This window comes from Alligator mississippiensis, chromosome 2, assembly GCF_030867095.1.
Source record: "Alligator mississippiensis isolate rAllMis1 chromosome 2, rAllMis1, whole genome shotgun sequence".
Lineage (NCBI taxonomy): Eukaryota > Metazoa > Chordata > Crocodylia > Alligatoridae > Alligator > Alligator mississippiensis.
Genome location: NC_081825.1, coordinates 172,170,933 through 172,242,435, shown reverse-complemented (window position 1 = coordinate 172,242,435; position 71,503 = coordinate 172,170,933). Strand labels below are relative to the sequence as shown.

Below are 71,503 nucleotides of genomic sequence, written 5' to 3'. Positions count from 1 at the left end.
CAAAAGCCCCCATGGCTCACCAAAAGCATCCAGGAACGTCTCCTAGATAAAAAGGAGGTGTACACCCAGTGGAAGGGAGGGGCCATCACCAGGGGGGACTATTCTTCTGTTGCTCGGGGCTGTAGGGGGGCTGTCAGGAAGGCCAAGTTGGAGATGGAACTGGAACTAGCTACCTGGATCAAGGACAACAAGAAGTCCTGTTTTAAATACATAGTGGGTAAAAAGAAGGTACTGGGTAACATGAGGCCTCTGCAGGACACGGTAGGAAATCTAGTTGTTGCACCAGACAGCAAAGCTAACCTATTTAACAATTTCTTTGCCTCCATTTTTCTGAGCAGGGACCGGGTCACCCTCCCGCACCAGGACCCCCGTAGGCCCGAGGGGAGGCATGCCCAGGTGTAGGGTCAGTGAGGACTTAGTCAGAGAACTTCTGGAGGGACTGGGTGTATTTAAATCAGCAGGTCCTGACAATCGCCACCCCAGAGTGTTGAGGGAATTAGCAGAGATCATTGCAGGACCCATGGCAAGGCTTTATGAGCGCTCATGGTGCTCTGGCATTGTGCCAGAGGACTGGAAAAGGGCCAATGTGGTTCCCATTTTCAAAAAAGGGAGGAAGGAGGACCCAGGAAACTATAGGCCAGTTAGTCTTACCTCGGTCCTGGATAAGCTTTTTGAGAGAGTTATCCTGACGCATGTCTGCGAGGGGCCAGCAGGGGAAATTATGCTTAGGGGCAACCAACATGGGTTCATTAGAGGTAGGTCCTGTCAGACCAACCTGGTGGCCTTCTATGACCAGGTCACAAAATCCTTAGACTCAGGTGTCGCAGTGGATGTAGTCTTTCTGGACTTCAGGAAGGCCTTTGACACTGTCTCTCACCCCATCCTCATTAAAAAACTAGGAGACTGTGGCGTCAATACCTACACAGTCAAATGGGTCACTAGTTGGCTGGAGGGCCGCACCCAGAGAGTGGTGGTGGACATGTCTTATTTGACCTGGAGGGATGTGGGCAGTGGGGTTCCGCAGGGCTCCGTCCTTGGGCCCGCACTGTTCAACATCTTAATTAGCGACTTGGACAGGGGCGGTAAAAAGCACCCTGTTCAAATCCACAGATGACACTAAGATGTGGGGGTGTGTGGGCAGGGTAGAAGGGAGGAATAGGCTGCAATTGGACCTAGACAGGTTACAGGGGTGGGCGTATGAGAACAGGATGGGTTTCAACACTGACAAGTGCAAGGTGCTGCACCTGGGGAGGAAGAACCAGCAGCATACCTACAGGCTGGGGAACTCCCTTCACATCAGTGCAGAGGCAGAAAAGGATCTTGGAATCATTATTGATGCCAAAATGAACATGGGACGACAGTGTGGGGACGTGGCCAGGAAGGCCAACCATACCTTGTCATGCATCCACAGATGCATCTCAAGCAGATCCAAGGAGGTGATCCTCCCCCTCTATGCAACACTGGTCAGGCCACAGTTGGAGTACTGCATCCAGTTCTGGGCGCCGCACTTCAGGAGATGTGGACAGCATTGAGAAGGTCCAGAGGAGGGCCACCCGCATGATCAGGGGGCAGCAGGGCAGGCCCTACAAGGAGAGGCTAAGGGACCTGAACCTGTTCAGCCTCCACAAGAGAAGGCTGAGGGGGGATCTAGTGGCCATTTACAAACTAGTCAGGGAGGACCAGCAGACATTGGAAGAGTACCTGTTCCCCTGAGCACTACCAGGAGTGGCAAGAAATAACGGTCACAAGCTGGCAGAGGGTAGATTCTGGCTAGATATCAGGAGGTGCTACTTCACTGTCAGGATGGCTAGGATCTGGAACCAACTTCCAGGAGTAGTGGTGCTGGCTCCTACCCTTGGGGTCTTTAAAAGGAGGCTGGGTGAACACCTTGCCGGGGTCGTTTGACTCCAGTACTCTTTCGTGCCATGGCAGGGGGTTGGACTTGATGATTTGCTCAGGTCCCTTCTGACCCTACCAACTATGAAACTATGAAACCAGCAGCTCAGTGAGCCCAGGCCAATGTCTGCTGTGGCAGCTCTGCAGCCCCAGCCCTGGCCATGAGGCATGGCTGGCCATGACACTGCTAACAGCCAGCAGCACCAGCTCCTCCTTGGGAGGAACCCCTGGCTGGGCACCCATCCTCTGTGCCCCACTATCTGAGGACACCATCCAGACATGCACACTGTCACCAACAGCCATGACCGCACAGAGTCACCAGCCATGCCAGCCCTGGCCACGTGGTATGGCCCACACGGGGAGGGCCCTCCCCACGCCAGCAGCTGCCCCCCATCCCTGGCCCCTGGCACTCCCCTGGCCCCAGGTTCCATCCCACAGCATGCAGGGAGGTGGGAGACAATGCAAAACTTCATTGAGCAGCCTGTGCCCCAACAGCTAGGCAGGCATGGGCCTCTCATGCTAAGGAATGCATCAATGCCAGTGGTGATGTCCTCCTTAGCAGCAGGGGGCAGGGATGTGTAGCACAGGCACAGGTAGCCCTTCAGGTGGTGGCTGAGGTTCCAGTGCAGCCCAGGCTTGCCCCCTGCACTGTCATAGCTCAGAGTCCTGTGTCAGGTATGCAGGTGTGCCTAGAGCCCCATGGCTATCAGTAGCAGCAAGGCATTGGGACAGGCACACCTTGGTCTATGCAAACAGCTCCTTGCGCACCACCCAGGGCAAGTGCAGCAGGGGCACGCTTAGGGCACAGTGCCTGTGTGGGGCAGGGCTGGCCTCACTCCAGTCATCCTGGAACTCCATGCCCCCCAAGCCCAGGCACCATGGGCTGGGTGGAAGCACAACAGAGCAGTTGGCCTGCAGATGGAGAGGGGGCAGCAGAGTCTGGAGCCACAGCAGCAGGTGCTCTCAGGAGCCTGGCCTGTTCCACCCTGGAATGGGCCAGGGGAGGCACGTTGCTTGTGGCCAGAACCCAGCGGACTGTCAGCCACAGGGGAGTGAGCAGGGATGGGGGCTCAGTCAGCGGCTGCCTGGGCCCAGGCCTGCCCACCTGAGTCCCTGGGCAGTCATACATACCTGACCCCCAATCTCAGGCTGGGCACCTGGTACAGAGCACCTTGTCTCTAAAATGTTGCAAATTCACACAAACAGCTTCTTTCTCATGGTTCTACAGAGCCTACAGCTGCATGTGGGGAGAGGCCACAATTGGCAGCTGGGATGTGGCCTCAAGGTTGCCACTGCCCACAGCTGGGGCATTGTGGATGCTGCGTCAGCTCCACCACAGGAGGACCCTGGACAGGACCCTCCCCCTGGACCGCCTGGTCATGGCATTGGAGAAATGGCTGGTGGACTCTCAGGCCTGGTGAGTGGTGGATATGCCTGACCAGGACAGGTGGTGGGCAGAGGACATGGCCCATGAAGACACATGGAACTGGGAGGACCAGGAGTTACAATCACAGAATCATAAACAATTAGGTTTGGAAGGGACCTCAGGAGGTCATCTAGTCCAACCCCCTGCTGAAAGTAGGGCCATCCCCAACTAGATCATCCTAGCCAAAGCTTTGTCTAGCCGGGTTTTCAAAACCTCCAAGGATGGCACTTCCATCACCTCTCTGGGTAACCTATTCCAGTATTTTACTACTCTCCTAGTGAGAAAATTCTTCCTAATATCTAACCTAAACTTCCCTTGCTGCAACTTGAGACCATTGCTTCTTGTTCTGTCATCTGCCACCACTGAGAACAGTCTAGCTCCATCTTCTTTTGAACCCTCCTTCAGGTAGTTGAAGACTGCTATTAAGTCTCCTCTTAGTCTCTTCTGTAGACTAAATAAGCCCAGTTCCCCCAGTCTTTCCTCCTGCCCCCTAACTATTTTTGTCACCCTCTGCTGGACTCTCTCCAATTTGTCCACATTCTTTTTGTAGTGGGGGCCCCAAAACTGAACACAGTACTCCAGATGTGGCCTCACCAGTGCTGAATAGAGAGAAATAATCACTTTCCTTGACCTACTGGCAACACTCCTACCAATGCAGCCCAGTATGCCGTTAGCCTTCTTGGCAACTAGGGCACACTGCTCACTCATATTCAGCTTATTGTCCACTGTAGCCTCCAGGTCTTTTTCTGCAGAGCTGCTGCCCAGCCAGTCAGCCCCCAGCCTGTACTGGTGCATGGGATTGTTCCGTCCAAAGTGTAAGACTTTGCACTTGTCCTTGTTGAACCTCATGAGATTCCTTTTGGCCCAATCCTCCAGTTTGTAGGTCACTCTAAATCCTAGCCCTACCCTCCAGCGAATCTATTACTCCCCCAGCTTAGTGGCACCTGCAAACTTGCTGAGGGTGCATGATATGCCATCTTCCAGGTCATTGATGAAGACATTGAACAAAACTGGCTACAGGACCAAACCCTGGAGGACTCCACTTGATACCAGCTGCCAACTAGACATCGAGCCATTGATTACTACTCTCTGATCCCAATGCTCCAGCCACTTTTCTATTTACCTTACAGTTTATTCATCCAGCCCATACTTCCTTAGCTTGCCTGCAAGAATGTTGTGGGAGATCATATCAAAATGCTTGCTAAAAGCAAGGTATACCACATCCACTGGTCTCCCCACCTCTACAGAGCCAATCACCCAATCTTAAAAGGCAACCAGGTTGGTCAGGCATGACTTGCCCTTGGTGAATCCATGCTGACTGTTTCTAATCACCTTTTTCTCCTCCAGGTACTTAGAGATGGATTCCTTGGGGATCTGCTCCATGATTTTTCCAGGGACTGAGTTGAAGCTAACTGGTCTTTAGTTCCCTTCTTAAATATGGGCACTATGTTTGCCCTTTTCCAATCATTCAGGACCTCTCTTGATCGCCATGAGTTTTCAAAGATGATGGTCAATGGCTCTACAATCACATCGGCCAACTCTCTCAGCACCCTTGGGTGCATCCCATGGACTTGTACACATCCAGCTTTTCTAAGTAGTCCCTATCCTGTTCTTTAGCCATTGGGAATGCTCACCTCATCTCCCAACTGTGCTACCCAGTGCAGTAGTCTGGAAGCTTCTTACAAGCTGCCTTTTTGTGACTTAGTTTACTGGAGAGTTCCCTGCCAAGCCAAACTGTTTTTTTGCCATACTTGCTAGTTTCTTGAGCATCAGGATGGTTTGTTCCTGCACTTTCAGTAAGGCTTCCTCAAAGTACAGCCAGCTCTCTTGTACTCCCCTCCCCTTCAGTCTGGCTTCCCAGGGGATCCTGCCCATGAGTTCCCTGAGTGAGCTGAAGTCTGCTTTTCTGAAGTCCATTGTCCTTACTTTGTTGCGCTCCATCCTTCCTTTCCTCAGGATCCTGAACTCAATCATCTCATGGTTGCTGCTGCCCAAGTTGACACCCAGTACTACATTCCCCACCAATTCTTCCCTGTTTGTGAGGAGCAGGTCAAAAACAGCACAACCCCTAGTTGGCCATTCCAGCACTTGCACTAGAAAGTTGTCCCCAACACTCTCCAAAAACTTTCTGGATTGGCTGCGCACTGCTGTATGACCCTGCCAGAAGATGTCAGGGTGATTGAAGTCCCCCATGAGAACCAGGGCCTGTGATTGGGAAACTTCCTCTAGCTGTTTGAAGAAAGCCTCATCCACCACTTACTCCTGGTCAGGTGGTCTATAGCAGACCCTCACCATGACATCACTCTTGTTGCTTTTCCCTCTAACCCTAACCCAGAAACTCTCAACAGGCCTATTTCCAGTTCCATACTGGAGCTCTGAGCAATTATATGACATCTTTACATAAAGTGCAACTCCTCCTCCTCTCCTCCCCTGCCTGTCCTTCCTAAATAGTTTGTACCCATCCATGACAATGTTCCAGTCATGCAAACTATCCCACCAAGTCTCAGTTATTCCAATAATGTCATTCTGGGTGCAGCTCCTGGCCCTAGAGGGTGAGTTGGTAAAGGCCCTGTGGGAGCAGAGTGAGGACCTGGGAAGGGCAGGGCAAGGCAGACCATGGACAACAGCCACTGGGTGCTGGACACTGTCATGGCCCTGGCAGTTGCCTTTATGCCATCTACTGCCGAGGCCCCGACCCTAGTCCTGCCTGCCCCCTGGCAGCCACTTGCCACCCAGCACCAGGCCTCCACCTGGGCCTGGGAGAAGGTCCTGCATTGCCTCCTGCAGCCAGGAGCCCCTGGGCCTCCTGCCCCAGGTCTGATATCACCCAGGCCCCCCACCTGGGCCCAGCCCCACCACTTGCCCCGGCTCCACTCAGGTGTGGAACCAAAGCTGCCTGCAGTGGGGCCAAGAATGCACACCAGCCCTGCTGGCCATGGACAACGCCTGCTAGAGTGGGAACTGGCCACACCAGGGGAGCCCTAGTTGTCATCACCCCGGGCAAGCTTTCCACCCACTGCATGCATTGCAGCAGGCACACCAGTGGGGAAATGGCCAGAGGCTGGGGTGCTGGCCACCTGTCCCACGGCTCTGTCCCCTAGGTGCCTCCATCCCATGTGTCCCCACCCTGGGACAGCACACACACAAAGGATATTGCACATAGTTTTCATGGGGAAGAAGGTGTTTTATTGTTGGTGGCTGCAGTGGGTGGTGAAGAGGCTTTGTTTGTTGGGGAGGGATGGGGAGGGGGGCTCTGTTTGATGTTAGGGGTATAAAAACTTGTGAGAGGTGTCTGCAGTGAGTGTGATGCTGGGGGTGGGTGGAGTGGGGGGGCATGGGCGGTGGTGTAGGCGGGCTACAGCTGGGAGTGCCGGAGGAGGTGGTCTGCCAGCGCCTCCTGCACCCGATGCCCTGGACCCCGCTGGCAGGTCTGCAGCTCTCCTGGGGTCTCAACAGGGGCTGGCCACTGCTGTCTGCCACCACAGCTGGTACTCCCCCTGCCAAGTATCCTCCACCCACCATGTCTCCTCTGCCCAGGCCTCATAGAAGAGCTGACTCCAGGCTTCACAGCTGTTGTGCAGCACTCACACTACAACAATGACCCAGGTGAGGTTGTCCTTGGTGAACTCGAGGTGGGCAGTGAGAGTGTGCCAGAGGCCCTTGAGGCATCTGAAGGTGCACTGCACTGGAGTGCAGGTCCAATCCAGACATTGTTCAAAGTGGGCCGAGCAGGGGTCCAGCTGACTGGTGTAGGGCCACATGAGGCAGGGCAAGAGCAGGTAGGTGGATTCCCCAGTGAGGAGGGGTGGGACGACCATGGCACCCAGTTGCAGGTCCAGCACCCCAGCACAAAGTTCCCACTCTCTACCCGGCCTGGCAGGGTGGAGTTCCTGAAGACGCGGGCATCGTGGGCACTGCCACAAGCTGGTGCTCATGTGTGTAAAGTCCCCGCGGTGGTCCATGATGGCTTGGAGCACCATGGAGTGAAAGCCCCCCTGGCTGTAATAGGAGCAGTCTCTGTGGGGCAGGCAGATGATGGGGGTGTGAGTCTCATCCAGGACACCAGTGCACAGGGGGAGTCTCAGGGCACAGAACTCCACCACCACTACTAGGGGGTCATGCACACAGAGGATAGTGTCCCCCAGCATGTCCTGGAGGGCATTGCACATCTCCAGGACAGCCTCCCCCACAGTGGCCTTGCCCATGTGAAACAGGTGGCTGACATACCACAGGCTAGTGGGTGTGGCCAGCTTGAGCCGGGCAAGGGCCAGCTGGGTCCTTGGGGGAGGGGCGGCCACATGCTAGTGTCCTGCCACTCCAGGTGTGGCCAGAGCTGCTCCTGGACATCCCAGAAGTTGGCCCAGATCATGCAGAATGCCTCCGGCCACTACTTGTCATCCCAGATGTGCTAAATAATGCACTGCCACCAGTCCTGGCTGGCTTGGCAGGCTCAGGGGCAGCGGGGCTGGAGGCCCAGGGGGGCAACAGCAGTCCCAGTGGTGGCATCTAGGAGCCCATTGTCAGAGTGTTTGCTAGGGTCCAGTCAGGCGGACTGGGTGATGGTGGCAAACGTGTGGCAGCAGCCTGGATTGGAGCATGGTGGGTGGGCAGGTGGTTGCTGTCCATCAGGGAGCTGAAGGAGGTGTGAAATGGCCATTGGCCATGCAGCAGTCAGCACAGCAAGTCAGCAGAATGGCCATCAGGAGTGTGGGGAGCTGGTCATCCCTACCAGGAGCAGGGGCTGGAGCAGCCATAGCACAGGGAGGCACAGGTTGGGGGAGAGTGCTGCAGCAAGCTGTCCCTGTGCTGGACATGCTGCTCTTGGCCAGGGAAATGGCTGGCCTCTCCAACACTTTGGCAATTCCTTCTCTTCTCCCCTACGTGTCCATCCTGAACCATTGATGCCCATCCATAGCAATACTCCAGTCATGGTTTTGCCTAGTAACTAACCCCTAGGCAAGACCACCTACGCCCTGGTGTTTAACAGAAAACAGCAACCAGGGAAGTTGTAAATCCCTTACAAAAGAATCCTGTTCTGCCACCCTTCCCCTCTGTGCTCTTATGCATTTTCCTTCCCTTTCCATTTCTTCTGACCCCCCCACCCTGCCCCTGCCCATCTACTCCTGCTGCTGTACCTGGAGGGCCTGGGTACTGGTAGAGTTCCAAAGATGCTCTTGCCCCCACTCCATCCCAGCAGCATAGGGAGCCAAGCTCAGCTGGGGTCAGCAGAAGGCAGGTTACCCCTCCCTGAACCTGCTCATGCACTGACAGGGAACACCTTCAGGGACTGGGCAAGCAGTAGAAAAGGGGAAACCTGACTACCCATACAGCCTGGATGGAACAGGGTAGGAGCAGCTGTAGAGCTCTCCCCACCCCCATGTCGTATAGGGACAGCTGAGGCAGTGGCAGGTGTTGATGGGGACAGAACCGCACCTTGTGATGCATCCACAGATGCATCACAAGCAGGGCCAAGGAGGTGATCCTCCCCCTCTATGCAACACTAGTCAGGCCGCAGTTGGAGCACTGCGTCCAGTTCTGGGCGCAGCACTTCAGGAGGCATGTGGCCAGCATTGAGAGGGTCCAGAGGAGGGCCACTCACATGATCCGGGCTCAGCAGGGCAGACCCTACGAGGAGAGGCTACTGGACCGTAATGTGTTCAGCCTTCACAAGAGAAGGTTGAAAGGGGACCTGGTGGCCATCTATCAATTTACTAGAGGGGACCAGCAGGGAATGGGAGAGACCTTGTTCCCCTGAGCGCCTCCCGGGGTATACAAGGAATAACTGCCATAAGTTGTTAGAGAATTCAGACTAGACAGAGGTTCAGACTAGACATTAGCAGGCACTATTTCACAGTCAGGATGGCTAGGATCTGGAACCAACTTCCAAGGGAAGTAGTGCTGGCTCCTACCTTGGTGGTCTTTAAGAGGATGCTTGACGATTACCTAGAGCGTAGAAGAATCACTTCCTTGGTTTTACTGGAGATGCATTGAATGATGTACGCCAGAGTATTATATGCCCTGCTGGCTACAGCATCACACTGCTGGCTCGTGTTCATACTGTGGCCAATTATTACCCCCAGATCTCTTTCATTTGTAGTGCTGGTCAGATTGGTGTTGCCAAGCCTATAGTGTGCAGGGGATTGTTCATCCCCAGGTGGAGCACTTTTCATTTCTCTATATTAAACCTCATCTGGTTCCAATCTGCCCAACTTGCCAGCCTGTCTAGGTCTGCCTGTATCTGCAGCCTATCTTCAAGTGCAATCATGCTTCCCCATAATTGGGTGTCATCCACAAACTATGCCAGTGAGCTTTTCACCCCCACATCCAAATCCTTGATGAATATGTTAAAAAGCACTGGACCAAGCACTGACCCCTGTGGGACTCCACTGGCCACTTCTTACCAAAACAACACAGATCCATTCAGCAGAATTCTCTGGGTTCTACCCCATAGCCAGCTTCCTACCCACCTATCAAGCAGTTAAGCCCACAATTTTCCATTTTTTTCATGAGAACATCATGAGATGCCAAGTCAAAAGCTTTTTGGAAGTCAAGGTATACAGTGTCAACCTCCTCTCTCTTATCCAGGTGGTGAGCTATGTGATCATACAAGGAGATGAGGTTGGTAAGATAAGACTTGCCCATGATGAAGCCATGCTGGTCATTGTTCAGAATCCTACTTTCTGCAAGCCTATCACATATAGATTCCTTGATGAATTTTTCCAGGATTTTCCCTGGGAAAGAAGTTAGGCTAATTGGCCTATACTTATCCAGGTCCTCCCTCCTCCCCTTCTTGAAGATGGGCACAACATTGGCCTTCTTCCAGCCCTCAGGGACTTCTCTGGAGTGCCATGAGTTTTGGAAGAGCTTTGCCAGGGGTTCCGCTATGACTTCAGCCAGCTCCTTCAGCTCCCTCTCTGCAGTGCATGTGCAGTTCTATCCCAAAAACGTTATGGATAGACAGACACACAGACAGACAGACTAAGCCAGACTAAGCCTTTTATTATATTAGAATACTGGAGCATAAACTGACTGTGAAAGTGAGCTCAAGACTAGCTGACAGTGCAGAAACAAACAAGATGAAAGGCTGCTTGCAGATGTTAAAAAACAAGCAAACAAAAGACTGGCTTTTTACTTTAAATGCAGCATGCAACTGCACGAAGCCCAGCATATGCCCAGAAGAAGCATCATGTTAGTTGGACCCAGCTTGCCCAGCATCTGTATAGATTGGGCACTTTAGTGGGGCTTTTTTGGCACTTTTATCTAATAGCTGATTGAATCAGCTATTAGATAAAAGTGCCAAAAAGCCCCATTGAAATGCCCAATCTATGCAGATGCTGCAGAGCCAGGTGAAAATAATGCACAGCTTCTTCCAGTAAAGAGCAGTTTTGTTTTGTTTTTTTAACAACTGCAAGCAGGTAAGGTGAACTAATCCATCCCCCTGCTCAAGACAGTATCATCCCTGACTAAACCATCCCAGCCAAGTGTCTGTCTAACCTACTTCTGAAAGTATCCAAGGATAGTTTCAGCAATTTCTCTAGGTAGCCTGAGCCTGTTCCAACCCTTGATCATCCTCACAGCCATAGTTCCTCCTAACCTCCAACCTAAATTTCCCCTTCTGCAGCTTGAGGCTTTGGCTCCTAGTCCTATCCCCTACAGCCACAGAGAAAAGCCTATCTCCATCTTCTCTATAATTGCTCTTCAAGTGTTTGAAAACTGTTATCAAATTTCCCCTCAGTCTTCTCTTCCAGACTGAATAATCCTAGTTCTTTCCATTTTGCCCTCAGGCCCCTGATGATTTTTGTTGTTCTGCACTGGATTATTTCCAAACTGTCCACATCCCTCTTGAAGTGTGGGGCCCAAAACTGAAGTCCAGGTAAGGCCTCACTAGTTCTGAACAGAACAAATGAATCAAAGGGACCTCCTGAGGTCATCTAGTCCAATTCCTTCTGGCAGAATCATAGAATCATAGAAGTAGGGTCGGAAGGGACCTTGTAGATCTTCAAGTCCACCCCCCTGCCTGGGCAGGAGGGAAACTGGGCTCAAGTGACCCCAGCCAGGTAGGCATCAAGCCGCTTCTTAAAGACCCCCAGGGTAGGAGCCAGCACCACTTCCCTTGGAAGTTGGTTCCAGATCCTAGCCGCCCTAACTGTGAAGTAGTTCTTACGGATGTCCAATCTAAACCTACTCTCCAACAACTTGTGGCTGTTATTCCTTGTTATCCCAGGGGGCGCTAGGAGAAACAAGGTCTCCCCCAAACTGTTCTGGTCCCCCCTAGTGAGTTTATAGACAGTCACCAGGTCCCCCCTCAGCCTTCTCTTGTGAAGGCTGAACAGGTTCAGGTCCCATAGCCTCTCATTGTAGGGCCTGCCCTGCTGTCCCTGGATCATGCGGGGCCTCTGGACCCTCTCAATGTTGTCCACATCCCTCTTGAAGTGGGGTGCCCAGAACTGGACACAGTGCTCCAGCTGTGGCCTGACCAGTGTCACGTAGAGGGAGAGGATCACCTCCTTGGCCCTACTTATGATGCACCTGTGGATGCACGATAAGGTCTGGTTAGCCCTGCCAACTGTGACCTTGCATTGTTGGCCCATGTTCATCTTGGAGTCAGTGATGACTCCAAGATCCCTTTCTGCCTTTGTGCTCTCAAGAAGGGAGTTTCCCATCTTATAAGTGTGCTGCCGGTTACTACTGCCCAAGTGCAGCACCCTGCACTTGTCAGTATTGAAATGCATCCTGTTTTTGTTAGCCCACCTCTGCAAGCTATCCAGGTCTTTCTGCAGTCTTTCCCTCCCTACTAGCGTGCCCACCTCACCCCAAATTTTGGTATCATCAGCAAATTTGAACAGGTTGCTTTTCACCCCATTGTCCAAATCGCTGATAAAGAAATTGAACAGTGCGGGCCCAAGGACTGAGCCCTGGGGGACTCCGCTACCCACTTCCCCCCAGATCGAATATGACCCATCCACCACCACCCTCTGAGTACGACCCTTCAGCTAATTTGCAATCCATCTGACCGTGCAGGCATTGATGCCACAGTTGCCTAGTTTTTTAATGAGGATGGGGTGGGAGACAGTGTCAAAGGCCTTGCTGAAGTCCAGAAAGACTACATCCACGGCGACATCTGCATCCAATGCTTTTGTGACCTGATCGTAAAAGGCAATCAGGTTGGTCTGACATGACCTGCCCCTAATGAAACTGTGCTGGTTGCCCTTGAGCATCATCCCCGATGCTGGCCCATCACAGATGTGCTCCTTGATGATCTTCTCAAAGAGTTTCCCCAGGATTGAGGTAAGAGTGATGGGCCTATAGTGGCCCGGGTCCTCCCTCCTCCCTTTTTTAAAGATGGGGACCACATTGGCCATCTTCCAATCATCTGGCATCTGGCCCGAGCACCACGAGTGCTCGTAAAGCTGTGCCAAGGGCCCTGCAATAACCCCTGCTAGCTCCCTCAACACCCTGGGGTGGAGAGCATCTGGACCTGCTGACTTGAACACATCCAGCCCCTCCAGAAGCACTCTAACCCAGTCCTCCTCAACCTTAGGTCTTGAGGCGTTCCCCTCGAGTCCATCTTGAATCACGGTGGGGGAGTCCCGGTCCCTGCAGAAGAAAATGGAGGTGAAGAATTTGTTAAAGAGGTCTGCCTTCTCCTCTGGCATGACCACCAGATTGCCCAGCGCATTTTTTAGGGGCCCCAGGTTTCTCGGTGCCTTCTTCATCCTCCCTATATTTTTGAAAAAGGACTTTTTATTATCTTTGATCTTGGATGCTAGTCCTAGCTCTATGTCCGCCTTAGCTTTCCTAACAGCCCCCTACGGGCCCTACAGAATCATCTCTATCCAAACCATCCTATACAAATCCATTGTCTAACATTTTAGCAAAACTATACAGTCATCAAACCTGACACAACACAAGATATAACAGGTGAATCACTTCTCTTGATTTGCAAGTCATACTCCAGTTAATACAACCCAGGATGCTGCTGGCTTTTTTTGCAACAAGAGCACACGGTCAGCTTATTTTCATCTTATGGTCTACTGTAAATGCCAGGTCCTTCTCTTTAGTGCTGCAGCCTAGCCACTAATTCCCCATTCTGTATTTTCACATGCAATTATTCCATATCAAGGACTTTGCATTTGTCCAATCAGTGGATCTCACTCAATGGTTGGGGACCATGGGTACCTATAAACATGCTCCAACATGTTCTAATTAGAATGCTCTAGCATTGCCACAGCATCATGTGTATAAGCCCCTGCAGTTTTAAAAATGGATTCTGGGGTACTTTAACTTAAGATCATCAAATGAGCTTAAGTTGAAGCATCCCGCAGCCATTTTTAAACATGTAGGAGTTTAATACACATGGTGCTGTGGTGTTTTAGTTAGAGTGGCTCTCTGGGAACCACTCTAATTCAAATGACCCCCCCCCCCAGCATGTGTATAGGCACCCCATTTCTCCAGTCTACCTAGGTCATTCTGGATCCTAATCCTACCATTTGTGAGATTATTGGTTTTTCAATTTCCAAACCACATTTGATCCAGTTAAAAAACACCCATCTCATAGTCACAGGGATGCAGCTGGGTGCCCCAAGACTCTATCAGTTGACACACAGTAATGATTGCAATCATGTGGCTTCCAGCATTAGCCACTTTTTTTGCACCTCCCCCACACCCAAGCTGGTGGCCAGGGCAGTTTCCCTGTTCACCCTGCCCTAGTTATGTCCCTGCCAATGGTATCTTTTTCAAAAGTCTACTAATTCAATTTCTCCCCACATTTATGACCACTCCATAAATTAGTCTTATGCTTCCCTTTAACTATACCCCATGCACCATATGTTACCTGTGGTTAGCAAAAGTCTCGTGTCTGCTTCAACCCCATGGGCAGTGGGCACACTTTCTTGGCCCCTGGGCAACAATGCTGAGCCAGTCATAGATTACAAGCAAGATTGCCGTTTGCTCCTGGACTGGGGTAGCAGGGACCTAAGTTTATCTTTTTTATTTTGTGCAGCAACAAACAATGTAGGAAGATCTCACAAACAACTTGCAGCTCATAAGTCATGGGCCGGAACTCACTGCCCTGGGGAAATGACATCTTGTCCGCTAAGACTGCCCCATCTACAGAATTTCAACCTCCCCCTCATAAGGTAGGGGCCCAATGTAGGAATGATGACATGTTTTGTAAATTATCAACTCTGGGGGAAGGGCAGAGAACCACAGGACAGCAACAAGTGATGCAAAAGGGAAATGAGTACATCAGATTGCAAAATATGTACAATAGACAAATGCAAGAAATATGGGAAATAAACAGGATGAAGTGGAATTCACAGCCTGTGAAAAGAACTATGAACTGATTGGTATCACAGAGACAGTGCCTATGAGTGGAACATCAACACCAAGGTCTATATTTTGTGTTAGAAGGGCAGGGACAGAAGAAAAGCTAGTTGGCATTGCCCTGTATGTTAAAACAATTATACTTGTTCCCTGGTTCAGGGGAATGAAGGTAGGAGATCAAAATGTATTTGGGTGAAGTTAAAAGGTGAAAGATCCAGGATGGAATTTTTTTATAGACCACCAAGTCAGGAAGAAGAGGTGAGTGACGAGGTAAGGGAAACTTAAATTTTCCAGACATCTGCTGGAAAAATAAGATAGCTAAGCCTAACATGTTGAGTTGGTTCCTAGCTTGTGTGGAGGACAAGTTTTTGTTCCAGCAAGTTGAGGATACAACTAGGGGATCATCTTTCTTGGATCTGGTCCTGACCAATAGGGAAGAACTGATGGTGAATATGAAGGTAATGGGAAATTTAGGGAGAAGTCATCACAATATAATAGAATTCATGATCCTGAGATGAGGAAAGCATGAGATCAGTACAATTAAGTCACTGGCTATCAAACAGGAAGATTTCAACCAACTCAAGGAGATAGTAGGCATGGTGACATAGGAGAAGTGACTGAAGGATTAAAGGTGCCCAGGAAGGTTGGAAGCTCCTAAAGGGCATTGTATTAGAAGCCCAACAAGAAGCTGTTACAACACAATAGAACTACAAAAAAGAATAATAAAAGACCAATGTGGCTGCACAAACTGCTTCTAGGATACCTCAAATGCAAAAGAAAAGTATACAAGCAATAGAAAGATGGGCAGGTCATCAAGGAAGCATACCAGGAAATAGCAAGAACCTGCAGGGACAAAATCAGGGAGGCAAAGATAAAGAATGAGATGAACCTGGCAACAGAAGCTAAAGGCAAGAAGAAGAGGTTTTATAAGTACATTGACCAGAAAATAAACAAAAATAAGCTGTAAGTTCATTGTTAAACAGCCAGAGGTTACTCTCAACAGAAAATGCAAAGAAGGCAGAGCTATTCAACAGCTACTTTGCCTCAGTCTTTACAAAAAAATTAAGCTGAAACCAGACAGCTAATGCAGATTATTTGGATAAGGAAGGGGGCAAACTGAGAGATGAAATACCAAAAGAGACCATTAGAGAGCTTTTGATGGGTCTTAATGAATTCAAGTCAGCAGGACCTGCTAAACTTCATCCCAGGTACTGAAGAACCTGGCAGATGAGATTTTGGAGCCCTTGGCAATAATATTTATGAAGTCATAGGAAACAGGAAAGGTAACAGAGGACTGGAAGAGGGTCAACATAGTATCCCTCTAAATAAGGGAAAAAGAAGGACCTGGGGAACTACAGACTGGTTAGCCTCAACTCAGTAACTGAGATGTTCAGTATTGCCAACCCCACCGTGCCAAAAATCATGAGACAAACTCTTTAAAAAATCAAAAGATTGGCATGTAAATCATTAGATACTACTGGGGGGGGGGGGGGAGGGAGTAGGTTATTTGTGAAGGTGTTGGTGGCTGTGGGTGTGTGTGTGTGGAGGTGGGGGCTGGAGCCTGGAGAGGTGGGTCCCCAGGCACCCTGGCAGGATGTGGGGTTCTGTGGGTCAGGAGCGAGAAGCAGCAGCAGGGCTGGGCAGGCTGTGGCTTGGGAGTGAGGAGCAGACAGACACACACAAGCACATGGATACACTGACAGAGACAACACCCAGCTGATAAGTGGAGGAAAAGGGGCTGGGAGGAGAGGGAAGGGGCATGGTGTCGGGGCAGATCAAGGCCCCTGAGGTGAATGGGGCCCTGGGGCCAGGGCTGGTCATCCAGAGGCACAAGGGAGGGGCATGTGACTGTATCCTTGTTGGCACATTTCTCCTTGATTAAGGCATATTTCTCAGAACAGGCATTTAGTGTCTGTCTGGAGTTTTGCAAATGCCCCATTCACAGATCATCACTGGTGCAGACTGTTGTGGATTCTTCCCCATTGTTAAAACAGCTACCCAAAGACAGTGTCCTGTGATCAATGTCCCAAAGTATTCCATTCAGTCAACCAAGACCCATCCCACTTGATTGAAGTGTAATCTCCGGACTGATCAAAAACTTGCAAAACCAAGTTTCATGCCTGGTTGTTACAAAACCAGGATCTGAGTAGTAAGCAACTGTAACATGATGGTCACTTTCTACTTGCATTGTACCGACTTTAATTGATGAACTATCAAGGAGGAACGCTTTGAAGCTATACAATTGAACAGTATAAGAAGAAAACAGAGCTGCCAGCAAGGTGTGTACACCAAGAGAGACGGAGAAATCATTCTGCACCCAGCTTGTCACTCCTGAGCGACGGATCCATGCTCAGTGAAGGCTGCAAAAACGAAACTGCTTGCATTGGTTAGAGCCACTTTTGCAGCTAATATATACTAGGACTTTTGTGATAGCTCATTTACTGAATATTGGGAAGGAGTCTTTTTCTGTCATTTATTTTTATAGCTCATTTGTGGTATAGTTATTAAAGCTTTTCTGTCATTAATTAAGCAAGGTGTCATGTTAATCCCTAACTGCACTAGGCTTGAATCCCGCTTTTGACTGCAACAAATCTTTTGCCTTTGCTACACCATAATAAAAAAATCAATTACCTCAGCACCCAAACCTTATATGGATTTCAGTCAAAACACTCCCAAAATTGTGTCAGCTGTTCGAGCTGTACTAACATGAACAAAACACAAAGAAGGCCGGACTCAATCTGCAGCTTCCCCTGTAACGCCGCCAGGTGGGGCAAGAGAGTTCTTCCCTTTCACTCCTGCCCCATCTTTCCTCCCAAGTGGGAGCTCCTTTCCATCTGGTGTCCTAGAGCAGCAGGGAGCTGTTCTGCCCCTGATTGCTAGAGATGTGATTGGCAAAGGACATAAAAGGCGATCGGATATGAAAGGGGTTCCATAAGTTTGTCAATTGTACAAGGAAGACCAAAGATACTGAAGGCAACCCTGCATCTCCTCCTCTGGTGGTGTTTGGTGCTGGACCTGACCCAATACCATGAAAACACCTACCAGCTCAGGCCCTTTGAGCAAGCTGGTAAAGACAACACCTAGTTTGTGGTTTTGATGGGTCATAGGCCTGAGTAACTGTTGAGCTGCTCAGATTCAGGCAGTTCTGGACATTCCCAGAACAAACTCCTAGATATCTGGAGAACTTGAAGAGGAAACATAGATGTCTCCATGTTTAAGGAGTTAGTTGGGGAGAGGAAGAGAAGGGGAGAGTGACTGAGACCCCTACAGGGATCTGGGACTTGGCTGGGATGCTTCAGACAGAGCTGATCCTACCCTGAGGGGCCTGAGTTTCCCTGCTGGGATGAGGGGAGACATACTGCTGTGAGCAGAAGCAGGGTGTCTGTAATATAAGACACTTTGTGCTGCAGCTGCTCTCAGCTCCTTCCTCCCAGCTAGGTGCAGGAAGCAGATGCATGACTATAAGTTTCCGGAATCCGGAGCTGTTGATCAGAGAAAAAAGACCACAAGGTCTCTTATCTTGAGAAGAATAGCAGTAGTGGTTGCACCATTTTCCCATAGTCTGGAGAGCAGATTTGCCAGCAGAAATCATCAGAAACATCTGGTAGCTTCTTGCCTACTATTTCAACTGAGGTCGGGGCCCCATTGTACACATTCATAGCAAAAGATCACCCTTACCTTGAAGAAGCACTTGAAATCTCAATCAACCAGAGAGACACAAGATGGGAGGAGAAACTGAGGCACAGAGAGAAATGTGACTTGCCTTAGGTCATGGAGCAGGGCAGTGTCAGAGGTAGAGTTGGAACCCCAACCTTTCCCATGTGGTGCCCTGTCTATGAGATCACCCTGCTAGCCTACTTTGCTTGTATCTGTGGACACTTCCAACAGGAGGGAGCTTGACTCTGCTTGCTTGAGGCAGCATTATTCTTCCTAGGGGCATGGTTGCTTTTGCAATAACAGTAGGTAACACCAGTACATGTGACCCAGCACAGAGGCAGGAAGCCCAGTTCAAATCAATAGGCTGGGGCCTAGGGACATGGGACTTATGGTTTATGAACAACATTTGCAAGATGCATAGGCCAAGTAAAGGCAATTTCTATACATGAGTAGAACTTCTGACAGCCCCAGCTCACCTTGGTGCATGTTACTCAGTTTCCTTGGGCAATACAAAGGTAGCTTCTAGAGTGGCATTCAGTTTACTAAGGGAAGGAAGTGTAGAGAATTAATTAAGCCTAGGTCTTGCAAAAGTACCTTGTGAATACAGGAGGTGATAGTGCCTCTACTCAACACTGCCTCATCCGGTGTACTGTGTGCAGTTCTGGGCTCCACGTTTTTAAAAAGATGTGAAGAAGTTGGACAAGATCCAGAGCTGGGCAACAAAGATGATCAAGGACTTGGAAGGCAAATCATACAAGGAGAGCCTGAAGGAGTTAGGCATGTTCAGCTTGTGAAAAAGGTGCTTAGGAAGGGGAACATGATAGCAGGCTTCAAATACTTGAAGGGTTGCTGTAAAGAAGAGGGAAAGAACCTTTTCCTTCTTGCTACAGAGAGGAGGACACAGACCAATGGCTCCAAGTTGCAGCAAATAAGTTTAGATTGGATACCCGGGAAAGCTTCTTCACTGTTAGAATATTGGGGCAGTGGAATAGTTTGCCTAGGGTAGTTTTGGACTCTGCATTACTGGTGGTGTTCAAGAAGAGGCTGGACAGCCACTGGTCAGGGGTGATCCAGGTGTAGCTATGCCTATGTTCTACTGTGAGGGAAAAGAAGAACAGAGGGGGTGGGAAATAAGTTTATCAAAATGGAAGAGATCACAGACACGCTCAGACCAGCCTCCACATTATCAGCAGGAGCACATGGCAATGCCCTGCCCCCTTTTTGGGAAGCAGCTAGCCTGCTCATGGGCAGGCACAGAGGATAAAAGGAGGAGAGACTAGTAGCTCCAAGGGAGAGAAAGAGAAGGTAAGTAGAGAGCATATAAAAGGTGAGATGCTGGCAGCTGTGGATAGCACAGATGAATGGTATCTGTTTCAGCAAGAGAGGAGACAAAAGTGACCTGCGAGAGCAGGGAAGTTGAAGAGAACACTCTAGGAAGGCTGGAAGTGAGAAACAGGAGTGGAATTGATTCTGTGTTTACAGGCTGTCAGATGATTAAGGGCTCAATAGAGATAAGGAGCGCACGTGGTATTGACTTTGAGTTTAGAGCTGCTATGCAGCGCGGGGCAGTGGGGATTCTCCCCCCCGGCACCTGCATGGCAGCTGTTGCATTGCGTGGGTGCAGCACAGCTTGGCAGGGTGCCATGCTGTCTGGGAGCTGGGGCGGCTCCAGCAGTCACCCGGAGCCCGGCAGCGCTCAGCCCCAGCAGTCCCAGCTCCCAGGCAGCATGCAACACCCTGCTGAGCCATGCTGTACCCGTGCCATGGGGCAGCTGCTGCGTGGGTGCCAAGCAGGGGGGGCATCCCCGTTGCCCCCCACTGCCCTGCAGGGAGGCTCTACCACGAGTGCCCAGGGGCCCCAGTCACCGTTCCTGCAGCCAGTGAGTGAGAGGCTTTTTAAAGTGCTGGGTCTAGACTGGGACCAGGCAGTGGATGGGGCTAGGCAGGGCAGCCATGGGGGCTTCTCCTGTGGCTCCCCCCGGCCGGGGAGAGGCAGGCACAGCCAGAGGAGTCGTCCAGCTATACCTGCCTCTCCCTAGCTGATCTGAATCGCTGAATCTCTCCGAATCAGCGCTGAATCTTCCAAAGCTGATTCGGCCGAATCAATTCAGGGCAGTGATCTGAATCTCCGAATCAAATCACTGTCCTCCCAATCAGCCGAATCTGAATAGAATATTTCCCTATTTGCACAGGCCTAATAACTGTGGGTATCATCTCCTGTGTGGGTATCATCTCATGTAAAATGGATGTGTGTCAGAATACTGCAAGGATAACATTACAGGGTGTATTGTATACAGTGCAGTGAGGCCCAGTTGAAAGTTCCATCAAAACTGCTTTGATGGCAAATGGGGCTTTCAATAAGACTTATCCTGTACCCTGTAGACACAGAGAATAATTGGTTGCTAGAAAGACAGTAGTAATCAGTTTTGTATTTGAAGACTGCTATCAAATCCTCCTCTTCTATTGATTAAATAATCCTACCTCTTCCAACCTTTCCTTGTATGTCATGTTTTCTAAACCTCTAAGCATTTTTGTTGCTCACTGCTGGACTCTTTTCAATATATCCACATCTTCCTTGAAATATGGTGTCCAAAACTGGACATGGTATTCCAGGTTGGGCCTCACCAGTACTGAGTAGAACAGAAAAAAACACATCATTTGATTTAGGTGCAATATTTTAATATATCAAAGAATGCAATTTTCTTCTTTTTTAACCTTGTCGCACTGTTGACTCATATTCAAATTGTCGTTTGCCAACATCCCCACATCCTCTTCTGCAGAACTGTAGTCTGGCTGCTTCCCCAATTTGTATTTGTGCATTTGATTGTTTTGTCCTAAGTGCAGGACCTCTCATTTGTCAACTGATTTTCAAACCAATTTTCCAATTTATTAAGATCATGTTGAATCCTAATCCTATTCTATAAGGGGTCTGTTTCCCTGCCTAGATTTGTGTCCTCTATACATTTGCTAAGTGTGCAGTTAATCCCTTCCTCCAAGTCATTACTTACGATATTGAACAATGCAGAACCCAAGACGGACACCTAGGGAATCCCACTTGGTACCTGCTCCCAATTAGACATTGAGCCATTGCTGACCACTCTTTGAACAGAATGATTCAGATAGGTATGCACCCACCTTTACAGTAGTTCCATCTAGACTGTATTTCCTCATCTTACTAATGAAACTGTCATGATAAACAGTGCCAAAAGCCTTGCTACATTCATGGTATGTGACATTTACTGCCCTCCATCTATTCACAAGGCCTGTCAGCTTGTCTTAGAAGAAAATCAAGTTGATTCAACATGACTTGTTCTCTGCAAATTCATGTTGATTGTTCCTTACTGTCTTGAATACTCTTGGTGTCTAGGGAAGTGATTGCTTACCACTATGCTCCACTGTCTTTCTTTCCAGATCCCAAAGTTAGACTGACTGGTCTATAATTCCCTGTTTCCTCCTTCTACCCTCTTCTGAAAATGGGCATTATATTTTCCCTTTTCCAATAGTCTGGGACCTTCCCTGGTTTCCATGAGTTCTCAAAGAATATAGCCAATGGCTATGCAGTAATTTCAGCCAATTCCAAGAGTAATCCATGATGAACTTTCTTAGGCCCTACTAGGGTCTGAAAATATCCAGCTTATCTGTGTAACCCCTTACTTGTTCTTTCCCTATTCTAAGCTGTGTGTCTACCTGCTAGACTTGCTGCTATCTGTGCTCATTCACTAATCAACACACTTTTTTGTGAAGACTGATGTAGAAAAGTTTAAGCACAGACCTTCTCTGAATTGTCCACTAGCTTCCCCTACACATTGACACCCTGCCAGTCATCATGTACATTCTTCTGTTGCTTTTTACCTCCCTTGCTAGCAGTATCTCGGTTTGCACCTTGATCTTCTTCATTTTGTCCCTTCAGGATTATGCAGAAGGCAAGGCAAATGGGGAAATAATGCTCAACAATAATGTCTGCAGTTTGTTTAAGCAGCTGATGTTTGCTTTTGCTGATGAACATCTGCTGGGACAGATTAATCACGCCAAACCACAAATGGTGTCCTCCCTTTTGTACTGACCAGCTGCAGAGTCACCAGACAGCTAAGCTGCAACAGTTGTTCACGTGCAGGTCAAGCAGATTGGGAGTAAGGAGACTGAGCCCTTTGGTTAGCTAAAGCAAGTGCCAAGGAAACAACAGTAGGACAATTCCCATTTGTGTGGGTATCATCTCCTGTAGAATGGATGTGGTCAAGATGTCAGAATACTGGAAGGATAATGTTACAGGGCATATTGTATACAGTGCAGTGAGGCCCAGTTGACAGTTCCATCGAAACTGCTTTGATAGCAAATGGGGTTTTCAATAAACAATGTTTTGTTATTGTTGCTAGAAGTACCTGCTTTCTACGACATAATTTGGTGTTTCATCTGTAACCCAGGTGCACAACGCTGCCTGTGGCCACCACTGAATAGCAGGATCCCCTGTACAGAGGATGAGCCTTGCAAACAGTGTTAAGTATATACAGGATTATATTATATACAATATCAATTACAAATAATCAAACAGGTTTAACCCATAAAGGCTATTAAGGAGAACATACAATATACACCCACAATCTCAGTAATGAGAGTCACAACATATAACCTTTCCTTTGAATACCCATAACCTAAAAGGAGAGTCCTAATCACAGATAAACATTAAGGCACAACATTGAACCAATTGAGTTACAGACTTATAGGCTTGCCCCTACTTATGTACACATCCAATCAACAACTTGTATACACCAGAGTGAATAGGATGGCTCTCTGCACACTTAACAGCCTGGGCGATGGCTTGAGAGGAACAGCCACTTCTTTGCCCCTCTCACTGCAGCATAGGCAGGTCCCCTCTGGCTTGGGCCCCTCTGTGCTTGCTTCAGGCATCACACGCTGCCAGCCGTCGCTCCCTCCTGGTGTCTCTGCAATACGCTTCTCTCTCCTGATCTGCTCTCCTGACACAGCAGGCCACAGGGTCTGGGCTGCTGGCTCAGGCAGTCCCCCTGGCCAGTACACATACACCCCACTAGGCACCCGGGGGAGGGTTTTGTCACCTCCTCATGCTGGCTTTCTACAGGATGCCTCCCCCAGGTAAGCAGGGTCTAGCATCCCCTAAACCCCACCTTTTTCCACCATGAACCAAGTGGCTGCTCTGGCTCCCTGAGGCCTGTGTCCCACCTCCTTCAACCCCACATGTATGTGGACTGGGCCTGTCTCCCTCCAGTCCCTCCTGCTCCGTGCAGACTCCCCGTGCAGGGCTTGTGGGCTCCTTCCCTGCTAGGCTGCAGCACAGCTCTCCTCTATGTCCCGGGTGGGGGGGTCCTGGGCTCAGACGTCTCCCCAAGCCTGCAGCAACTCCCTCCATGGCTCTGCAGGCTCCAGGGAAGAGCCACCCAGCCAGGCTCCCTCCCGCCTTCAGCCTGCGGGGTGAGCCCTTTTCTATCTCTTCCCTGGGGCGGGGAACTCTCTTACCCAGGACCTCCATAGCCAATCCCCCATGGGGATTTCTTCTGGAGGCTTCCACAATGGCCCCTGTTCCTTTTTTCTCTGTCCTAGAATGGGTCCCTCCAGGCAGGCTTCATCTGCCCACACTATGGTGCCGCCTTGGGTCAAACATCCCACTTTTGCAGCACATTGTCTCTAGAGGGGTGGCCTTCCCATGCTGCTGCCCAGTAGGGCTGTGTGAAATTTCGCCGGCAGTTTCATTTTGACGCTGTTTTGACTCATTTTGAGCTCGAAACAGCAAAATTGAAATGAAACAACTTTGAAGCAGCCTCGAAACAAAACAAGGCAAGTCGAAATGTTTCAAAACTTTCCAAACGTTTCAAATTTCAAAGCTCAAGCTGGGCTTGCCTTCAGGGAAACAGAAACTAAAGTAAGGAGAGTGAGAGGGGAAGGAGTGCTCTCATTATTGACGGTGTAGCTGGCCAGTGACTGTCATCCTTCCCCGAGGTCCTTTCCAATCCCAGTGCTCTGGGGGAGGGATGGAGAAACTGCATAAAAGGCAGCATTGTTTGAACTGCCCTGCTTTCTGCCTTGGTGTCAGTTGAGTGAGGGTGAACCTTAACATACACATGGTGCCACCCATGTCACGAGTTTTGCCTGTTAGCAGCCAGAGGTGCAGGGCCCAGAACCCAGAAGCCCCTGCACCGATCTCCTTGAAAGCTGGCAGGCTTCGTGGCCTGAGCAGCGGCTAGTGGGCCTGCAGTTTTGACCCTACTGTGGCTTAATACATACATGTGACACAAGCTTTATGCTTTCAAGATATTGAGGTGCAATTTCTCTGAAACCCCTGCACCTACCTCCTTGAAACTTGGCAGGCTGCATGCCCTCAGAAGGGGCTGCCATTTCTGCAAGTATCAGCCAAATCAGGCCAGAAATGACAAAGTTATAGGCTGTTTCATGTTTCCCCATTATAGCCTATGGGCGAAACGTCAAAACAGCATCAAAACAGCGTCAAAACAGCATTGCAGGGGTTTAGGTTGTAGCCGTCTTGGTCTAAGGATATAAGCAGACAAGGTTTCTTGGGTGAATTTGATATCTTTTATTAGACCAACCTAAATGGTTGGAGAATAGTTATTAAGCAAGCTTTCGGGTTCAAAAACCCTTCGCCAGGCTAAGGAAGCTGCAGCAGTTGGTGTGTGCTCTTCCTCAAAACAGCATTGAAACAGCAAAACAGTTTTTACAAAATGAGACGGAACAGCGGTTTTGAATTGAAGTGAAATTTGAAATGAAATGCTGTTCTGTCAAAACATTGAAAAGCAAGTCGAAATGGAATGGTGCTGTTTTGCACAGCCCTACTGCCCAGCTGTGCTCCTCAAGAGACACTCCCCCTTTAGGTAATCATAATCTTACTGCTTGTTACACATCAAAAACCTGGAATGCCCCAAATGCCAAAAATTCAAGTGTGAAATGATGCCACAGTACCATATGGAAGCAAGAGTTGGCTGCTGCATGCTCCCATTCTTTTTTATGATCCAGGATCAGCAACTTGATTACATCTCCCATGATACTCCACAGCCATGCAAAGGTCATGATTCATAGTTTCATAGTTTCATAGTTGGTGGGGTCGGAAGGGACCTGAGGAGATCATCTAGTCCGGCCCCCTGCCGTGGCAGGAAAGAGTACTGGGATCAAACAACCCCGGCCAGATGTTCGTCCAGCCTTTTTTTAAAGACCCCCAGGGTAGGAGCCCTGTGGGGTCAGGCCAATTCTTAGGATTTCAATATTGCACTGTTAGACAGGAGGGCATGGTGTACAATTGCACAGGCACACACTCAAAAATCAATTAGGTGCATATACACACTCTAGGTGCATGCACCCCCACCAGGAGTGCACACACACACACACACTACCAATTCAGGCACATACACATCCAAAATTGCCAGCCTAGGCAAATGCACACCTATCACCAATTCAAGCACCTACACACACTATACAGACCAAAAGAAATTAGACCAGAATCAATTACCAATACCTGCACACCCAATACACATACACAGATCACTAATTTGTATATCATGCCCACAGTGACATACATGTATATCAGTTCACATACATACCACTCACCTACACATACACACAGGTGAGTTCCTAACTTGGGTGTTGTGGTGTGTATGTGTGTACTTGGGATACCTGGGGGAAGCTTAAGGTAAGAGAGAGAGTGGAAGTATAGGGAGTGAAAGCTGCTAGGACCAGGATTAGAACCAGTAGACTAGAGAGAGCTGGGTTGAGGAGGTGAGGCTTAGGGTTACTTTAGGTTACTGCTGGTGGAAACTGAAGTGAAAGTTGCTGGTACTGGGATTAGAACCAGAAGACTGGAGGGAAGTTGGGGTAACTTAAGGTTAATTGGTGTTAATTGAAAGCAGAAAGCTGCAGAGCAAAGGAGCAATGCTGGGGAGAAGCTCGGAGGCTGGAGCCGGAGCAAGGAGGCTACAGGGGAGCTGAGAGGTACGTGGGGAGAGGAAAACTGGGAGTGGGGCTGCTGGGGGGAGGCTGGCGAACACAGAGAGAGAGTGTGAAAGAGAAGGCAGAGAGAGATAGGGATTGGGAAGAGGTGGCAAGAGGCAAAAAGTGGCGGGAGTGAGGCTGAGAGCCTGCAGAAAGCAACCAGGCTAAGCAACAGGGCTGAGAGCCTGCAGAAAAGGGACAGAGATGAGGCAAAAAGTGGTGGGAGCAGGGCTGAGAGCTGAGACGGAGATACAGAAACAGAGACCGGAATTTAAGATAGGGAAGGGACCGGGGCTTAGTAAAACACAACCCAACTCGGGGTTACAAATGGTTTTATTGAAAAGGGGAGATGGTGACACGATATTTTATTGATTCCTTTGCCCACACACACACAGACACATACACAGACAATGGCAGCAGGGGTTAAAGAGGCTTGGTGCAGGGGCTGAAGTCCGGGAGAGTCCAAATTGAAGGAGGAAATATGCAGGTGATATCTACCTATCCCAGGCTGAAAGCGGGTCCTCAATGGCCAGTTGGGGTCTCCTTCAGCTCGGTGTTGTCCAGAGGGGGGTCACCGGCAGGGCCTCTGGGATGGATAGGTGGTCTGATGTGGAGCTGGTCTGATCCAGATGGAGAGGGCGTCCCAAGGAGTCAGTCTTCACTACCCCTTTTTATGGGGCAGACTACCTCTGATCTCCTATGGGGAGGGCCTTTCCAGGCAAGGTCAGTCCTGTTCCAGAGGGTTCCAGATGTTCTTACTGAGCATGTGAAGCTTGGCACAATTATGGGTTGCCTCATTTTTTGTTTCTTGAATGCTGAGGGTGGTTGCAAGGGCTGGGTCGTTGGTCCAGATATTGGGGTTGATGGTTTGGTCATTCAGAGGGAGCTATTTTTAGACCTACTGCCATTGTCTCTCAAGCACCCTCATTCATCCCCATTCATTCAGGAACCAAGTTACATAGGAGGAGTAGTATGAGTCATAGGTTACACAATCGGGCATGGGGATAAGATGGAGGCTTGAGATTACAAGATGGAAACTTGACATGACTTATGCTAACTTACATATATAGGCCTAAAACGGTAATCGCACAATATAAAAGCAGTAAAAAAAATCAATACAAACATAATGCTTATCACTTATAAAACAGTGGATATCTATATCAAAATAGCAGGGCACTTATTTTCAGAGGGAAGAGAAATAAAACTTACTACCTAAAATAAAATGTTAAAGCTTATCCTACATCTTAGCTCTCTTATACTTATCTATAGGGAATAGAGAGGGAGAGACAAAGTCAGAAATGGTTGGGGAAGGGGAGGGAATGCATTTTAAAAGAAAAACAAAAGAAAAACGGGGTTTTGCTACCCTCACTGCTTAGGCAACAGGTGGGAGAGGCAGGTGAGAGCCACCCCTCAGTTGCTGACTGGTCTCTGAGGGGGAGGCATGTGCCCGCCCTCCTCCCCCCCCCCCCCCCCGACTAAGGTGGCACCAGTCGCCCATGGAGGACAACGATATAAGGCACCTAAACCACAGCTCCCTTGAGGCACCATAGTGATGCTTCAGAATCAAAGTATTTTGGTTTTCAGGTAAAATATTTTAGATTTTGAGAGTATTTTTAATGAAAAATCAAAATTTTCCACATGGCAGAGGGGGCAAGTATCCCATTTTTACAAATTGGTGTAGGTGCAACAGATTATGGGCCACCATGTGACTTGGAACATACACCCATGCATGAGAACACCACACACACCTTAGTCCCCTTTGCAAACTATTCAGACCATGGGGACTAGCACACAGGGGTATCTCTCCTAGTGACGGCCCTTGGAAAGGAGAGGAGCAGAATAAACTAGGGCTGACAAATGATTAAAAAAAAATCAAAATTAATTGCAAGATTTTAAAAAAATAGTTGCAATTAAGCATAATTTTAATCACACAGTTAAACAAAAGTCAGCACACCCTGCCCCCCCGAGCCCATGTGCCCTGCGGCTCCTCCCTGCCATCACCAACAGTGCACAGCCCCACTCCTGACCCCAACCCCAGCCCACCCCACACCCGCTCCAGACTCACCCCAGCCAGAGTGGACCAGCTAGAATGCTTGTGAACAGCCCCAACCCCAGCCTGCCCAACACGTGCTCCAGGCTCACTTGCCCAGATTGAACAGCAGCAGTGGCTGGGCAGAAACTACTGTTCAGTGCAGAGGAAAAGTGGCCCCTCCCTGTCACTGTTGCTGGGTCCCTCTTGCTGCAGCAGCACCCAGGCTGCCCTACAGCTCCTCTGTACTGCCACCACTGCCTTGGTGGGCAGCCTGGAGGTGGCAGTGATGGAAGCAGAGGAGCTACAGGGCAACCCGGGCAAGGGCTCTGGGCAGCTGCAGCAAGCAGTGTCCAGCAGCGGTGAGGGGAAGGGGCCACTTTTCCCCCATGCTGAGTAGCAGCTTCTGCCAGGCTGCTGCCGCTGTTCAGTGTGGGCAGGTGAATCTGGAGCAGGCCCGGGGCAGGCCAGGGGCAGGGCTGTGCGCACAGGTGCTGGCTGGTCCAGAGCTGGTCTGCTCCAGTGGTCCAAATGATGTACGCGATTAACACAATTAAAAAGAAATAACACATTAATTTGTTTTTGCATGAATCATGTAAGTTAACTGCAATTAACTGACAGCCCAGAATAAACTCTAGCCCTTCATCTTGCTAAGCTTGCTAAGGTATCCCAAAGACCTGGTGAGAGCTCTCAAGACTGGAATGTCAATGTTGAGGGCTACACACTGTTTCTTAAGGACAAGGTTGGAAGAATATTGGTGGTGTAGCCAAGTATGTAAAAAACATACACTTGTTCTCCAGTTCAGGAGGAAGAAGATAGCAAAGCAAAATGCTTTTGAACGAAGTTAAAAGGTCAAAGATGCAGCTGCAATATGACAGTAGGGATTTACTATAGATAGGGCCTGATTTAAATTGCAGGCCTAGCTCACACTGTGGCAGTTCCTTTAAGCTTGGAGTTCCCCCCACGTGCCCCCCCCCCCCCTTATTGGCAAAGGGGCCCCATCAGTCCTACTGCTTGCCGCGTGCTCCTGATGGCTAGGAGGTGAAAACTGCAGGTTTAAATATGCTGTGGTGTTTGCTTCCCATCTGGTCAGCAGCAAGCAGTGGGAGGCAAAAGCCACAGCATATTTTAAACCACAGTTTTTGTCTCCTGGCCATCAGAAGTGAGGGACAAGTGGTGGGGCTGATGGGGCCCTTCCATCAATCAGTAGTGGGGGGTGCAGGGGTGAATTCCAAGAGTAAAGGAGGTGCTACTCTATGAGCTGGGCCCATGATTTAAACCAGGCCCTAATTATATGCCACCAAGTCAGGAAGAAGAGGTGGATGAGGCACTCTTCAAGAAAGTGACAAAATTATCTAAAAGTAATGAGATGATCCTAATAGGAGATTTCAGTCTTCACAAAAAAATTGAGCTGCAACCAGACTGCTAATATGGTTATTTGGATAAGGAAGAGAAAAAGATGAGGGATGAGATAAGAAAAGAGATCTTTTGATGGGCCTGAATTAATTCAAGTCAGCAGGGCCTGATGAACTTCATCCCAAGGTACTGATGGAACTGGCAGATGAGATCTTGAAGCCCTTGGAAATTATATTTATGAAGTCATACGAAACAGGCAAGGTAATAGAGGACTGGAAAAGAGTCAACATAGTGCCCCTTTTTTTAAAAAGGTAAAAGGAGGACCTGGAGAATTACAGAACTAGCCTCACTTCAATACATGGGAAGTTCATGGAGGATATTAATTGAGTCTGCTGGAGTGTGATAATTAGTATGCTCCAGCCAGCCTCTGCATCTTGTGTATCAGCATCCCCCGCCCTTCAAAATGGTGGTGGGGATGCTTTAAAGCTTGTTCAATGAGCTTTAGATAAAGCACCCCTGCCATCTTTTTGAAGTGTGAGGATGCTGATACACACAACACTCCAGGCACTTTCACTAGAGTGGCTCTTGGAGCCACTCTAATTAAAGCGTGCCCCCCTTCTACACACCCCAAACTGTGTAAAAACACTCCAGGACTGGAGCTAACAGGATGAAGTTCAGTGCTGACATGCAAGGTCATACTTTGGCAAGAATAATCAAAAATACATATTCAAAATGGGTGACACCTGGCTGGATGGCAACATTGTGGAGAAGGAGCTGAGAGTCTTGGTAGATTAGAGACTCAGTAAGAGTCTTCAGTGTGATGCAGCTGCACAAAAGGTAAATACAATTTTGGATTGCATCAACAGATGCATTAGGTGCAAGACATAGGAAGTGGTTGTGCCTCTTTTTAGTTGGTACTGGTCAGGCCTCATTGAGAGTATTGTGTACAGTTTTGGGCTCCACATTTACAAAGTACAGGGAGAAGTTAGAGAAGCTACAGAAGCAGGTGACAAAAATAATAAAGGGCTTGTAATGCAAGTCATGCAAGGAAAGGCTGAAGGAAAAGATATGTTCAGTTTACAGGAAAGGTACTTAAGAGGGGATATGAGAGCAGCCTTCAAATATCTGAAGGGCTGCCATAATGAAAGGCGTAAACACCTTTTATCGATTCTGCAGAGAGGAGGACACAGACCAATGGCTTGAGGTTGCAGCAAAGTAGGTTTCTTCACCATTAGAACAGAGAAGCAGGTGTTCAAGAAATTCATAGATTTATAGATGTTAGGGTCAGAAGGGACCTCAATAGATCATCGAGTCCGACCCCCTGCATAAGCAGGAAAGAGTGCTGGGTCTAGATGACCCCAGCTAGATGCTCATCTAACCTCCTCTTGAAGACCCCCAGGGTAGGGGAGAGCACCACCTCCCTTGGGAGCCCGTTCCAGACCTTGGCCACTCAAACTGTGAAGAAGTTCTTCCTAATATCCAATCTAAATCTGCTGTCTGCTAGCTTGTGGCCATTATTTCTTGTAACCCCCGGGGGCGCCTTGGTGAATAAATACTCACCAATTCCCTTCTGTGCCCCCGTGATGAACTTATAGGCAGCCACAAGGTCGCCTCTCAACCTTCTCTTGCGGAGGCTGAAAAGATCCAGTTTCTCTAGTCTCTCCTCGTAGGGCTTGGTCTGTAGGCCCTTAACCATACGAGTGGCCCTTCTCTGGACCCTCTCCAGGTTATCCGCATCCCTCTTGAATTGCGGTGCCCAGAATTGCACGCAGTACTCCAACTGCGGTCTGACCAGCGCCCGATAGAGGGGAAGTATCACCTCCTTGGACCTATTCATCATGCATCTGCTGATGCACGATAAAGTGCCATTGGCTTTTTTGATGGCTTCGTCACACTGCCGACTCATGTTCATCTTGGAGTCCACTAGGTCTCCAAGATCCCTTTCCACTTCCATGCCACCCAGCAGGTCATTCCCTAGGCTGTAGGTGTGCTGGACATTTTTCCTCCCTAGGTGCAGCACTTTGCATTTCTCCTTGTTGAACTGCATTCTGTTGTTTTCTACCCACTTGTCCAACCTGTCCAGGTCTGCTTGCAGCTGTTCCCTGCCCTCCAGCGCATCCACTTCTCCCCATAGCTTTGTGTCATCTGCAGACTTGGACAGAGTACACTTCACTCCCTCGTCCAAGTCACTGATGAAGACATTAAAGAGTATCGGTCCAAGGACCGAACCCTGCGGGACCCCACTGCCCACACCCTTCCAGGTCGAAACCAACCCATCCACCACGACTCTCTGGGTGCGACCCTCCAGCCAATTCGCCACCCACCAGACTGTGTAGTCATCCAAGTCACAGCCTCTTAACTTGTTCACCAGTATGGGGTGGGATACCGTATCGAAGGCCTTCCTGAAGTCTAAGTATACGACATCCACCCCTCCTCCTGTGTCCAGGCGTTTTGTAACCTGGTCATAAAAAGAAACTAGATTGGTCAGGCATGATCTGCCTGCCACGAACCCGTGCTGATTTCCCCTCAGCATAATTTGTTCTGCCGGGCTCTCACAAATGTGAGCCTTGATAATTTTTTCAAACACTTTGCCAAGGATGGAGGTGAGACTGACTGGCCTATAGTTGCCCGGGTCCTCTTTCCTCCCCTTTTTGAAAATGGGGACCATGTTGGCCCTTTTCCAGTCCTCCGGGACTTGGCCCATGTGCCACGAGCTTTCAAATATTCCCGCCAGTGGCTCTGCAACGATGTCGGCCAGTGCCTTCAGCACCCTCGGATGGAGCTCATCCGGGCCTGCCGAGTTAAAGGCATCCAGTTCTTCCAAATGACTCTGCACCATCTCAGGGTCTACGCATGGAAGTCTGGCGCCTTGCTGCTGCCTCTCTACAACCCCAGTGAGAGACTTGTCGTGCCCCTCACTTAGGAACACTGAGGCAAAGAACTCGTTGAGGAGTTCAGCCTTGTCCCCCCTGTCTGTCACCAATTGTTTCTGCCCATTTAGCAGGGGTCCTATTCCTCCCTGGGCCTTCCTTTTACTCCCTATATATCTAAAAAACAATTTCTTGTTGTCTTTTACTTGGGATGCCATCCTCAGCTCCATGGTAGCTTTGGCCCGTCTAACTGCCTCCCTACAAGCACGAGCAGAGGAGGTATATTCATCTTTGGTGATCTCTCCCTGGTTCCACTTTTTATGTGCTCCCCTTTTGTCCCTTAGGCTGCCCTGGATTTCTCTGGTCAGCCAGGGAAGCCTCCTGGCCCCTTTCCCTCTTTTGCCTCGCTCAGGGATCATCTTGCTTTCTGCCCGAAGGATCGTTTCCTTAAGGCACAGCCACCCTTCTTGGGCTTCCAGCTCTTCAAATCTCCTACTCTGCAGTGCGTCCTTGACTAATCGACTGAGTTCATTGAAATCAGCTTTCCTAAAGTGTAGCACTTTCACCCTACTAGTTACCTTACCCACTCGACGTCTTATGGTGAATTCTATTATTAGGTGATCACTGTCCCCCAGATGGCTAAATGGTTTATAAGCATCGGTATGGGATGATCTATGAGTAGCTAGGCCTGTGTTCTACTATGGGTATTTCCCATGCTGTTGGGCTTCATTGGTTATCACATAGGACCAAGAAGGATTTTTTCCCTTCCTGTTTTTACACACGGCAGGATTTTTTTTCTTTTTCACCTTCCTCAGAATCATTGGGTGTTGATTGCAGCCGAGGCTAGGCAGTTTGACTGGGGTGTGTCAGTGCTTCTGCTGGGACTAAAACCCAGAGGTTCCTGGCTAGAGCGTCTTGCCCCTCTGCTCAGAGTCAGACTGTTGCACAAATAGCTAGTTTCGTGCCCCTGGAGGCTAATCCAAATTACCTCAAGGAGAGAGTCACACAATCAGGCTGGGTCCAACTCGAGTTTATTGTTTGCAAACAAGTTCGACAGAGGAGCTCAGTTGCTCAAAGCAGAGTCGACCCCGAGCCGTGCCCGAGGTTCCATTTTTATAGCTAACATGAACAATAGATTCCAGCGTGGCAATTTGTAATTGGTTACATTTTTCTGCAAAGTTTAGTACATGCGTAGTCCTAACATGGAACTGTGGCAAAAAGGCCTGCAGCATGCGCAGTTCTGAACTGTGGGCCCCTGAGTAACCTCGTGTCTTGGTGTAACTCTAGGGTAATGAGCGTTTATGATGTTTACAAAATTTATGTGCTCTAACAAGAAACCTTGAGACTTATCTCAAAACGAGTGTTGCCTAGGCTGTTTCTTATTATGACACTGCTTATCTACTGCAGGAGGAAAAAAATAAACACCTCACAGTTCAGCTGTGAGGCCCTGTATAGTGAGAATAAGGGATCATGATACATTTTTACCACAATTCCCCCCTCAAGATGCTTTCTAACTCTAATTTTAATAGTTTTCAGCTATGGCTAACTTCTGATAATGCACAAACATCTCTCGGTTGACGACTGACTGTACTGTTCGTCTCACAAGAGCCATGATGCAGGGTATGACACAGGGGAGCAAACAAAATATTAACATCATCAGGCAAAAGACTAAGAAAGCTCCTCTTAACCATCCAAAATTAGGGAGCCAGGATGTAAACCAATCAAAATTCCACCCATTCCATGTTTGGACTGGGACATGTGCTACCTCTTCCATTTCATCTGCTAAGGCTTTTATTAACTCACCATTATCATCGATTTCAACACAACAATTCGACAAGTTCAGCTTTCTGCACACCACTCCTTCACTTGCAAGTAAATAGTCAAGAGCCAAGTGATTTTGCAGTACCGTGGTACGTAGTTGAGTAAGCTGGTTGCCAATCAGACGCAGGGCTGCGGCAGTCTTATTGGTAATAATTTCTACTACGGCCTGGAGCCTAATAATTCAATTTGTCAAATATGTGGGCTCTCTCCCAACCACGTTTGGCTCCCAAGTTGCTGGACCATAGTACTGAATTATTCTCTCCGCTGGCCATTCATCATTCCCCCACCGTTGGCTTCCCCCTGCCGCTATGGTCTCGAAGGAAATATCAGTGCTGTGCTTGGCTCGCTGAGTTTCAGGCTGTGTTATCCAAACACCGGGAATTAAAGCCCCCAAATAACAAGCTCCAGCCCAATTGGTGGGAAGATGTCTATACGCCCATCGTCCGCAAATCCACCATAGCCCACAGGCCTCGTCTGCGATGGTGGTGCGGGAGCTCATTAAAGTTAGAGTTAGTGAGCCTCTTGTTGTACTTTCACGTACTGTGGTATCATCCTGGTAGTGGGTACAGTTAACGCCCCAAGCTGAAATCCATTCTTTACCTAATAGACAACTGCAATCATCAAACTTGGGGTACAAGACATTGGCGCAAGTCCATGTACCCTCCTGAGGGGTGATTTCATTAGAAATCCATGTCTCATTACACCTTGATCGTCCCACTTTAAATCCACCTCTGTTTTGGGAAATGCAGATGGACCCATTGACCTTGGCTACCAAAACCCTCCCCGAACCATTATACCTCAAAGAAAAGTGTTGGTTAAAGCCCCAATCTGAAACTATGCCCGTCTTATTAAGGGGGATTGGCAAGAAAGGGACTCCCTCATCACTAGAAACAGGAGTAAGCGCACACAAAAGGCAACTCTGGTTAGTTAAAGCCCGGGCTGAGTCCTTGAGAAGGGCCACCCATGAATTTCCCACCCATGTGTTTGTAGGTGGGCCCTTAGGTTTCCAGATAGTAGTAAGTAAGGGGCTACTGACAGTTGTGGGCACAGTTGTAAAGGATTGAAGGCTTGAAGGCCGATCTTTGAGGATTGTAACCCAGAGTTCTGTGTCCGGCTTTATACACCTTGCCATCTTACCAACACTGAATACCAGTACTAGTATAATTTCTTGACGCGAGCAGCAGGAAGAAATGGGAAATAGGTAGGCATTGGTTACAGCAGACTTAAAAGTTTCGTAGTTGGCCTTACTAAGGGTTGTAAGTGCGTTTGGAAAACATTTACAGCAGTCTGGGTTTGATATACCTAAAAGGGACAAGAGTCCCAACAAATAGATTAGGGTCCACATCTTTGCAAGTGTAACTTCAAACCTCCAGCAGGTTCACTTTTCCACTTGTTGGCTTCTTGTTCCCGGGTGTTATCAGCTTCTGGATTGACCACACCCTGGGAGTTGGTGTCCTCCTGATGAAAAGGCTTCACCCTCGAGCAATGGGTCCACTTATCGCTGTTTGATAAGCGAATAGCTGTGTGTGTAGTCAGCAGCACCTGGTAGGGTCCCTCCCACCTTTCCGCAAGGGGATTCTTCCTCCACTTCTGTACCAGGACCTGATCACCCGGTTTAAAGTTGTGGATCAGCGCATCAAGCGGGAGACTCTGGAAGGGTGCAGCAAACCTGTGTAGGGAAGACAAAACAGACTGCAAGGCAATAACATGTTCCCAAATTTCGGATTTTCCCAAATCTACAGTAACCTGTTCCCTCCACCCCGCTGGCAAGACTCTGGGAGGCATACCAAACATTAATTCAAAAGGTGACAATTTAATCCCTCTATGTGGTGTGCTATGAACACAAGTTAAAGCCAGTGGGAGTGCCTGCGGCCATTTCAAATGAGTCTCAATACAGATCTTCGTTAACATAGCCTTCAGCGTTCTATTCATGCGCTCCACCTGACCTGAACTCTGGGGTCTCCATGGAGCATGGAGTTTCCATTTGATATCTAAAGCTTTGGACACTTCCTGTACTATTTTCCCCACAAAATGACTTCCTTGATCTGATTCAATAGATTCAGGAAACAGGAATCGGGGTATGAGCTCTTGCAGCAGTACTCGTGTCACTGTGGATGCGGTAGCCGTTCTTGTGGGGTACGCTTCCACCCATCCAGTCAGTTGATCGACCAATACCAGCAGATAATGGTAACGACCAGACTTTGGAAGTTCAGCGAAGTCAATCTGCCAGGCTTGTCCAGGATAATAGGCCCACTGTCTTCCTCCCATGGGGGCTGGTGGTCTTGTGGGCTTTGGGTTTACCTTCTGACAGGTCGGGCACTGAGAGACCACTCTCTGGGCTTCCAAATAAAGTCCTGGAGCCACTATCTGACGAACTAACAAGTCTCCCATTGCAGTGCCCCCCATGTGAGTGGAATAATGTAACCGGTGGAGTACATCTCCCAATAAACATCAAGGTACTAATACTTTCCCTCCGGGTACGATCCACCATCCCTGAGGGTTCTTAATGGCCTTAAGCTCTGCGGCTAGCTGATCCGATCCTGGGCCATACTTTATTTTACAATCTTCTAAGTAAAAGGGCACCTTGTGGGCCGAGCCCTGAAACACTGCTTCTCCTCCCATCTGTGCTGCCTCTTTGGCTGCTACGTCAGCCTTCGCATTTCCCCTTCTCTGGCGCTTGTCTGCAGCCTTGCCATGGGCTTTTACGTGCACCACGGCCACTTCTTTCGGTAGTCGAAGGGCTTCCAACAGCATTACAATCTGTGGCCCATTTGCGATCCTCTGTCCAGAGGCCGTGATGAACCCACGTTCTTTCCACAACAATCCATGGGCATGTACAGTGGCAAAAGCATAGCGCGAATCTGTAAAAATGTTCACCCTTTTGTCTTTTCCTAATTCCAATGCACATGTCAGGGCAGTGAGCTCCGCTGCCTGTGCTGACCAATTGGCAGGGAGTTTTTCTTTCCACACAGTCTCAGTCAATGTTACCACAGCACACCCTGTATGCCGCGCGCCATGTATTACGCTACTTGAGCCGTCTACGAAGAATTCCTCCTCTGGGTTCTCAAGTGGGTCATCTGCCAAGTCAGGATGAATCAATACTGTCTGAGTCAATACCTCTAAACAATCATGGCACGGAGGTCCCGGTTCTGGCATCAGGGTGGCTGGGTTTAAAGCAGTGGTGTGCTTGAAGGTAAGGCCTGGATTAGATAGGAGAAAGATTTCATATCTGGATTGTCTGGAGGGGTTTAAAAATTTTCCTCCCTCTCCTCCAAGGATCTGGGGAACTCCATGTGGGGTATGTATTTCCATATCAGCTCCCATGACAATCTTTTGGGCCTCCTCCACAAGAGTAGCTGTGGCGGCGACAGCCCTTAAACATGCAGGCCACCCCTTCACCACCAGGTCTAGGACCTTGGAGTAGTAGCCCACGGGCTTCCAAGTTGGGCCTACTGGTTGAGTTAAGACCCCTGAGGCCACCCCCTTATTCTCATGTACATACAGTCTATAGGGCTTGCGCCCATTTGGAATCATCAATGCTGGGGGTTGCAAGAGGGCAGCTTTCAATAACTCAAATGCATGTTGGTTTTCCTTAGTCCATTTCCAATTTGTGAGACCCTCCTTTGTGAGGGATTCATATAGGGGTCTGGCTTTTCCCCCATAATCAGGAATCCACAGTCTACAAAACCTGGTTAAGCCCAGGAAAGCTCGCAGCTCTTTGGGGTTTTTGGGGGCGGGCATATCCTGTATTGCTTGAATTCGATCTCTACTCAAAGTCCGAGCCCCCTCCTCAATCTCATAACCCAAAAAGGTGACCTTTGGCTGACAAATTTGAGCCTTTTCCCGTGACACTTTATACCCTTTCTTTCCCAGGGTATTCAGCAAGGATTCTGTCGCTCTTTTCCCTATTTGCACATCGGGACTTGCTACCAATACATCATCAACATACTGCAGCAGCGCCACCTCAGGGTGTCTCTCTTTCCAATGCTCCAGGTCTTTTTGCAATGCTGTTCCAAAGATATGGGGGGATGAGACAAATCCCTGGGGCAACACTGTCCATAACAATTGAGTCTTATGATACGTGTCCTGGTCTTCCCATTCAAAGGCAAACAATTTCTGACTATCTTCATGTAGCAGGATAGAGAAGAAAGCATCTTTTAAATCTAGCACGGAAAACACCTTGGCATCTGCTGGAACTTGGGTCAGAATGGTGTGGGGATTTGGAACCATGGGATGATCCACTAAAATCTTTTTGTTTACAGCTCTCTAGTCTTGCACTAACCTGAAGGAGGTGCCATCTGCTTTGGGCACACCCAGGATTGGGGTGTTAAAGGGGGATGATCCCTCTATTAACCACCCATACCGCTTGAATTTTTCAATCAGCGGCTTCAAGCCCGTGCGGGTGGTTTTCTTCAGAGGATACTGTCTCACACACACAGGACCCTCTCCCTTCTTCAGGGGAATCTTGACTGGATTTATGTATTTTGCCCGGGCAGGAGTCCCATCTGCCCACACACATGAATCAACATTCTCTAAAATCTCAATTCCTTTGGCTTTTAGCACAGTCTCGGCTGTCCGGAGGGCCATTTGGTAATTCGAGCCCTGTTTCACTGGCAGCTGCACTACAATTTGATCCTCACGGAAGAATATTTCAGCTTGCAGCTTTGTTAGTAAATCTCACCCCAGGAGGGCTACTGGGCAGGCAGGGGAAACTACAAAGGCATGCTCCAACATGTTATTCCCAATTTTCGTGAGGAGGGGCTTACACACAGGCAATCTGGTTTGTCTTCCCTCAGTACCTTCTACAGTCACATGCTTTCCACTTTCTTTAGCTTGAGGGGGCTTCACGGGGATCATAGAAAAGGTGGCTCCAGTATCCACCAGAGCCTCATAGTCTCTGCCACCGACCCTTATTTTCACCATGGGATCTTTCCAAGCACTTGCTCGCAGGGTGGTGGCCTTAGATCCCGGTCCCCTTCAGCTAGAATCTTCCCCCGAGGATTCCACCCACATCTGGCAGCCCCCCGGCTGGGTTTCCTTCTGTTTGTCCTTCAGCTTAGGACAATCCCTCTTCCAGTGTCCCTTTTCTCGACAATATGCACACTCATCAGGCTTAGGTCGGCCTTTTCCTTTCTTCTGCCCCCCCTCAGGTTTCTCCTTCCATCCCCCACCGGTATTTGTGCTTTTGCCCAAGGCAGCTGCCAGCATTGCCATCTGTTTTTGTCCACGCTTTTCCTCTCTCCTCTCTGCCACCTGATCACGATTCCCATAAACTTTATATGCAATCTCTACAAGCTCTGAAAGCGGTTTACCTGCTGCCCTCTCAGTCTTTTGCAGCTTTTTCCTTATATCTGGGGCCACCTGCCCAATAAACATCAGATTCACCATGCGCTGATTTTCTGGGGCCTCAGGGCGCAAGTCACTAAATTTCTTAAAGGCATCAAACAAGCGCTTCAGGAAAACCGAGAGAGATTCATCCTTCCCCTGATGGACTTCATACAATTTGGAGAGATTGGTCACCTGTGGCACCGCCTTACCCAGGGCTTCCACTATAATTCCTAAATAGGTGTTGTTACGCTGTCTTCCAACCGCCAAATTGTTATCCCAATTGGGACTCTCAATTAGGCACATGTCCCGTATATTTCCTCCCGCTCCTGCCGACAAGCGCTCCTCAGTTATCCGGTCTGCCGTTCCCTGTACTAAATGCCTTTTCTCTGAGGTTAAAAGGGTGTGCAACATCATCTGAACATCAGCCCAGGTGGGGCGGTGAGTCTGCCCTACTGACCGGAACAAATTTTGCATTTTCTCGGGGTCCTCTCTGAATGAGGGATTCTGATTTTTCCAATTGAATAAATCCGAGGTGTTAAAGAGGACATAAACAAAGGCAGTGTCCCCCCCACCCGTCATTACCTCCCGCACTGGACACTGGTACTTCGGATCAGGATTTTGGGTTGATCGTGGTTCCGGGAGGGGGAAGAAATAAGCAGAGGGTGGGAGAGGCTCCCAAGAGGTCTTGGAAGGATCGGGGGCAGTTGGGAGAGAAGGGTCAGGGTCTTTCACATTCTTTCCCTCATACAGGGGAGGTGTTTTAGCACGGCTTGTGCTGGCTGCCTCTTCCTAATCTGTTTGATCTATGTCCGGCTGCGTTCCGGCCTCAGCCCTGGGCCTTGAGTCCGGAGGTGGTCTAGCTTCATTCCTGTGCCTTAGCCCCTGAGCCAGATCTCCCTCACTACCAGAATCAGAGAGGACTCGGGGCTTTCTCCCAGCGTCTTTTGCCAATAACATCTTACACATTTTTCCTTTACACTTCTGTATCCATGGGGGAATGGGATTCATCACAGCACTCACCCAGCAATCTATATACGGATACTGATCCCAATGACCGTCCCTTGTTATCACACTCAACACTACATTAGCCAACTTCACATCAAAAGAACCGACATCCAGCCACCCCACTCCAAATGATGGCCACTCCAACTGACAGAAAGTAATCAATCTGTCCTTTGACATTTCTATCCCTTAAACTCCTTTGAACTTACTAAAGTTTCTTAGCATGCATCCCAATGGGGTTGCGGAGTTTTCTTCTCAGGAGCTACCCAAACCCATTGTGTCAATCAAAATTCAGAACTCCAAACCAATACAGCTGAACTCCAAAGTCCCCAGGACTAATATTCAGACCTATATGCTGAACCCCAAAGTCCCCGAGAGACTACTCAAAAGACACAAGGAAAGTGAATACTTACTCCGCCAACACCCTGGCACTGTCTCTTCAGACCCACTCAGCCTGGTTGACTCATTCAATGGAGATCGCGCCTTTAGCCTCCTGGGTGTCCCGACTCACATTCCCAGTGACCGTGACAGACTCCAAAAGCGGTCTGGTGCGCACTTCACGGACACCTTTGCCGGTCTTGTCATCCGACCCCGGGGTGGTCCAAGGGTTACTCCTGCCTGGCTCGCCAAATTGTTGCACAAACTGCTAGTTTCATGCCCCTGGAGGCTAATCCAATTTACCTCAAGGAGAGAGTCACACAATCAGGCTGGGTCCAACTCGAGTTTATTGTTTGCAAACAAGTTCGACAGAGGAGCTCAGTTGCTCAAAGCAGAGTCAACCCCGAGCCGTGCCCGAGGTTCCATTTTTATAGCTAACATGAACAATAGATTCCAGCGTGGCAATTTGTAATTGGTTACATTTTTCTGCAAAGTTTAGTACATGCGTAGTCCTAACACGGAACTGCGGCAAAAAGGCCTGCAGCATGCGCAGTTCTGAACTGTGGGCCCCTGAGTAACCTCGTGTCTTGGTGTAACTCTAGGGTAATGAGCATTTATGATGTTTACAAAATTTATGTGCTCTAACAAGAAACCTTGAGACTTATCTCAAAACGAGTGTTGCCTAGGCTGCTTCTTATTATGACACTGCTTATCTACTGCAGGAGGAAAAAAATAAACACCTCACAGTTCAGCTGTGAGGCCCTGTATAGTGAGAATAAGGGATCATGATACATTTTTACCACAAGACCTATCACCATAAATGGGGTCAGGAAGGAATCTTACCTTAGGGTCAAATTGGTATAAACTGTGGGGTTTTTGCCTTGTAGTAAAGTTCTTCCTGGTGATTTCTTGAGTGGATTTTTAAAACCTTTGCAGTAGCAAGACATTGGCCACCATGGTCCCCCTGCTTTACTTGTGACTCTTATGTTTTGTGGTTGTATCAGAGTTGACTGTGCAATTTTGCTTGGAGGTTAGACAATGGTTTGTGTAGGATGGTCTGGATAAGGATGATTCAGCTTCAAGGAATGGGTTGGACTAGACCTCTGGAGGTCTCTTCTAGCCCTACTTTTTATGACTCTATGAATGTCAGGCAATTCACCATTAATAGCTAGTAAAGGCTATCAGTAAATTCCTACCCCTCCCCACAGGAAGACCTCTGACTCATGGGCATGTCTCAGAGTCATATGCCTGCACTGGGTTCCTCCTGGCTCTGTGTAGTTCCTATTCTGTGCCCTGTTCAGGGCTATGCTCAACCTAACTAACTCTCCAGCAGTGTATACTGAGAAAACAGAGAGCTAAACAGTGCAGCCATCCCCCTATGCTGCCAGAACTGTGAGTTTTCCAAGCAGAAAAACTGTACTGTGGCACAGTGGGGCTTGATGATCTGATTCCACAATTATGGTTAGGCTGAGATGCCTAAGTTGGAAAAGCAGGATATGTGGGTTCAAAATGTTTGTTGGAAACCATGCCATAAGCTGTTCATTATCTCCTTTTAATATCATGGCCTCTACAAGCCCCAATTGTGAACCTGTACCCCATGTTACTAGCAGATGTACAAACTGGATATGTCTACATGTGCATTAGATCCAGGAGCAGTTTACTCACGAGTAAACTACTCATGAGTAAATGCTCCCAGGCAGGCATCTACATGCGTAAGGAAGTGGGAGCAAATTTGCTGCCAGCAAACTGCTCCTGCTTCCTGGGACCCTGCAATGGGCCCCTGCTGCTACCAGGGGGAGCTCTAGGCTCCCCCTGGGTGCTGGCCCAGGGGATGGCAGGGAGCACCGGGCCAGGAGGCAGCTGTCTCCTGGCTGAGGCTGGGACATTGCTCCATGCCCCTGCGGGGCTGCCTGCTGCCAGGGCAGGAACAATGCCTGAGATCATTTACTTGCAAGTAGTTTACTTGGAAGTAGCTTACTCCAATCAGGGCAAGGGACTTGGAAAGAGCTGCAGGAGAGAGGGCAGGTCCCAGATCCCTACCCTGATTCACCATTGGGGCAGTTAGCAGCAAGCCCCCAGCCGGGCAGGGATTTCCTGCACAGTTTGGGGCTCACTACTAGCTGCCCCATCAACAGATCAGACCAGGGGGCTGGGACCTGCCTCACCCCCGCAAGTCCCACACCTCGATCACCCGATCGGGGTACAAGGCTGGGACCTGCCCTGACTGGGACAGTTCCCACCCCCATTCTCCAATTGCAGAGTGGGGGCTGGAGAGCTTGTTTCTTGCTCAACTCCATGACCGTGTTGCTGGGTGGGGAACAGTCTGGAGAGCTTGTTCCCTGCTCAGCTCCATGATTATGTGGCATTGTCTGAGACCAAGATTCCTGAAAGGCAGCAAATGAAAGAGCTTCATTGCCCCTCAGAAAGGAAAATGTCTTGTATTCAAGACACATTACTTAGGTACTGGTGGTCTAGCAGTGGCAGTGGCTTCCAAGAAAAAGGGAATGCTGCCTTCAGATCTGGCTTTAAAAAGGTGTCCCTGTAATATCTCCTCTCAAATCACTGGGAGACATAGCTCAGATGCCAGCTGACAAGTGTTGAGATAAACCCCTTGGCCATGTGATAACTCTGAACATTTACCAATCCCATCCTTGGGCCCAGATTGGTTTGTGTCCAGGCTTTCCCCTGCAGATCTAGTGAGCACAGGTCCAGTTTTATCATAGTTCTTGAGAGCATCTTTTAGAAGCCACTGGCTTTTGTTACTACTCTTTTGTGGTTAAGCAGGACATGTCAGCCTGACACATCATTGATCTCTTCAGGAACATGGTCCACTTTGCTGAGACTCTGCTCAGGTCAGCCCAGTGATGCAGTGGGGGTCAGGAAAGGGTTTGACCCCCCCCAGTCAGATTAGCACAGGCTGCAGTGAGGGGTGCAAGTGGCCTCCTTTGCTGGTCTTCTCTCTGCCTCGGAGCTCTTGAGCACATTTTAACCAGCTCCTCCCTGACCTTTGCTAGGGGTGTTCAGACAGGGCTGATCCTGCCCTGAGCAAGAACTGGACTAAGATGAACCCTCCTGAGGGCCTTGCCACCCAGCTTTGCTGGGACTCTGAGGCCCATGGGGTCTCCCCCAGCCTGCTGCAGACCCTGAAGCACTGTGCCCATGGCTCCCTGTGCCCATTAGAGCCTTCAGTCAGTGCCTGCCCATGGAGAGGAGGGAAGGACCCCCATGACATTAACACTGTGGGACAGAATCAGCTTGTGCTTGGACACCCGAGGCCCAGGGAGAGGCCTGTTGGTAGGGGAGCAGGGTCCGGCCCAGGCTCCCTGCCCACTTGCCATGTACAGGGCCTGACACAGGCTGCTTCGTGATGTAGGTCCCATGTTACTCTTTCACCGCAGAGACCAGGGATGGGCAGGGAATAAATCCTAGTCACCAGTGCTCTCTGACCAGTCTCAGCACAACCTGAGAGACTCAGCCAAGGTGTAGAGAGAGGATTAGTTGTTTGGATAGAGTTAGAGTTAGGAGAGGTGATAGATTAAAAATAACAGATAGAAAGTAGCTAGTAGAGAGTTGTAGAGAGCTTGTAGAGATAATAGAATAGATAGTAGATAGGCGGGCAGCTAGGAGTAGATACACAGTAGATAGGTAGGGAGAGTAGAGTTGAGTAGATAGAATAGGTAATAGATTTATAGGAGATGATAGATAAGGAAGATGGAGGGCAGTGGCCCCAGTGGAGCAGCAAGGTGAGTGATTGGAAGGACGAGTCCCAGCTCCAGCCCCAAAGGGAAGTGTCAGCCTGGTGCCAAAGCTGGTGCATGCTGCTGCCTGGACTGGAGGTTGGGTCCTTGGAGCCTCGCAGTCTCAGCGCCTGGCTGCTCACTCCTATGCCTCTCTCTCCATTTCAGACCAGCTGCTCTAGTCTACATGGCAGGGAGGGACTGCCAAGAGACTGCCTAGTGTGGATAAGGGCCCAGCAACACCTTGGGGTTTTGCAGTGAGGTGTGAGGACAGTGTAGGAGTAGCAAAGGGTACTCCAGTCTCCTGCTGGCATGAGGGGAATGTATGCCAGCACTGTGGGTTGGGGATGCTCTTTCCCCTCTCCCTGCACTCTCAGCTGTGCTGTCTGGGGAAACACTCAGAGCAACGGGCCCTCTCCCCAAGCGCCTACCTCTGGGAAGGGGCTGAGCGCTCTGAGATTTGGCCATGGAGTCAGTGCAGGGTTAGAAGGGCCCCACAGTTTCCCTGTGGGTGCAGAGAGCAGCTTGCAGGCTGCTGGGAATCCTAGGGGTGCTTCTGATTATGTCTTCTTCTTCTCCAGTTGCCCTAGCTGCAGACACAGAGAGGACCTTGGGTGCTACTGGTTCCGCAGCCTCCTCACGGTAGCTCTGGGCCAACCCAGAGAACTGTCTGGGTGGGGCCCCCCTCCGACTGCATCCACTGTGCCACCAGGAAGAAGGTTAAGATGTAGGGACAGGTGATGTGCCCCAGGACAATGCCAAGGGTGACCAGGGGCTGCTGGAGCCCTCCCTGCCCCTGCTTGCTCCCTGATCTAGCAGGACCCCACCAGCCTCAGCCTGCAGCCAAGGGACTGTCCCCTCTTTTTTCATCCCAGGGTCTCAGTGGAAGCCCCCAAAGCAAGGGCCAGGCTGAGGGTAGAGGAAAGAGACCTGCGGGCCAGGGAGACCCAGTGCCCTGCCCACACCAGCGTGGCCTGGGAAGACCAAAGAACTGGCCACGCCCTGGGCTGCAGCCCCTTGCTCTCCCTTGCTGCCTCAACCCCTGACATCCTTCTGGTGGCCTGTGTGCCTACTTGCTGGGTCAGCACATGTGCTATACCTATAAGTGTGGGGGACAGCAGTGTGTGTACGTGCGTACCTGCTTGTGAGCCTGTGCTGGTGGCTTTCATGGGAATGCATGGGTGTGGGGCTGTCTCTCCAGGAGTTGCTTGCTGCCCTTCATGATGACCCTGCTTTCCTTCCCTCCTATACAGATCCATCATGGGGCATGAGGGGCTCAGATCCTTGGTGCCCAGGGAAGGGCACTGCTGGCACACTGACTGTTCCCTTTCCTTCCATCCTAGGGCCTCAGCAGAAGCCCCCAGAGCAGGCATGAGGCTAAAGGAAAGGGACCAGTGGGCAAGAGAAACCCAGGACCCTGTCCATGCCAGCAAGGCCTAGGAAGACCAAAGAATTGGCCTGCAGCCCCTTGCACCCAATGCTGCCCCAGCCCATGACATCCTTTTGGTGGCCTCTGTGCCTATATGTGTATGTGTGGGCAACAACAGTACATGTACATGGGTACATGTGCCTGAGAGCCCATACTGGTGACTGCCATGTGTGTGCATGCACGTGGGGCAGTGTCAGCTGTTTTAACTCCCCTGTCCTTGCTCCCAACAGGGTCTCATCCCCGAGAGGCCTGGCCCAAGAATGACCCCAAATATGTCTGTCTGGGGGAAGGTAGGACCCAGGGGGAGATGGCAGCAGGACCCAGCAGCTGCAACAGCAAGGCCCACCCAGCCCCAACCCAACCTCAGCCCCCTCTCCCCCCCGCCTCCTTAGTTAGAAGCCTCTGCCTAGCAGAGCTTCTGGCCTGGAACTCTGGGTCTTTTCCCACCTCCCTCCACAGAGAGGGAAATTTAGATAAGAAGGTGTGGGGAGCAGGGAGGGGCAGGGGAGGACTGCAAGTGATTGCCCCAGTCCTCAGGGCCAGACCAAGCCAGCTCCTGTGGTGCTGTAGCTGGGAACCACATGGTGCCAGGGTGGAGGCAGGGGGGGGCAGGTGTCAGCAGCAGACAGGAAAGCAGGAAAACGGCTACAGCAGGCTCAGGTGGTGGGGGAGTGTCAGCGAGCAGGTGTTTGGAGTGCAGCAACAGCTGGGCAGGAGCACGGAGCTGCCAGTGCACTGGGGCCAGCACCGGCAGGGACCCAGAGCGGGGCGGCAGGAGTGCAGGGCCTGGGCCAGCTCCTCCACGTCCATATGGATGGTAAACTCTTTTTTGGCACTGGCATTGTGGAGACAGAATACACTGGATACAGTTTTGCCAAGACTCAGTGTGAGCCGCCATGTGGTGCAGTAGTCTGCCAGCTTTGTCACATCTTCATTCAGGGTCTGGTCCAGAGTGAGAAAAGATGGAGCTTGAGTGGCACAGCAAATGTCATCAGCATAGATGAACTTGCGGGATGTGATTGTTGGTAGATCATTTATGTATAAGTTGAACAGGGTTAGGGCCAGCACTGAGGTCTGTGGAAGTCCATTGGCCTGTCTCCTCCATGCGCTTATCCCCTGCCCAAGGTGGACTCTGAATCATCTGTTATGGAGGAGTGTTTCAATGATTATAACGACCCAACTTGGAAGTACTCTTGACAGCTTTAGAAGCAGGCCAGTGTGGCATACTGTATTGTAGGCAGCTGTAAGGTTCAGTAGCACAATGCCGGTCTTTAGGTTCTTCTGAAAACCATTTTTGATGTAGGTGGTAAGTGCCAGTACTTGCTCATATGCCCTGCAGCCCTTGTGGAACCTGGCTTGATCGACGCTAAGGATGGCCTCTGCTTCCTGGGATATCCATTGTCTTTGTCAGACTTTGGAGTGGCAATAACTTTTGCCATGCACCATTTCCTGGGGAGTGACCTTGATCTGATAATTCTTTTGTAGAAATGGGTCAGCCATGCACTAGCACAAGGCCCAAGTTGTTTCAGGAATTTTGGTGAGATGTCATAACCAGCAGCCTCACCATGTTTCAGGCTGTTTAAGACTTTTTCCAGTTGGGTGACGTCAAAGGGGTCAGGGCTTTTATATTCTGCGTGTTGCTTCTGGCATTGCTTCAGTTTATGGTGTGTGTTCTTTTCCAGTGGTGCCTTGGCTACATGTAGTAGGTGACTGGCAACTTGTTTTGGGATGACTAGTGGACAGTTTGGTGCAGGTGGGGGGGCTTTGGGGTGATCTAAGGTGGCAGATTAGGCTCCAGCACTTCCGACTAGAACGAGTGAAGTTTAGCTCTACTGTGGTTTCTTCCCATTTAGCACATCATGTAGCATTGAGAGACTCAAGTTGATCTGCTACATTGAGATCACCAGATGATTCATCCTCCTTTAGGAGTGCTGTGCTCTCCATGTCAAAGCATGGGATGTATATGGGCCAATAGCCCAATAGCCACGAGGGATTGCCATTCAAGTGGCTTTATAAATAGCACTACAAAAACAGCTGTCAGTGGTGGGACAGATAACAAACAAAAAGACTGGAAAAAAGAGAGGAAGAGAGATCATATAGGTCCTTGACAGTGACCGGATCTGAAACTTCCTGCTTCTCAGGGAAAGGCTTAAGCACAAGAAGGGCAGATGAAGATTAAGTAAAAGACTGCTTACTTGGTCAACTCTAGGTGCTGATCCCAGGGTTTTCTGATAAATCCATGAAAGAGTCAGACAGTTTTACCATGGAGACAATTTCACAGAGCTATCTGCTGATATTATTTTGGAAGTGGCTACTTTGATTTAATCTTAGACCAAATATCACTTGCACAATATTTACAGCAAAATCACTGCTTTCCCACGTGTGGAGAAAATAATGTAATTCACTAAAAGCACTGATACAACATCCCCAAGACACTTTTTGTTTGGTATTTGTTCCTGCCTCTGATTAGCCAATAGTAGCAGCCTCCATTTCCCACTTAATAACTGTTCAAACAAAACATTTTGTTTTTTCCCATGCATTGTGCTAATGCAATATAGGCCTACTGCACAGTAAAATACTGCACTGTAAGCCTTCCTCAGGAACGCATCTACACATGTACCCTGTTGGGAGCAAATCTGCTCCCATTTGGAACAGCCAGGTACAGGTACAGCTCCTGCCCTGCTCTATCCCCCTGCAGGAACCAGGGAATGGTCCAGGCTCCCCTGGGGTGCTAGCCGGGGGGTTGGCAGGGGGTATGGGGTGGGTGGTCCCGATGCACACAGGGCCAAGAGATCTCTGGTGGCGGCAGCAGCAGCTGTCTCCTGGTCTGGTACACATTGGAAGTGGTCCTGATGTCCAAAGGCCAGGAGACAGCTACCGTTGCAGCTGGCAGAGTTCTCCTGGTCCTGTGCACATTGGGACACACAACTGCCAGTGAGTCCTGTGCCCAGCAGAGCTTCCTAACCCAGCAGGGGACAAGTGGGACAGCTTCCAGTGAGTCCCCTGCTGGGAGCCATGCCGTACCAGGAAGGTTAGGGGTGGGTGGGGGCAGAGAGCAACCTTGTCCCAGTGCTGATCGGCTCCCAGCTCCTGTAAGGAACCAGGAACTGAGCAATGCCAGGACCAGGGACAAAGAACTGCCCCATTCCCTGTGACCCCTGCTGGTATGGCTGACCTGGGAGATCCTATCCAATTCCCTGACATTACTGTAGCTGTTCTTTATTCCATATAGTTTTCCTGCAAAGAATTCCAGAGCTACCACTTTATAGATCCTGATGGCTTAAGAATGATATGTAAAGGTTTGCTTTTTGAGAATTGGCTTATAGGTGTATATATATATATGCATTAGAATGGTTCGGAATGGGCAGCAGGGGTTAACTGATTTCTCAGAGCCTGGGGCTCACATACACAGTTTCTCAGCCTTCAGAAGCAGATAGGCAGTCTAACAAACAAGGACACACAGTCTGAGAAACTGGGGGCATGCACCACACTGCTTCATAAGATGGAACAAGGTGGCACCAGCTTGCAAGGCCAAAGAGGGGGCCCTGAAATTCCTGTTTTGGAAAGGGTGTGCATGTGGTGAGCTTGGAATATGCTGACAAAACATAGTGTAGATGGTGAGACAAACAGAGAGAGACCAATCAGAGATAGCCATGGATCAAGAGTCATCAGGAGGGAAGGAGAATACAAAAGCAGAGACTTGAGAGTAACAAAGGGTCCCTCCCCATCCTCGCCCTCCTCTGCCTGGGTCCTCCTCCTCCCTGAGAGAGTCCCTGTCCCCTGGGAGGGGTCCCCAATGCCACCATGGACAGAGGGCACACCACCAGCCTGTCTCATCCACCCCACTGGAGATGGCATGTGGAACTCAGCATCCCACCTCCAGGCTGCTAACACGTTGACATCTGACACCTAAGAGAGAGCCTTAGACCGAAGCCTGCGTCCTGGTCAGATGTTCCTGGACTCTGATGACAGCCCTAGAATTGGTAGCTATAGAATTGCTTGATTGTTTGTATTGTTTCTTTTCTGTTATCACTGGGTGTCATTAAATTTGCCTATTATCAAATGGAAAGGTCATGGTTGGTCTGAGGGAGGTCCCCTCCCTCCCCCTTCCTGGAACAAGGCATCTAGGTCCTAACCACCAGAGCCCACTCCATGTGCCTGGGTGTAGCTCCAGAACCATTTCCAACTTATCCCTTTGAAAAGAGAGGCAAGTCAAACAGAGACAATCCTAGGAAGTTTATTTCAGTACAATATACTCATCCAGTTACAGTATACTCATCCAATAGACTCATCCAAATTACGTTTGTATGTGCCTGACAACAGGAAGGCCAGATGAACATGGGGAAAATGGAGCAGATGAAGTCAAGGAGTGGAGATAAAAGCAGCAGAGCAGAGAGTGAAGAGGTGGGAAGCAAGCAGGCAAGGAGGTAGGAAGGAAAGAGATTGCAGTGAACTATGGAAGTTCCCTGGGAGGGGAATAATGGGACCACCCTCCCCTCAACAGCACAGGGCCAGGTCTTCAGCTGGTGTAAACTGGCAAGGAATTCAATGGACCTCTGCTGATTTAAACAACTTGAGGATTGAGCCCATTGGAGATGGTTTCTCAGTTTTGATTCTGGTCTCCAGACTGATGTTCTTACAGTAGTCCCGCTCCCTGTCTTCGAGCTCCTGTCTGAGGTTGCTAGAGAGGAGTGGGAAAGCATTTCATGCATGTGAGCCCTGCAGCCTTCAAGGTGCCTGCGCTGGAGTCACAAGAAGAGCTTGCTGTAGCAGGCTTGACAGTAGGTTTTCTCTCCATGCTCCCGGAAGGTGCCCTTCTTCAGCTGCATCAGGCAGTAGGCACAGATGAAGTGCTCAGGGTGGAACTTGTGCCCCATGGCACTGATGCAACGCCCAGTAATAGGCCGTCCACAGCCATGGCACACCGTCCCTTGCCGCTGGTGGAAGTGAAGCTCACAGTATGGGCGGCCATCTAACTCAAAGAAGGAGCCCGAGGTAAAATTACTCAAACAGTCCTGGGAGAGGGGAAAGAGAATGAGAGGTTAAGGATACTGAAGGCTTGTCTATGCTTTTTTGCTCAGAGGCAAGTTGGAGGCTCACTTTCAACTACCCTGAACAGTGACAGCCACCCCCACCCATACACATCCTTGCTGCTTTGAACACCGAAAGCCCAAAAGAAGTGGGTAGACCAGAGGCAGGCAAAATATGGCCTGCAGGCCAGATACAGCACACCAGGCCATTCTCTCTGGCCTGTGGGGTGCCTAAAAAATTTAGAAAATTAATATTTATCTGCCCCTGGCTGCCTGTCAAAGATGACAGGAGCCAGGAGCAGTAGGACCCGGGGGAGCCAGCAGTAGGACCAAGCAGCTGCAGCAGCAAGGCCTGCCAGGCCACACACCCCCAGTCCCCAACCAGAAGCCTTTGCCAATCAGAGGCTTCTGGCCTGGGCCCCTGGGGCTGCTCCCTCCTCCCTCTGCCAGAAAGAGAAATTCAGATAAGAGGGTGTGGGGGGAGGAGAGAGGTGGGGGAGGGCCATGAGCGATTGCCCCAGTCTTCAGGGCTGGGCCAGGCCAGCTCCTGCTGACTCCCATGGTCACAGCCATGCAGCTGGGAATCACGTGGTACTGGAGCACCACCACCATGGCAGGCAGGAAAGCAATGATGTGGCAGCAGGCAGTGGACAAGTGGAAGTGAGCAGGCTCACAGGAAGGTGTGTGCATAGGGGTGTGCAAAGTAGGCCCTATTTGATTCAGATTCAGCCCGAATCAGGGACAGTGATTTGATTCATTGATTCAGATCACTGTCCCTGATTCGATTTAGCCAAATCTGAACCTGAAGATTCGATGCTGATTTGGAGAATCAGCAATTCAGACATATACACAGCTTTCAAAGTTTTTTCTACATACCTCAAAGTACCAGCACAACTTTTAAATGCTGTAATGCTGGGGCAGATGAAGCATCCCACAGGAGTGTGTGGGGGGGAGTCCTCCACATGCTTGGCAGCGAACCCGGAAGTGGATGATCGGTTGCAGGGGGACCCCGGGTACTCCCCCCAGACCCAGGAGGCACCAGTTGTTGAGCCGGGGAGGAGGGCACATGCTCCCCAGTGGACCTGGAAGTGCTTCTGGTCCACTTCCAGGTCTGCTGCTGAGTGCACTGGAGAGTCCCCCGCACTTCTGTGGGACACTCCATGAGCCCCAGCAATGCAGTATGTAGAAAAAACATTTAAATCTGTGTCTATGTCCAAATCGCCGAATCTTTCCAAATCTCTCTGAACTGATTCAGAGGGTTCCGATTCAATTCAGAGAGATTAAAGGGTCATCCGATTCAATTTGGATTTGGCGATTCGGCCACTGAATCAGGCCAGATCTCCGCCAAATCGAATCAGGGACTGAAGCTTCACATAGCCCTAGCAGTGACAACTGGGTGAGAGCATGGGGCCCATGACAGTGTCCAGAGGTCAGGGCCAGTGGGGCCCAGGTTTGGCACACAGAAGCGCAGTGACAGTTGGGTGGGAGCGCAGGGCCCAGAACCAGGGCCAGCAGGGCCCAGGGTGGGTGCACAGGAGCACAGTGACAGCTGGCCCCAGGACACCAGCATAGGCCCTGCACTCCCCACCATACACATGCACCCACACCTCCCCTAGTATTGCCATACATGCAGACCCCCACACCCCCTCACACACTTCAGCCACCCTCCTCCACACCTTCCTCCACAAACCCCATATCCACTCACACCCTTCCACCCCATATTCACACCCATGCTCCCTTTACCCCACAACACCCACATCCATCCATCCTCCCACAAACCCCACATACACACACATATCCTCCTCCACACCCCACATACACACACCCACAGGCCCCCACAAACCTATACCCACCCCCTCCATGCCACCTACCTCCCAACAACATACAAGAGTAAGACTTCATTTTAAACTATTTTGCAATCACCTCTATGTACACCACATAAACACGCATAAATCAGGACAAAAATATTTTTTGAAATCAAATTAATGAATGTTGTAGATGTTCAATTTTTAGAATATAATTTGGTATTCTTCTGGTTCTGAAATGGCAAAACCCCTTGCTGAAAGGAGTACTTCTGGGGGCAAGGAGAGGGACTTCTGGTGGCAAAGGTCAGGGGTTTAGGGGGCTGGACTCAAAGTCACAAGATGGTGACCAGGAGGCGGGGCACCTGTCAAGGGGTGGGGCTACCCATGTGGCCTTTGACAGTTTGCCAAAACTCAGTAAGTGGCCCTCCAGTTGAAATACCTGCCCACCCTTGGCGTAGACAGATTCATAGAAAGGCCCCACTGGAGAGACACAAGCAACACAAATGGAATTCTCCTATTCTTTACTATCATTATGAGCATTAATGGTAGAAAGTGTAATGCAGAGGGATTTTTGATGAACCTCCTATGCTTCTATCTTGCTTAGTTCTAGTGAGTACTAAACCCACTGCAAGAGGAGTGGGATAGGAAGGAAGCTCATCAATGAAATTTGCAGCTCGGGGGTACCTCTAGGTGTGGGTTGGACAACTGCCCTAAGGGCACGGTAGGGGTGTTTTAATGGAGAAAGTTTAGGCTAGACAAGCGGCCTGGAATGCACTTTAGTGGCAGGATAGCCATACCTGAGAGGCCTTATCCCTAACCAAGTCATTTAATTCATTGGGAATCATAGAAGGCCTGTTGCTTTACCAGGTGTCATACAAGGTTTGCTCCTTCTGTCCTGGTGTTTTATCGAACCAGCTTCCACATGGGAGCTAAAATCACAGCTATTAGATAACCCCATGCATAAGAAGTCTGCATCCCTTTTTTGCAGTGGAGAGAGCAGATGTCCATCCCTGACACAACTAGCTGTACACTCACCCCACACACAAAGCACTCAGGGTGCCAGACACCATGGAGGGCTGATAGGTAGTTATCCATCACAGGTCGGTCACAGCCTTTGCACTTAGGGGAGAACATGGCCAGAAAATCCTTCCGGCAGTATGGCTTCCCGTTCTTCTCGTGGAAACCTGCAGAAAATGGTAGGGCAAAGAATCATGACCAAGGTCATGAATCATCATGAACTGTTTGCACTGGGATACTCTAAGATGTGAATTTCTCTCAGTCACACTCCTACTTTCCTTTTCTATCAGTCCTGTTTCCTCTGTGCAAATATACAGGAATCTCTAGTCCAGAGGGAATTTATTTTATGGCAAAGTAGCATTATGAATGTTTTTATTATTAATTTTTTGTCTCAGAAACGCTGTGGTTGTGGTTAAGTCATTGGCCTGGGACTTGAGTGATCTAGTCACAGCTGTGCCAGACTCCTCCTGTTCCTTCACACCTGGGGCTTCATGTTTTTCAATTCTCCCACCCTCATTCTTGTCTATTTGCACTGCCAGCTGTTTGGACCCAGGAGAATCTTGCACTGTTTATGCAATGCCCAGTACACTAGGGTTCTGAGCTCAACTGGTGTCTCTAACAATAAAGGCAGGAGGTAGATGCCCAAAACAAGTCAGGCAGAAAAGCAGGAGCTCATACCTAAGCTACTGGCCAAAGAATAGAGTTGGAAAGACTTGTGATAATAGGGGACATCCTACAGGAGATGTTTGCAGGTAGAGCTTTTTGCTCGGTTGTCACATCTATAGGCAGAGCTAGGATGGTACAGAGCTGGACGCACCTTCCAAACTATTTGCCTCAAGGCATGTTAGGTTGGAGACTAAACTGTGCAGAGACTTTTCATTGACCAAACCACTTCTTGTTGTTTCACCTCTTCAAAGTTAGCTAGTGCTAAGGAGAAGTCTCAAAGATGTATGTGGGGTGGGAGAATGGGGGAAATGGGTCTCTGGAGAGGTCCCACCTCAGGGCGAAAGGATGCCTGGAGGCACTACAAAATGACAAAGAAAAAATCAACCCCACCCTAACATGAGTTGGGACCTTATTTTGTTGTATGGCTGTAATTAGCAGCATGGGAACATGAGCAAGTCCCTCAGCAATGACTCTCTCAGGTACCAATTACCTGAGTATGGCTAATGATGACATAGATTCTAGGCACCTGCTTAGGAAATGAGTCTCATGGTAGGGACGGGAATGTTTATGCTCTCAGCCCACAGGGGAAATCATGAGCCCTTCTCACAAGCAGCCCAACTACCAAGCAATTAAAACACATACATGCATAGAGTTGCTCTCCAGGAATAGGGATGGGATCTAAAAGCAGAATGAAAGGTGAAATGTATGGATAGCAAATTTCTGCTTCTGTGGGCATGTAGTAGCAGTGAACAGATTATCACTAAGGTGCCTGTAGCATGTGAAAAAAGTTACATGCCAGAAATAATAGTGCAACCCAGCACTGTATAGCACGTTCTATCCATTACTGTCCTCTTTTACAGGAAATCAGTTTTACTGACACTGTTCATAGATGTGGAAACTGGCCCATAGTAGGTGGAGCGACTTACCCACAGTCACTCCCCTCATCAAGAGCAAAGCTGGGCATAGAGTTCAGGTTTCCTGTGCTTGAACCACTACCCACAGTTCCTCCAGGCTATGCTATGATCAGAGCTCCACCCTAATAGTAGCAGTGAGAGCACTGGCTAAAAGCCAGTTCAGGTGCAAGGCACCCACCAGTCTACCCCTTGCAGTGCTAGCAGTCTACCCCTTGCAGGGATAGCAGTGATGCCACCGAGTGAAATGGGCTCTTGTTTCCAAAACTGCCCCCAATTGGTGCCCCTCCTAAAAATTACAATTCAAGAATGTAACAGCAGGAGGAGGAACTATGGGAAAATTGGCAAAGCTGTGGGAGGAGCCCAGAGTTGGGATGGCAGGAGGCTATGAGTCACAGGTGAAGGGCATGGCTGAAGTGATAAGAGAGGAGGTGCAAGACTGGAACAGCAACAGGGCCTGCAGATCAGTATCAAGGAACATCAGTGTTTCGTGTTGGGATCCCAGGTCAGAAAGAGCAGGATGCTGTGGGTCAGGATGGAACAGCATCAGAAGATATTTGATGCCTAGCCTTAAGACTAGAACATCAGCAGTGCTGTGGGCCACAACAGAGGCATAGATCTTTGTGGAAATCCCAGTTTTCCTGTGGGCATGCAATGGGGAGCGGCGTTTGGCAGGAAAACAAGGGAAATCTCCCAGGGACACACCGTCTTCACCGAACACCTTCCCACAGTGTGTACAGAAGAAGTGCTCCGGGTGCCAGGTCAGGTCCATGGCTGTCAGGACTTTCTGAAAAGAAAGAGTCAGATGGTTGTAGAGAACCTTAAGAGACCATGAACTAGCAGGGGAGGGAAAGGGGAGGAAGAGGTAAAGGACAGAGAGAACAGGCAATCTTGCAAGTTCTCCACCTCAAAGTAAAAAAAAAATAAAAAATCACAAACTCCAGCTAACTTAGCTACACAGCAAGACCTCCTGGTGTGGGGGCAATTCTGCTGACAGAAGCAGACTGCTGCAGAGCTAGCTAATGTCATTTGAGGCAGTGATGTAACTGTGCGGGTATGTACTGCACATCCACTGAAGGGCCCTGGTAGCATATCTCTCTGCTAGCACAGGTATGACAGCAATAGCTCTGTTAAACAGGCATGCACTCAGACTCAGAGGGGGGGAGGGTCAGCTCCACTTACCTCCAGGATGGGGGCTGCACAATAGGCACATCGTGGGGAGAAGAGCTGGTGGTAGTCTTTTTCACAATATGCAAGGCCACCCCGCTCATAGAAGGGTTGGGAGCCAATCTCCTTTCCACAGTGTGTGCAGGTGAAATGCTCAGGGTGCCAGGACTTTCCCAGAGCAGTGATTATCTATATGGGGACAAAGACAAGGAAGATTTTGTCAGAGGAATTTCTGCCACTAAGATGCCCCTCTATGCCCAGTGTACCTAATAGTCTAGGTATACAAAGTTGTGACTGAAACAGGTAATAGATCTCCCCTGAGCTAAGCTGCTACTGCTGCAGCAGCAGTTTATAGGAAAAGAATCTGGGGGAAGAGATCCTGCCCCATTACTGAGAAAGGGAAACCAGCCCAGCCCCTTTGAACAGCCTCAATAGTGAAAAGGATTTAAATAAGATGGCTACCCACCACAGGTGTAGGCAGTAATTGGCAGGCCTGGGGCAGAAGTAAATGGTCAGATGACCCAGGGAGAGGCTCAAAAGCCCAGGGCTTAGCCTAGAAGAGGTAGTCTGGTTGTAGGTGCTGCTGGAGGTAGAGTTCCAGGGGTGAGCCAGTCTGGACTTCCTAGTGGTAAAGACTGTCTGGGCAAAGACCGTGTACTACAGATGGGTGGAAGAGACCCTATATAGTTAGCAACATGAGATAAGTACTTTGCACCTTTTGCATTTGTGTTAACTGGGATGAGAGTTAACCCCAACAGGGGAGCTTGTGTTTGGCAAGCTCAGTGTCTGAGACTGGATGCTCATACTTTGATTTATGTTTGTACTAGAAAATTGGGTTGCTTTAAGGGGTAGACTGGAGGCCACTGGGGTGCAGCAGAGGTATTCAATTTACAACACTCTGAAGGGACTAGAGCCCTGGGATGTTGTGTGTGGGCAGCAGCCCAAATAGTTTACCACAGGGAGGGTTGTGGCACGTCAGAGGACTGGGTATCTGTCCATAAGACCAAGGAGGAGTGTAAACCCTGTACCTGCAAAGGGGGCATACCTAGGGGCTGAATGGGCCAGGGTCTGCAGAAAGCTGAGCTGTAGCTGGGGTCCAAGAACCTAGAGTCCTGGTGCAGTAGACACTGGGCCATAGGATGCAGCCAGAGTAAAAGTGAGCCAAGGCTGAGAAGGGCTTGAGTTTGGACAGGAATCCACCCCAAACCTTATGCCTCCTGGGGAAGCCTCTTTATGAACCTATAACATCGAGTCATAGCAGGAAAGATAACCATGAGAGGACCAGACCCAGAGAGCCCAGAAATGAGGGTGAGGAGGTTGCAGCCTGGAAGCAAATTGGGATGGGGACCATCAGCCTGGAACCACCAATGTTACAGCAGGGCACAGGAGAAACCCTCTGCCTAACAAAACAAATTTCTCAGCTCTGCAGTACCAGGATTAGGAGTAAGGAGCCATCTCTGGTGAAACCAGGGTTTGCCTTAGTACACCTACAGATGGTTGCAGGATGGCCACTCCACCCCATGCATCTCACCTTTCCAGCAATGACCTTGTGGCAGGAAGCGCACTCGCCTTTAGATACAGCATTGATTCCCAGGTCCTGGAGCTCTTGTGTTAGGTCCCCCAACATGCTGTCCAATGTGCTGCTGTGGCTTGGTTCCACTGATGGTGGCCCCCCAACATGTTCTGTCCCTGCCAAGAACTCCAAGAAAAGGAGAAATGGGACTGTTGGTATCACTCTCTCACCCTGCCTCTTTTTCCTCTCGCCCCATTCGCCTCTCCTAGGATGTTGATTCTCCAGGAAAAGTGTAAGAGATATGGCCCGCAACTGGATCCAACCTGTGAAGCCTCTATCTGGCTCTTCTGGGTCCCCCTAAGTTGGGGAGCATGGCCTGCTAGCATAATTCAGGACACTTTAGCCTGGTCACTGGTGGCTTGTTTGACTTGCTGCCACCTCTGGACCATCGCTATGAACCCAGACCCTCTCCCAGGATCCCTTGCCACTACAGCTGCTGCTGCCTTCAGATCCCTCACCACCTCCAGACCTGCCCCTGCTGCCAGACCTGCCATAGTGGCACTGGACATAGTAGCCAATCCTGTGCCCAGGCTGCATCCAGCCCACAAAGAGCACTATGTGAATTTGACCCCCTTGTTGTAGGAAATGGGGCATCATCAACAGGAAGTCCTACTCTCTCCTGGGAGGTTCCATACAGTTTATAGAGGGACCATTAGATTATCTAGTCAGATCACCTGTATATCACAGACCAGTACATTTCGCCCATACACCCTTGTATTAAGTCCAGTGATTTATTTTTTTAGGTAAACAAAAGCATTTCAATCTGCAAGAATCATGTTATAATATGTTAAGAAAATGTAATAGGTCATGGTATGTTTGATAATGTTTGATACAAAAGCATGGACCAAACTTCCAGAAAGTGATAGCTTAAGCGAAGGAAAAGAAAGAACTAATATGCTAATGTAGGAGAAATGTGATAGACCAGAGAAAGAAAGGTGGTATGACAATTTGCTTAGCTCCGGTTAAGTCTGGAGACCCCATCAAAAATAACAAAAAGGTAAATCAATTAGGTAGAAAAAATGTTGGATTTGGGGCAAAATAAGATGGGGTATGTAGGCATGCACCTCAAAATAGACTTTTCATTACATTGTTTTAAGGAGATTAAAACGGAGCAAGAGAGACTTCTTTGTTAATGCCAGCTGGATCTGCTGGAGACTGTTAGAATGTCGTATTTGCTATCCCAGTTGTAAATATTCTGATCAAATGAATGAAAATGTAACTGTTGTGTGGGTATGTATATTAATATGATGTAGCATTGCCATCTAATATATAGCTGGTATTTGCTATAGCATTTAAAACAACACTATATTACTACTAATGGCCTTTGAATTGGATGAAGGAATTTTAGCCAAATTACCGATGTGGTCAATCTAATTCCAGTACAGTCCTTAGGATAATAAACTGAGTGGTAAAGGCAGAGAACAGAAGAGAATAAGGCATGACTAAAGCCCAAAATCCTGTAATGGCAGGGAACTGATTAGGTGACAGACACCTAGATGAGCCCAGAATGCAGTCCATGCTCTGAGCCACAGGTATCAAATATACAACCTGCAAGCCGCACCACCCTGCAGAGGTGGATCCTCCAGTACTTAGGGCTTCTTGCAGTCTGGAAGACCTCCCTCCAGATCCAGTCCATGGGGCTGGAACTTTGGTGGTGGCTCATGCAGTGATGGTATTAATCCCTGCAGCTGTCAGAGCTGCTGTATTGGTAAAACCAGCATCCAGGAGGGTTAACACTGCTGTCACTCACCCTAACACTGGATTCCTCTTTTGGTGTCCCCATTGGGAATGCAAGTCTGCAGAGTCAGGGCAAGTAGAAGTGGCATTAATTCACTGGGTGCTGGCTGCCATGGGGGTTAATGCTGCTCTTGCTCACACCACCTCCAAATTTCTGGGTTGAGATCCCCATTGGGGGTCCAATTCTGTGGCAGTGGGGCAAGCTGTGCTAGTGTTAACCCCCAGGGCTGCCAGCACCCAAGAGGTTAATGCAGCCATTGCTCACCTTGCTGCTGAAGTTGGTTCACTCAGCCTGCACAAAGCCCTGCAAGCTGGGTCCATCCCATAAGCCAAATGAACTTAACATCCCTGCTCTAAGCCATGGAGACAGACAGACAGTAATCTTTGCGGGGGGTTCCTCTATCAGACCTGAAAGGAAACGTATTCCTGTTCTAAAAATCAGCATATGAGCAAGGCACTCCGGCCAAGAATCTAGAATGAGGATTCTCTGAACCACCTCAGAGCACTGGGCCACTATGTACAGCATCTTGTCTCTAGCCCTACAACCCCTGATGTACAGCAGGGGCAATGAGGTGGCCACGCAAAGTACATTGCCTGAGAAGAGCCAAACCTTGCACTACAGCCTAAGATTTGCAAAGAGGCACCTCCATTTTTTCAGAAGCAAGGATGGCTGTGGATTGAGCGTCTAGGACTCACCTTGGTCTGCATCTGGCCCAAGTGGGCTAAGAGGTCATCAAGCTGTTGAGCAGCTGCTGTGGGAGGAGGTGAAGAAATCAATGGCTGTGAAGTTGGAACTTCACTGCAGGAGGAAGAGAGAAATTCACATCAAAGAGGAGGAATGGCATGTCTTCAGCCCCACCAAAAATCCCCTTTGCCCAGCTATAAGACTCTCCTCTCTGCCATCAAACCCCAAGAGCATCAGGATATCTGTTGGTGGCATGGGGTCCACCCTGTGTGCTAGGAAGGACCAAAGTGCAAAGGACATCTCTTAAGGGTCCCTATATTCACAGGTTCAGTCACTGTATGACCCCAGAACAGACACTAATTGTTCTTGCTGGAGAGGTGTTAACTATGAGGATCACAGAAAGCTTCCTGCAATGCAAATGGGGAAGGGCCCACTGGAGAAAATCTATGCCCACACACCCTTCTTCCTTGACATGTACTTCTAGGTTGAACAATCAACTCTGCTGCTAGTTCTGATTTACATCTGGGGCTTGGAAGTGGATGGCAGAGCAGGTAGGAATGCATCTGGGGAGAAACCTAGAGGAGTGGATTTTGAAGAAGGCTCTCAGAAATAACCAGGCAGAGCAATGACTGAAGTGTGGCTTCATAGTGGTAAGATGGGATGGCAGAGTTAGAGTTGGGTGCTGGGTTATAACAAGAAATAAGTAGAAGGAACAGCAGAGACACGTGACTGAATGGCTAGTGTGGACAGTCCCATACAAATTGGCTCTACAGAGAGCCACAACCTTATATTTTAATGAAGAGATGTTGGGGGAGCAAGAGTTGGTGGAAAATAAGGATTAGAAACTAGGGATGGACCACAAAAAGCTTTCCCTTTGTGGTACAGTATTTACCTGTAGACATTCTCTGGACCTGCTTGTTGGTGCTGAGTACTTAAGGCCAGCTGTACCTGCAAGCACAAAGAGCTGGTGCTGGAATAAAGAATAATCCATTGAACCACATTCCATGCAGGGCACCCTTTTCCAAGACCCACCTCACTACACAGCTGAATGTGGCTAATTAAAGAAAACTAACAATTCACTGCTCTTTTGAGAAGTTCCCTCAGTTCCAGGTGGTACCCTGGGCTGCTTCTCCTAGGTTAGATGCAAGAGAAAAAGAAGGGGACAGTAGCTTCCTGGGGACATGCACTAAACTTGCCTGGGACAAATCTCCATGTACTAGAGCTCCCATGTAAGGGTGGATTTCTGTTGGGGCCTTCCCATGTGATCAGGCACCGATTGGAATACCTTGTGGGTCCCAGAAGTGCTGAGTGTCTGGTTCAGGTTACCACCAATCTCAGGCGCTGCTGTTGCTGCTGTCTGCCCACTGGAACACTGTGCCAGAAGAAGGTTGTCCTCTTTCGGGTTGCTAGAGCTTTGTTCTAGTTCTGCTAGTAAAGCATCTGATAAAAAAAACCCAACAGAGATAATTCAATCATATAGCCTGACCCCCCCCTACCTACAATTTCCTCAGCTAGCATCTAACTCCCCCTACCCCAAGCCTGTTCTTGCACTTGCTGTTCTCAGGGTTTCTCAGCCCTTCAGCATAAAGGAGAATACATCCAGCTCCCTTACTCCACACACCCAGCTCTGCTCCTTATTCTAGTTGAGCAGCTGTTTTACTTAATCATACTGAGGGTACCATCTCCCACTGACCTCTGCCACTGCAAGCTCCGCTAATACCGCTCTCTCTTATTGGGGGAGTGCAGAGATGTGCTACCTCCTTCTCTTTCTGCCCCCTCTCCTGGTGCCCTTAGTCCTGCTTTCCTAACATGGTCTCTGTCCATCCTCTCTTCCCCACAGATGGCAAATAAGAAAATATGCATCCCAGTCATACATGATGAAGGTGCCATTCCTTCCTACTGGCCAAACCAGTGACCTGGGAGCCATGTTTTCTTTCATTCCACATGTTCAAAATCTCTCTATCTTTTTCCCCATTATATTTGCATGTTCAGGCCTCTCCTTTCCATCCTGAAGTGCTCATCGTAATCTGCCTTGGGTAACTTCTAACACACATACCTCCTGGATAATCTGTTCATTCTGAGGCCCATCCCCATGCCCAAATATGTTACTTAGCAGGCCCAACCAGCTTGGCATCTGCAAATGTTTCCTTTAGGAACTGAGAACAGTAAAAGATTGGCCAGAAGTGAACAGTGAGACTATCTCATCAAACACTTTGCTGTAACATGGGCCACAGAATTTCACTTAATGTATCAAGTCAAGAACTCCTGGAGGAGTAACATGGAAGCAACTTCTTCTAAACAAAATGCATGGTTTGCTTGCCAAATGATGCACAGCACTCCAAGAAACTGATTTCACATAACACAGCCATATATACACACTGTCTTACCTGTGCATACAATCCTCTTAAGCTGCTGGGCAGGAATGACTTAGCTCTAATATCCCCCCCTTCTAGGGAACTGGTTTTTGGCCTGCGCTTGTACAAGTGGTGAGGAGACTGTGTACAAGTGATGAAGATCCTGCTTTGTGTGGCTTAATTGCATCACGCTTTACACACATGAGTTTTGTGACTCTTAAACTAATTCTCATAGTGACAAACTAGACCATATCCTGATGTAGTTTGGTTTGAGGTGCTCAAACTTGTGACAGTTAGGCCTGTGCAAATAGGGAACTATTTGATTCGGATTTGGCCGATTCAGATGCCAGAGATTTGATATGGAGATCCAAATCGTTATTCCAATTTGATTTGGCCAAATTGCTTCAGAAGGCTCAGAGCCATTTTGGAGTTTCAGCCATAGAGTAGGTGTTAGGTGCAGGCGTTTCTGGGAAATTGCACCTGAAAGTTCTGAAAGCAAAACTCATGTCACGTGTGTGTGTTAAGTCACAGCAGAAACCCCTGCACCTATCACCTTTAAATTTGGCACACGTCACGCTCTCAGCAGAGACTACTGTCCTTGCAAGGTTCATCTGAATCAGCCAAAAGACAGCAAAGTTATAGCTATTTCATTAATTCCCCATTATACCCTATGGCTGAATCGCCGAATTGCCAAATCTTTTCCGAATCGATTCGGAAGCTCCAAACTGATTTGGAAAGCCTAAAGCTTCCAGCAATTCAATTTGGATTTGTAGATTTGGCCTCCGAATCATCCAAATCATCTCTGAATCCAAATTGTGATCCAAAGCTTTGCACAGCTCTAGTGATGATGCAGCCATAAGTTAGTCACATCTACATGGTAATTCATTGATTGATGTGTAGTGATCCCTTTGTCCCCTGGGTGTCACTACGATTTTTGTGTAGTAAGCCCCCTTTTCCACCAGATGTCACTACAATTTGCAGGTAGCTGCAGGTAATTTGCAGTGTACAGGAAGTCCTTGACTTACAACATTTCAAGTAACTACGTTTTGCACTTACAACATTTATAAATTGACACCCTATTTCAGCTTTCTGACATCATTTTTGACTTTACAACTCTTGATCCGATGCCATGCCATGCCAGTGAACAAGTTCACTGCATCACCCATCTCCCTGGAGAACAACTGTCTAAACTTCCTTGGACACTTTCTTTAAGAAAGCAGACAAGACTCCAGAAAATCCTGCAGCCAAGACTCCTGAGAAGGCTTCAAAAAGTCCAGCAAAGTCACCTCAAAGAAATCGTTCCAAATCAATATGATTCCTATTTACAATATAAATATGTTACTGTAGCTATATTACTCATCTAAAATTGATTGAGTACAAAATTCTGGGTTATTTTTGGTGAAAATAGGGTATCGGGCCTTGGTTCAGGAACCAATCCCCCATTTATAACATTGTTTCCTATGGGAAAATTGGTTCTGAGTTACAACATTTCGACTTAAGACACGATTTTCAGGAACCAATTGTGTCATAGTCCAAGGACTGTCTATAATTTGCAGATATTTGTGTGTAATGAATGTTTTAGCACTCTAGGTATAACTGCAGAGCCTGACATGAATCAATCTTCTTCTGAACTTTTTTCTTACCTCATTAAAGAAATTTTGCAAAAAAACCATTTTGTTTTTATCAACTCCTATTTCACTGTACTGACATCTGGGTGTCCCAGGGTGTGCTGGGGGGGGTAAACAACTCATTGGACTTTAATGGGTCCTCAATGTTCCACTGTTGCTTGGACGTCCAGGAGCACAGTAGCAACCAGTAAAATTGCATGCACACATGCACGCACACACATGTGCGTGTGCGCACACACACACCTCCCCCCATACTTAACTAGAAATAGTAAAATTAAAAATAAGGATGTGAGAATAAGAATTTTTAAAAAAAATATCTGTACAAAAAAATTGTGTGTTTAAAATATGCATAAAAAAACTAATGAAGGTACATCTCAGTGTGCTGTGAACGACAGGTGCCCCCTGGTTTAATTTAACAAGAAGAGATCAGCAGGGTAGATTGTTGGGTGGATTGTTACGTGGTGCTTCCTGCAGTAATTTACTGTGAATAGCACATGAGGCATTTCATTAGATTTTTGGGTTATCACATGTACACAGTGATGGAATAAATTAAAGCCCACCATGTCAATTTAGGGGGCATAGAATGATACCCTGAAGAATAAGTCCATGTCACAGGTTTCAGTCCCTAGCTCTAGACTGCAGGTGCCAACAACTTCCTCCTCCTCTCAGATGGGCTGATCTTTTATCAGATCTTTGTCTTTTGATTTCCTGCTTCTCAGCCTTAGCAAAAAAGCAGGTCACCAGGGCTGGTGGTGAGAAGCTGCTCCTTCACAGCTAGAAACTGCGCTAGTACATCTGAAAAAGATGCTGTTTATCTAGGCCACTCTTTACCTTTCCTGCCTAGTTTCTGCAACAATCTTGTTTGATCTAACTGCATAGTCAGGCAGTGTAATGCTGTACAGATATGCTGATGGACATATGATAGTTATAAGAAGATAACACGAGTCTTTCTCAGTTCTCTACACTTGCTTCTCCACACTATTCCAGTCCACACACAGGTAATTGTTTCCCAGGCTAGTTAGCTTAACCATATATCATTATTCCCCCCTTGAGTTCTTCCGCTGGCATCATCTTTTAAGCTTTAGCTTCTCAGCCTCATCTTTAAAGGTCTTTATCCACTCCCCTCACTGCATCAGCATTGCCCGTTCTACTCCACCAGCGATGCCAACTGCATTAGCCCATTTGCGTGTTTCTCCCACAAATATTCCTGCTGTCCTTTCTGATTGACCGGCCTCCTCTGAATGGATCCATAAAGCCAATACGCTTTCCTCCTTTAAATACCTCCTTATAAGCCACTTCATAGAAAGGACTCTTGTGACCATCTGGTGCCTGAGCAACCTGTTTATTAAAAAGAGTGCTAAAATTTCCCTACCTTGCAGGGATTGGGTGAGGATCAGAAGTATAACTAGAAATTTTGGTACCCTGGGCAGAGCATCAGAGCTGTTGAGTCAATCAAGCTAGTCTTCCTAACCTGTGCTCCTCTGGAAGATAGTAACTGCTACAGTGGAGCAGATCCAAGGGCCGCCTGGTCCAGTATCCTGTCTCTTACTGCAGCTAGCTTTAGGCTGCTTCAGAAGAAAGGGTAGGACAACTCCTAGCTCCTATATTACTCCACTATTATGCATATGGGATAAGTGCATATTTACCTAATGATGAAACAAAATGCCAGCGCCAATTTATTTTTCCTGGTGCTTACATTGTAACAAACTGCATCTATCTGTGTATCAGTTATGAGCACGAACTATGTGAATGCCCAGAACTCTTTGGCCCCTCTGTCTACTTTACAGTGTGACTGTATTCCACTTAATTGAATAACTGGTGAATCTGCAAAAGCCACCAATTTTAAGGCTTCAGAAGTGGCCTTGAACTGGCTGGGCCCAGTCAATTTCAAGGCTGCTATCAGAGGCATAAAATATTCTGAAAAACATGGTGAAGAGGTGCACTGCCTGCAGGATGTCCCTGGAATTAACAAGTATTAATTATATTGATTTAGGTTAAATGCACACTCAAGGTCAGTGAATAGCCTTTGTCCGTCCTGAGGTAATGCACTTATACAGGGAACACTGTAGTTCAGGATAACCACAAACCCTGAAATATAAGGTTTAATATCCTCTTTCACAATTTTTAGCATGGCCATAAAAAAAATCATTCAGTTCCCCATAGAAATGTCCATTCCCTCTTTTGAATCTTCCTAATTTCTTAGTCTCACCAAAAGTCTGGGGCCGTTCCCTCTGCAGGCTAACAACACAGCGGGGAGGGAAAGCATTTCGTTTTATTACTTTTGAACTTGCACTTTTTAATTTCACTCAATGTCCTCATAACACAGGGAACAGAAACCCCCTCTCCAGAAGCTCTGCCCCAGTACACCCACCCTTCCACCTCAGCACTAGTTCTATCCCTATGCTAGCATAAAACAACATGCTCAGGGCCTTGATTCAAATGTCCATTCCTTGCTCTTCAACCAGAGAGCAGCTCGCTTACCCAAGTCATCCATCTCCAGCTGCCACGGAGCCTTCTATCCCTCTTGCTCTGGATTACGCCAAGGTGCTGCTGGATAACAACACTGTAGAGAAAACAAGCGAGACAGCGATTGAGCGGAAGAATTGGTTGAACAGGCTTTCTGTTCCTCTCTTTTCAAAGCTGCACTTCCTTTCTTTGCAAGGTCAGGGACTTTTTTTGGTGGTCATACGTTACACAAAGCACGAGGCGTTTAGACCACAGAAAAGGCAAGCAGGAAGGAGAGTCTTACCAGTCTGGTGCAAATGTAGTCAAGGCTCTATCTTCTGTGTGATCAGGGCATGATGCTGGCCTTGAACCAGCAAGAGCAGTTGTGCCTGGTGAGAATCACTGAGTCCATCCTGACTGGGGTCTTTATTCAGCTAAAAAGAAGAACTCCTTGAGGCTGGTGCAAGCCAAAAAGGATCCATTATTGATGAGAATTGATATGCGCAAGAAACCACCATGTGCGGTTATTAACTTCTTCATGTTATTATTTTGTCCCAGTTAAACTATCATGGACCCACCCATTCTGATGGTGTGTATTAGGTCAGATGGTGCGTATTTGGCAAGATAATCTGCTGAAGATGCCCATATCCATGGAAAAACATTATACTGGTTGGGAATTCACTTGACTATGAACAATCAATCACCTGTTTGTTTATGCTTGGGAGAGGACAAGAGGAGGAACAGTTGAGACCTTTCATTTTTAGCAGTTTAACTTTAAGCATTGCATCATTTAATGGCACCCTGTTGCCAGGAAGAAGAGTGAATGATAATTACTGTTTTTTTTAACCAAAAACGGTAATTACAAACGATAGAACTGGCCACTAGATGTCAGTGTAGAACTATGAGGGGGACTATGAACTTAGCAAAATGATTTGACCTTCTGGGCTGTGTGAATACAACTTACTTTAACTGGGATTTGGACTGGCAGGTAATGAGCAGAGGCTAGAACATTCACTATATCTATTGATAAGAAAAGTTGAGATTATCAATGTTATGATGTTTATAACAAAATCCTACCCTGAACCCAATGTCTGTGTGTCAGATGTCACTTCAACACAAAATGAGATCTCACAAAATGTAGCTAGTGTGTATCTATTTACATTCAAATAAACCTAGAGCTTAACTTCCTTCCTCCAGGTGCCAGGTCTCCTCCAACATAATAACAAAGTGCCTGCCATATTAACTCTTCAAAAAACCCTGAGCCTAAGTGCCAAAGGCACTCAGTCCAGCAGCACAAGGTCCTCATATTCCAAGGCACTCACAACAAGGTGACATGACCATCAATGCCTCAGATCTAGTGTCAGGCTCTCTCACAACTCAGGACATAAGTCTGCAATCTGATAAAGGTCCAGGACATAATAGAGCCACTAACATACAATCGGGACACCCCATGTTTCTAACATCACATGCCCAAGTCATCGACAGTTGAGCACATTAAACTCTGAGGCCCACTGTTGTTTCATTCCAGTCTGGACTACTGAGTTCCTTTCCCCTGTGAGTCCAATTCCTGAAATAACAGAGTCTGATTAAGTTCCCTGTCAGGCAGAGAACAGAGATTTTCTAGGGGAAAATAAGCTAACCTATAAGAATGTACAGTAACTAGACATTTCCTAAAGGGAAAGACAAGGTAGGAAAGAATGGTGTTCAAAGCTGAAATGTGCACTTCCATCAAAAATCACTCTACACAACAGAGATCAGACTTATGTCCAGGGAGTTCTTCTAACCACATCCTCTGCAACTGAGCTGCAAAGGTAAAGAGTTAGGTAGGGAAGTTAGCTAGGCCCTAAACCATGCAATTACTTACTTGTGTATTATTGTTGGGTGATCCAGGCACCATTGTTGCAGTAAATGTGGCTGTAGTCCCAAATATCCTCTAACAGGTTCAGGTTGCCTCATCAGTTCTGCCTCCAGCTTCGCCTTTTCAGACAGCACTCTTCTCACATATGTCACCCTTCTGCCTACCTATTTTTACCCGTTGTTCTTTCACAAAAATATGCTGGTACATGGGTGGATCTAGGATTTTGAAAAGGGGGGGTGCAGATGGTGTATTGCATTATCACATAGAACACAACAGACAATTTTCTCCAGTTAAAAAGAAACTAGAAGCTTCACTAATATGTAGGGGCCTAAAGCTGTATTATTAAATTTAAGACTGAAGCAAAAAGAATTATTAGAATGAGCATTCATTTGCTATATCACATATTATACATAAAAACACCACAAACTAGGCAAAAATAATCCAAATATGTTGTTTCATTAGTCCTGAAGACATTATAGCTAAATGTACCTTTGTTTTTCAGATTCATAAAACAAAATCAAGCCTTCTCAAGCATCTGTACACTGCTTCCAATGCTTCATTTAAAGTGAGTTCCACCCTTGAGTTAATGTTTACCTGAGTTAATATTTCCACACCTGAGTTAATGTTTTAGCTAGAGATAAAAAACAGCCTGCAGGACTGTGAAATTTGAAGCTATGTTACTAGGAGCAGCTGACAGACAGCAGCATTGCAGAAGTAAGGATAGCTGGAGTAATGACACTATTAAAGACCATTTAAAATGAAAGAGGGTCATTAGCACCTGTAGAATGAAAAGCTTAGAAAGAATCAAGAAAATTCCAATGAGTCATTAGGGGCACAGACAATAACATTTGTTGCCTGATCAACCCTTTGAAAGCACTTTACAGCCATGTCATAATACACATGCATGGCTGCAGAACACTTTAAAAGTAGCTGATAGCATGGCAAATTAACCCTCATCAAATGGGGGATCAAATGAAGGCACTCCATTTTGGAGCATCTTAGGGAAGTCTGTTCCCTAGGGTCAATCTGTTGTGCAATCTTGCTGCATCAGGCCAGCCCCGTCCCTTGTGCTGTCTGCTGGAAGGAAGAGGGGAGGGGGAGTGAATTGCGGGCTGCAGTTTGCCTAACCTGAGAAGAGGCAGGCTGTGGATTGGAGACATTTCCCCCCACCTCATACCTTCCACTGCCAAAGTACCCCTCCCCCCAGCTCAGGCCAGGCAAACCCCAGCCCACAGCTCATTCCCCCTCCCTTCTTCTTCCTCCCTTCCTGCAGACAGCACTAGATATGAGGAGGGTGGGGGCTAGAGGAGAGAGGCTGCAGGCAGGTTCCTTGGGCTCAATCAGCTCCAAAGAGGAGATCTGTCCTTGAATTTTGCCACCCCCATCCTCCAACCCAATTGGCAAACATCTCTTGAGGCTGGGGCAGGTGGGGTGGAGACATGGACGGGCACTCTAACTCTTGGTTGCTTTATGTAAAGCACCATGTGACCTAGGATAAGATGGCTGATGAAAGGCCTCTGAAGAGGATTCAAGAAATGGGTCTGAGAGAGCCAGGGCCAAGGGACCCAGAGGTGAGATTGAGACAGTGTCAGCGGGAGGAGGCTTTTAGCCCAGGATGGGCAAGGGCTATAGCTGGAAGCCTGCAGTCCAGAAGGGGTGTATGACATCAGGAGAGAGCCCAGGAGGGGCCAGGATAGTTAAATCAAGAGGGCCTGAAGATGGTCCTGGGTAAGACCTGAAACTGCTGGTCAGCATGGTGGGGCTGCCTGTGGTGAGGTATCCACCACAAAATGCCCAGGGAAAGGTGAGCGTGGGACACCTGAAAGCCTCAGCTCCCATTGCCTTGTGGGTTACCCCATGGAGGGGGAAGGCTAAGGGACCACACCCTAGCAGAAAAGGAAGGGAATTGAGTGGAACCAGAAGGATCCAGAGGCCCAGTGAAGGTCCAGGAAGAGACTGGAGGGGTTGGACAACAGACCAAAGAGTCTGGGAGCCCAGGGAGGGACTGAGTGGAGAGACCAAAGGGTCCAAAGGCCTGGAGTGGGGCTGAGGGATCTGAGGACCCAGAGAAGGGCTGCGGGAGTGATGAGAGGACATCAGTAAGGATGCCATCTGTGAGGCTTGGGGTTCAGTATAGGAGCAGAATGGGACCGCGCAACTGGCCCATAAGGCCTTGACCACAAACCTGCTGGTCATGACAATAAAACCAGGGAAGCCTCCCGCAATTCTTACTAACAATTACCATCAAGGCAAGGTGGGCAAGAGCAGGGCAAACTGCCCATAGAGCAGGGTAAAGAAATGTTTTGGTCTCCAGAGGCTTCATGGCCACCCCTGAAGATGGCACCTTGTGACAAACCCATTTTTAGGTCTTATCTTCATAGACTGACACTGTCAGGAGCTAGTCA

At 48.7% G+C, this 71,503-nt stretch overlaps 1 protein-coding gene across 3 annotated transcripts; it reads right to left on the bottom strand.

Annotated features, from left to right (window-relative positions):
- Positions 1-50,443: 50,443 nt before the first annotated feature.
- On the bottom strand, positions 50,444-69,674 carry LPXN (leupaxin). Of its 3 annotated transcripts, none has more exons than XM_019485821.1 (12): positions 69,588-69,674; positions 69,105-69,313; positions 67,545-67,697; positions 67,277-67,358; positions 62,099-62,253; positions 61,706-61,761; positions 60,825-60,927; positions 58,350-58,517; positions 56,834-57,007; positions 56,357-56,438; positions 54,093-54,241; positions 50,444-51,237 (listed from the first exon to the last, which is right to left on the bottom strand). In XM_019485821.1, the coding sequence occupies exons 4-12, from the start codon at positions 67,287-67,289 to the stop codon at positions 50,971-50,973; spliced, it is 1,167 nt and encodes a 388-aa protein (XP_019341366.1). In that variant the 5' UTR covers positions 67,290-67,358; positions 67,545-67,697; positions 69,105-69,313; positions 69,588-69,674; the 3' UTR covers positions 50,444-50,970. The 3 variants fall into 3 exon arrangements, with proteins under 3 accessions (XP_019341366.1, XP_006263621.1, XP_059578412.1); XM_006263559.3 differs by having other exon boundaries at positions 67,545-67,674; XM_059722429.1 differs by lacking the exons at positions 67,545-67,697; positions 69,105-69,313; positions 69,588-69,674 and having other exon boundaries at positions 67,277-67,516.
- Positions 69,675-71,503: the final 1,829 nt, after the last annotated feature.

Coding starts and splice junctions, on each gene's coding strand:
- LPXN (XM_019485821.1), bottom strand. Junction 58,518..60,824: donor TGGGCCAGATGCAGACCAAG/GTGAGTCCTAGA, acceptor CTTTTCTTGGAG/TTCTTGGCAGGGACAGAACA. Junction 57,008..58,349: donor ACAAGGTCATTGCTGGAAAG/GTGAGATGCATG, acceptor GTCCCCATATAG/ATAATCACTGCTCTGGGAAA.